Consider the following 72,089-nt stretch of genomic DNA (forward strand, 5'->3'; position numbering starts at 1 on the left):
AAATGGTGAAATCCCGTTTTTAAGACATTCTGCTCAGCACTGCTGACCCCTTCTTCGCGAACGCGGTCAGTACCTCGTGTTCGCGAAGGCAAAATTCACTGCCTTAAAATTTTACCCTTCGCGAACGCGAAGGCTTACTGTCCTTCCCTTCGCGAACGCGTGAGCTCCCTCGCGAACGCGTAGGGTAATTTCACCTCGGCCCTAGTCCTTCTTCGCGAACGCGAGTAGACCTTCGCGAATGCGTGGGACAAAAATCCTGGGCTTCACGAACGCGGCACTCTTCACGCGAACGCGAAGGAAAATTTCCCAATTCCCAATTTTCCTTCTTCGCGAACGCGAGGGTCCTTCCGCGTTCGCGAAGAAGGACAACTTAGCTTCGAGTGGTTCAAAACTCACCCGAGCCCCCGGGACCCCGTCTCAACACCGAGGGTCCTTCCAACTTAGCTTCGAGTGGTTCCAACTTAGCTTCCGGAGCATAGATACATGAAAAACCGGATAAACTCCTGATAGACTGGGAGGCAAAGCAAGCTCATAAGCAACCTTCCCAACTCGTCTCAACACCTCAAATGGTCCTATAAACCTTGGGCTCAACTTACCCTTAATCCCAAATCTCATGATTCCCTTCATCGGCGAAACCTTCAAGAGAACGTTTTCACCCACCATAAACGATAAATCAGGTGCTTGCTAATCCGCGTAGCTTTTCTGCCTGGACAGTGCTGTACGAAATCGCTCCTGAATTAATTTTACCTTTTCCAAGGCATCCTTTAACAAATCAGTACCATGTAACTTAGCCTCACCGGGCTCAAACCATCCGATGGGCGAATGACATCACCGACCATATAAAGCCTCAAATGGAGCCATCTCGATGTTGGATTGGTAAGTGTTGTTATAAGAAAACTCGGCCAAAGGAAACAAACGATCTCACTGACCTCCAAAGTCAATCACATATGCCCTGAGCATATCCTCCAAAATTTGAATTGTCCGCTCTGACTGCCCGTCGGTCTGCGGCTGAAAGATTGTGCTGAGCTCTACGCGGGTGCCCACTTCACTCTATACTGATATCCAGAAATATGAAGTAAACTGAGGGCCTCTATCTAATATGATGGAAATTGGCACATGGTGCAACCGAACTATCTCCTGAATATAAATCTGGGCCAACCTCTCCGAAGTATACATAGTCATAACCGGGATAAAGTGTGCCGACTTGGTCAACATGTCGACAATGACCCAAACTGCATCAAACTTCCGCAAGGTCCGCGGAAACCTAACTACAAAGTCCATAGTAATGCATTCCCGTTTCCACTCTGGTATAGTCATCTGTTGAAGCAAGCCATCTGACCTCTGGTGCTCATATTTAACTTGCTGGCAATTTAGACACCTAGCTACATACTCAACTATGTCCTTCTTCATCCTCCGCCACCAATAATGCTGCCTCAAGTCCCGATACATCTTCGTAGCACCTGGATGAATAGAATACATAAATGATCCTGGAGTCGCAAAACACCATGTGCGCCAATAGTAACTTTCTTGGCACCACCCCGTAGTACCGTTTTTTGAAGAACCATTAAGTGCGGATCATCATACTGGTGAGCCTTGATCTGCTCAAATAGTGAAGACTCACTACTAGAAATTCGGCAAAAATCGACCAAGCAAAAAACCGACCAAAGTTGGTCGGTTTTTCAAAATATTTTTTTTAATTTTTTTTACGAAACCGACCAACTTTGGTCGGTTTTCTTTGGCGCAAAAATGCGGGAAACTATTTTTGAGTCCCGCGAAATTTATGTTTCAAATAACCGACCAACTTTGGTCGGTTTTTCAATTAAAATAAATAAAAATTAATATTAAAAAAACTGACCAAAATTGGTCGGTTAATTCGGCGGGTCATTTAAAAAAACCGACCAACTTTGGTCGGTAATTTTACTTTTTAATAAAACCGACCAACTTTGGTCGGTTATTTTCGTGCGAAAATACAATTAAAGAGTATAAATAAAATAAAAGACAGTTTTAAAACAAAATGTACCAATGGTCTAGTGGTAGAATAGTATCCTGCCATAGTACAGACCCCGGTTCGATTCCCAGATGGTGAATCTTTTTATTACATAATTAAAATACCGACCAACTTTGGTCATTTTTTTTGCAATATTTTTTATTTAATTTAATTGACCGACCAATGTTGGTCGGTAATTTCCGACCAACTTTGGTCGGTATTCCTTTCCGACCACAAAAATACCGTCCACACGTAAATGATAGCGTTTTGGTCGGTTTTTGGCCATTACCGACCAACGTTGATCAGTTTTTTTGGTCGGTTTTTACCGGATGTTTAGTAGTGACTGGGCCACAACACACGCAAGAACTCGGCTGGGCTCTGAAATATCTTGCCTCACAAGTCTGTTAGCCAAGGACTGAATATCCAAAGCTAATGTTCTCTCCTCTGCTAAAATGAAAGCCAAACTACCCATACTCTCCGCTTTTCTACTCAAGGTGTCTGCAACTATATTTGCTTTGCCCGAATGATACAGGATAGTAATATCATAATCTTTTAGTAACTCAAGCTATCTACGCTGCCTCAAATTTAGGTCCATCTTCTTGAACAAATGCTGTAAACTGTGATGATCAGTGTAAACTTCACAAAGACACCCCATAAAGATAATGCCTCCAAATCTTAAGAGCGTGAATAATCGCAGCTAACTCCAAATCATGCACCGGGTAATTCTTCTCGTGGGGTTTCAGCTGACGTGAAGCATATGCAATAACTCGCCCCTCCTGCATTAATACACGACCCAAAACAATGCGTGAAGTGTCATAATACACTGTATACATCCCCGAATAGGAAGGCAACACTAACACCGGTGTTGTAGTCAATGTTGTCTTGAGCTTATGAAAGATCACCTCACAATCATCGGACTATCGGAACGGAGCACCCTTCTGGGTTAATTTGGTCAAAGGTGCTGCAATAGATGAAAATCCCTCCACTAACCGACGATAATAACCTGCGAAGACTAGGAAATTCCTGATCTCAGTCGCCGAAGTGGGACGATGCCAATTCTGAATTGCCTCGATCTTTTTGGGATCAACTTTAATGCCCTTGCCCGATACAAAATGCCCCAAGAAAGCTATAGAATTTAGCCAAAACTCACACTTGGAGAACTTAGCATATAGCTTTTGTTCCCGCAGTGTCTGAAGCACACTCTTATATGTTGCTCGTGCTCTTCCTTACTGCGCGAGTAAATCAAAATATCATCAATGAAGACAATGACAAACGAATCAATATATGGCTTGAATACCTTGTTCATCAAATCCATAAACGTCGTTGGGGCGTTAGTTAACCCGAAAGACATTACCAGAATTTCATAATGATCGTATCTAGTCTGGAAAGCAGTTTTTGTAACATCTGAATCCCGAATCTTCAACTGATGGTACCCCGACCTTAAGTCGATCTTAGAAAACACCCTAGCACCCTGCAACTGGTCAAATAGATCATCAATACGCGATAACGGGTACTTGTTTTTAATAGTGACTTTGTTTAATTGACGATAATCAATACACATTCGCATCGTTCCATCCTTCTTTTTCACGAATAATACCGGTGCTCCCTAAGGCGATACACTCGGTCTGACGAACCCTTTGGCTAGTAACTCCTCAAGCTGTTCTTTCAATTCTTTTGGAGTCATACGATATGGTGGGATAGATATAGGCTGGGTATCTGGAGCCAAGTCAATACAAAAATCAATATCACAATATGGTAGCATACCTGGAAGATCTGAAGGAAATACATCAGATAACTCCCGAACCACAAGCATTGAATCAATAGTCGTAGTTTCTGCAGTTGTATCCCGAACATAGGCTAGAAAAGCCAAACAACCCTTCTCGGCCATATGTTGAGCTTTTAGAAAGGAAATAACTTGATTAGATGCGCTGACAGACGAACCCTTCCACTCCAACCTAGGAAATTCCGGCATTGCCAAAGTAACAGTCTTAGCATGGCAATTTAGGACGACATGATATGGGGATAGCCAGTGCATGCCCAGGATAATCTCGAAGTCGGTTATATCAAGCAGTAGAAGATCTGCTCTAGTCCCATAACCACAGAATGTAACAACACAAGACCGCTAGATCTAATTCACAACAAAAGAATCGCCCACAAGAGTGGACACATAAACAAGAGTACTCAAGGACTCTCGAGAAACACCCAGGAAATGAGCAAATAGAGAGGACACATATGAATACGTAGATCCTGGATCAAATAATACGGAGGCATCTTTGCCGCAAACAGAAATAATACATGTAATCACTGCATCTGAGGCCTCTACATCTGATCTGGGTGGAAAATCATAGAACCGAGCTGGAGCGCCAACTAGCTGGCCTCCACCTCTAGGATGGCCCCTATCCACCTGCCCTCTACCTCTAGGTGTTCGGAAGGCTAGTGGAGCAACTGGTGCAGTAATCATAGGTTATTGACACTACTGTACTGGTCTACCCCGAAGCCCGGGGCATAATCTCTGCATGTGACTGGGATCCCCGCATTCATAATAACTTTTCGGTGTGATGGGCTGCTAACTAGAAGTATGACCCTTGGGACCTGAATACCCACTGGAAGAACCCTGAATAGCTGGTGGGCGATAAGAACTCTCTGGCATAGCACTAAAATAAGGTCACACTAGGGTACCCCGAGGAGGCGATGGTGCTGGATATGGGGGCCTGTTAGACTTCCCTCTCACGAACTGACCTCTACCCCCAGACGGAGCATCTCTGAACTCTCCAGAATATCTAAACCGCTTATCCCTCATAACCTGCTCTCGGCTACGCTGACGCACATCCTCAATCCTTCGGGTTATCTCCACAACCAACTCATAAGAAGTCCCCATATCCACCTCTTGGGCAATGGTGGTCTGAATGCCATTATATAAACCCACAACAAACCTCCTCACTCTCTCTGCCTAAGTAGGGAGTATTATAAGTGTATGGCGAGATAACTCAGAGAACCTCGCCTCATAACCGTAACTCTTCCCTCTGGGAGGGTGGAATATACATGTCCAGGAAAATACGGGTGAACCTGTCCCAAGTCATGGGAAGAAAATCTGCTGGTCTGCCAAAAAGATAAGACTTCTACCATCTACGGGCTCTGCCCTCCAACTGAAAAGTAGCAAAGTCTACCCCATGAGAGTCCAATATCCTCATGTTGTGCAGTCTGTACCTTCACTGATCAATGAAATCCTGGGGATCCTCATGTCGCTCACCCCTAAAGACAGGAGGATGTAGTCTAGTCCATATGTCCAGTAGCTTCCGTGGCTCGATGGCCGCAGCTGGTCTGGGCTCAGGTGTAGCTGCTGCCACTTGCTGGACTCCACCCACGGGTAGTGCACCCTAGGTATGATATATAGCAACTTACTGCCCATAAGCTTGTGCGGTAGGGGTCTGTGCTCCCCCGCCCGCTTGAGATATGGCTGGGTCTACTAGAAATAAACCGGCATGAGTCATAGTGTCCATGAACTGCAGCATACGGCCCATGACCTCCTGGAATCTCGGTGCATACGTGAAATCCACCGGAGTTGGCTCTACTACGGGCACCTCGCCATGTTCTTCAATAATAGGATACTCTGCTGGACCCACTGGTGGCATAACTGGAATAACCCTGGGACATCTTCGTCCCCTACCATGGGCTGGAGTCCTCTCTCGGCCTCTGCCTCGGCTTCTAACAACAAGGGGAGTAGCTCTTCCCTGGTCTGGAACCTCATTAGAGCGCGTTCTCGCCTTCTGTGAGAGAATAAGAGAAAGATATTTAGTACTATATTATTTGCACGATGGGAGATGAAGAAAGGTAGTTTTCCTAACTCCCTATAACCTCTCGAAGATAAGTACAGACGTCTACGTACCGATCCGTAAGACTCTATTAGGCCTGCTCATAACTTGTGAGACCTACGTGAACCTAGTGCTCTGATACCAAGTTTTCACGACCCAAATTCACCTATAGGTAGTGATGGCACCCAACATTCGAGCTAGGCAAGACAACTAATGATTTAAACATACATTCATTTCTTTAAATATTATCCGAGTAATAAATCTCGGAGTACTTGCAAAAACTAAGATAATATGAGAAATAAGATAAATTAAAACCCAAGTAAAATAATTAAATCCAAAAATTCTACTAGTGTGTGCCAAGACCTGGTATCACGAGTATATGAGCATCTAGTAGATTATACAAAATTCTAAATATTGTCTGAAATAAAATAGACAGAATACAAATACAAGAAGAGGCACTAGTTGCTGCAGAACGGCTCAGAAAGGCAGCTCACCACTAAGCCTCTCGATAACGTGGGTGCACTCTGATAGGTCCTCCGATAGTACCTGTCTCAGGTCCTCCACAAAAAGTGCAGCAAGCGTAGCATGAGTACGTAGACAACGTGTACCCAGTAAGTATCAAGCCTAATCTCGAAGAAGTAGTGACGAGAGGTCGACTTTGACACTCACTATGGGTTAATAATATTACAATAGAAATATTAAATTAAACATAATTTTTAAATGAACAATAATAAGTTTCTAAACAAGTAGAAATAATTAATTACTTACATTCCAATAACTTCCAATATATCAATTAACTTCACAAGTGGCAATCAAAGTATCAAGGTATGGTGTAATTATTATTATTAGGCATGAATTTTGTCGAGGTCGTACGGCCCGATCCAGAGTGTCGTGTACACTGCCGAGGGATGTGCGTCGCGATCCATGGATGCATCTATATTGCCGAGGTATTCAGCCCACTCCACAAGAAAGGAGGACATTTTCTTATGAATCTCCGGAAAGAGAAGTTATTATAATATTAACACATAGGATGTTCAATCTCTATTAACAATTCAATAATTTACACAAAAATTCGAGTATATGAAGTTTCGATCTTTTACTATTTCCTCAAACAATTTGCAATAGAATTCCAGTAATTAAATTAAATAAAAGGAGCAATTATCACAAGTAATTCATGATTTGAGTCCTAAACTACCCGGACATTAACATAATTAGTAGCTACGCACGGTCTCTCGTCACCTCGTGTGTACGTAGCCCCCACACTTAGCAACAATTATTAATATGAATCATCTATGGGGTAAGTTCCCTCTTACAAGGTTAGGCAAGAGACTTACCTTGTCTCTAAGCCCACTTCCGATTACGATGTCGTGTAAAAATTCCAATTTTGTGTGGAAAAATCGAAAACTATCCAAATGTTATATAAAATAATTAATACAAGCTCAATAATTCGAAATTAGGCTATTAAATTAATTACCCAACCCAAAATGATAAAATTCCTAAAATTCACCCTGGGCCCCCCGACCCGGATTCCAAAAATTTTCAAAGGAAATCGTTATCCATAATCTCATGAACTCAAATATATAATTTTCATCCAATTCCATAACCATTTTTGTGGTTAAAATCTCATTTTTGTAAAAACCTAGGTTTTTCATCTAAACCCTTGATTTCCAAGCTTTTCAGGTTATAATCTACCCATAATCTATGTATTTAACTCAATGTGTGTAGAATTAACTTACATTCAAGTTGCTAGTTGAAATCCTCTATCAAAAAGCTGTAAAATCGCCAAAGAATGGAAGAAATTGGGTTTAAAATGGTGAAATCCAGTTTTTAAGACATTCTGCCTAGCACTGCTGACCCCTTCTTCGCGAACGCGGTCAGTGCCTCGCGTTCGCGAAGGAAAAATTCATTGCCTTAAAATTTTACCCTTCGCGAACGCGATACGGGTCTCGCGAACGTGAAGGCTTGTTGTTCTCCCCTTCGCGAACACGTGAGCTCCCTCGCGAACGCGTAGGGTAATTTCACCCCGGCCCCAGTCCTCCTTCGCGAACGCGAGTAGACCTTCGCGAATATGTAGGCCAAATATCCTGGGCTTCGCGAACGTATCACTCTCCACGCGAACGTGATGGAAAATTTCCTAGTTCCCACTTTTCCTTCTTCGCGAGCGCGAGGGTCCTTTCTCGTTCGCAAAGAAGGAAACCAGAACTGGAAGTTCTGGATTTTCCAACTTAGCTTTGGGTGGCTCAAAACTCACCCGAGCCCCCGTCCTAATACGCTAACAAGTCTGAAAATATAACACGGACTTGCTCGAACTCTCAAAATACGTAAATCAACAACGAAACTAAGAACCACACCCCAAAACTAAATTGGATATAAATATGAACTTCAAGTTTCTAAATTCCTCCGAACACGCTGAATCATACTTATACTACCCGGAATGACACCAAATTTTTCTTGCTAGTCTTAAATCACATATAGGACTATTCCCAAGCTCAAACTTCCAAACGGACTTCAATTACTCCAAAACCTACTCCAAACCAAATTTAAAGAACCTTAAATCTTTAAATAGTTAATTTTTACTATTAAGCGCCGAAGCGATCCCGGGTTGTCCAAAACCTAATTCGAACATACGCCCAAGTCCAAAATCATCATACAAACCTATTGGAACCGTCAAATCTCGATTCCGGGATTATTTTTTCAAAATGTTGACCGAAGTAAAACTTAGGCCTTTAAAGCTAAACTAAGGAACCAAGTGTTTCGATTTCAACCCGAACACTTCCCAATCCCGAACCAACCATCCCCACAAGTCATAATTTAATAAAAGTACATACGCGGAGTTTTATTTAGGGGAACGGGGTTCTAAAAGTAAAAAAATGACCTCTTGGGTCATTACACATCCCTTGTGTTAAATTCATGTATTTTGGTTCTATGGTGTGTGATAGGTTCTTGGCATTGCGTTGTGGTGGCACTTTTTGAGCTTGCGGGACATTTCTCCCATCTGAGTCATTTTTCCATGATTGAGTACATTTGGAATGTTGCTTATTGGTGCACGGATTGCACGGGTTATGGATTTAGATTGTATGTGTGTGTCATGTCACTAGAGTGGTCATGTTGGATGAGATAAGGTCATTGGACCTAGAATGGATACTCTCAAAATTTATTACAACATGGTTGGAAGGAAAATATCGAAAGTCGGCTTAGAAATTTGCTATAATTCTTGTCGAATGAGAGGGAGTTTCATAACTGGTTGATCTGATGAATGGTTATGAGTTCTGCGTGTTTCTTTCATCATCGGCAATGTATGAAGATTCTAGAATGGAGTCTTGTTTGATATGAGGTTTATTACCGGTATTGGGTTATTTTGAGCAGCTACTGTGATTAGAAATCATTGCTACAAGTATCTGTGTTATGTGATATATCATGCGATTGAATATTGGGTTATGGTTGCAGCATGGTACAACTTGTTCAGTATTATACAGTGTGTAGGTTGCAAGATTCAGATCTTATAATAAAGTCCGGATGTTGGAAATTGGATTCTAAGGTTTGTGGGTTAGGTTGAATTGAGAAATTTCAGTTATGTTGTGTTATCGGACCTGTATGGGATAGGGTGACGTGGGATCACCCTCGGGTATGTGCATGATAAGGTTATACGTCGGTTTGATGGCTTTGAGAATAACTCTGGACACGCTCGAGGACAAACATATGCTTAAGTGAGGGAGGATGTAACGACTCGACCGGTCATTTTGAGCATTTGCACTTCGCTCGGTAGTTTACAGGCGTGAGTAGCTTCGTATGATGTATTTTGACTTGTGTGAATCGTCGGTTTTGGTTTTCAGGTTATTCGGGATTGATTTGGAAGAATGATTCTCAACTAGGGAGCTTTAAATTTGAAAGAGTTGACCAAGTTTGAATTTATAGCATTTGACCTCGGATTGGAATTTTGATGGTTCTGTTAGCTTTGTTGGGTGATTTTGGACTTAGGAGCGCGTCTGGATTATGATTTGGAGGTACGTGGTTGAATTTGGCTCGAAATGGCGAAAGTTAAAATTTTGGAAAGTTTGACAGAGAGTGGACTTTTTGATATCGGAGTCAGATTCCGATTCTGGAAGGTGGAGCAAGTCCGTTATGTCGAATGTGGCTTGTGTGCAAAATTTGAGGTCAATCAGACGTGATTTGATAGGTTTCGACATCAGTTGTGGAAGTTTGAAGTTTCAAAGTTCATTCATTTTGAGTTGAGGTGTGATTCGTCATTTTGATGTTGTTATGTGTGTTTTGATGCCTCGAGTAGGTCTGTATTATGTTATGGAACTTGTTGGCTTGTTTGAATGGGGTCCCGAGTGGCTCGGGTGAGTTTCGGACGAGGTTCAGATCATTTTATTGCATTTTTGGATTTTTTTCTAAGCTGCTGGTTCTGGTGTGATCACACCGGCGGCTGGTTTGCGCAGGTGCAATGGTCGCATAAGCGACAGAGGAGTCGCAGAAGCGTGAAGGGGAGCTGGGCGTGAGGATCGCAGGTGCGAGTGCTTGGACGCACCTGTGCAACCGCATATGCGGTTCAAGTGCGCAGAAGCGCGATCGCAAAAGCGACTTAAAGGACGCATGTGCGAGGGATTGCTGGGTCAGTCTGTTTTCACAGAAGTGAAGTTTTACCGCAAAAGTGGTGGTCGCAGATGCGACGAATTGTCCGCAAATGCAGAATCGCTGGGCATAAGCTATATTATCGAGGGTTTTGGTTCTTTCTTCATTTTGGGAGCTATGGAGCTCTATTTGAGGTGATTCTTGAAGCAATTTTCACCATATGAATTGGGGTAAGTGTTCTCTACTCAGTTTTGGTTATATTTCATTAATTTATCTTCATTTTTGGTAATTGGATTGTGAATTTTAAAGAAAAAATTGGGGTTTTGGATTAAAGTTTCGTAATGTGTGTTTTTGAGTTTTGAACATAGAATTGGAGTCGAATTTGAGTGAAACTAGTATGGTTGAACTCGTAATTAAATAGGTCGTTGGATTTTGTAAATTTTGTCGGGTTCCGAGGTGCGGGTTTCGGTTGGGATTTTGGCCGATTTTGGGCTTTTGATTTTGTCCGATTTTGGTCGTTGGGATTGATTCCTTTAGCATTGTTTGATGTACTTGAGTCGTTTTTGGTTAGTTGTGAGCCGTTTGGAGGTCGGAACGCGCGTGATGGAATCTTTGGAGCATCGCTTAGCTTGCTCGGCATTGGTATTGGATTGTTCGAGGTAATTAACTCTTCTAAACTTAGTGCTGAGGGTATGAAATCCCGAAATACGTGTTATATGATTGGTATTGAGGTGACGCACATGCTAGGTGACGGGTGTGTGGGTGTGCACCATGTGAATTGGGACTCTATTGTTTCCATGGCACTGTATAGTGGTCCTACTTTGTTGATGTTCGTGTTTTCACCATGTGATAAAGTAATAGAGCTGTTAATCATGCTAGATATCATGTTTAGGCTTTATGATGATACTGCTAGGACCCATATTGGTCGTTTCTTTATGTCATTTCACTGATTTCATTGGTATTTCGTACTCAATCATATTCATTCATTCATATCATATCTCAGTCTCAATTGTTATTTATTGATACATCATATCATTGTTGTCGGGCTAGTTTCATGATATTGTGAGCCCGTGAGTGAGATTGGAGAGATTGATGAGTGAGGTCGGGGCTCGTTTGTGAGGATATTGATACTATAACGTGTGAGTTGTCCGTGCGGATCCAGATATTGATACTATAGCACGTAAGTTATCCGTGCAACACGTGAGTTATCCGTGCGCATTCATATATTGATATTATGACACGTGAGTTATCCGTGCGGATTATAAAGCTTGGGATGTAGGAGCCCCTCCGGAGTCTGTATATCCCTAGTGAGCGCAGTCGACTATATATTTGGATCGGATTGCACGCCGCAACGGGCTTTATGGTCATATGTGGATCGGGTTGCACGCCGCAGCAAGTATTGTACAGTGCTGAGTGATTGAGTGTACTGAGCATTGGGCATAGTTAGAGGGAATGTGAAACAGTGAGATTGAGTACTCTAAGAGTGTGAGTACATGAGCACATCATTGAGATGCATTGCATTTGACATGCGTAGTTGAGATACATGCATAGAGATGCATTTTCTTCTGCTACCCGGTTTTGGTGACATTTATGATTTTACCTGTATCTTGACATGTAGGCATAAAGACGTACTTTCCTCATGCTATCTGAAAATGAAACATCTTACTTATTATTGAAAAGAGTTTTGGGAAAAATCAAAGTTTTCAAACTTACTCGTATTTTGGCACTTTCGGTAAAAGATTTGGATTTTCACTGAGATACTTGAAAAGAAATGCCTATTTTTCTGGGACTGTGAGCGAACTGGGCATTTTATTTCTGAGATACCTCTTTTATTACTTGTACTATGTTGTTATGAACTATTGTGTAATATTGGTGTTGGACCCAACCTTTGTGTTAGCTCGTCACTACTTTCAACCTAAGGTTAGGTTTGTTATTTATTGAGTACGAGTACATGGGGTCGGTTGTACTTATACTATACTTCTGCACCTTGCGTGAGATGTTGGCTGCTGATGTTGCTGTATTCGATGGGAGCTGGATTTGAAGATGTACATGCGTCCTGGTTGTAGCTGCCTCTTGTTCATGGTAGCCTTAGATCTATATAACACTGTTAATGTATTTTTCAAACAGATGATGTATTTACTTCATTTCACCTTTGTAAACTCTATTCTTAAAAGCTCATGATTTGTACTACCAGTCCTTGTAAAATGTATAAGATTTAGATAATTTATTTACTTAATTGTCTTATTAAATATCATTGGAATTAGATAGTTGTTAATTGGCTTACCTAGCGGGTTGGGTTAGGTGCCATCACAACTAGTTGGATTTCGGGTCGTGACACTACCACCAAGTCAAAAAGTCAATCCAAACCGATTAAAAAACCCGATTAGGTTTGGTGTTGAGTAAAACAAATCCGAATCAAACCGACATATAAATATATAATTTTTATATATACTTTTAAGACTTTATATAGAATTCTTTTTAAGAAAATATCTAGAAATATTTAGGATTCTCTTACAGGATGTAAGATTTAATAGATTGTGAAATGCTCCATTTTTATTTACTTTAAATAATGGGTTATAACATCACTTTCTTATCAAGTGTTATTGAAATTCGTCAATCTCTTAATTCTTTCATATTCATATGTCAAGATCTATTAAATTCTTATATCTTTTTCGAATTTAAAATGGTATTTCTATAATTTAAAACTAAATAAAATATATTATTATGTAGGTATCATATTGATTTTTATGTTCAATTATTAAGTTCGATTAACTTTCAAAGCGTACATCAACGAAAAATTATTGTTAGATGACTAAAAAATAACTATCATGTGTGACTAAGAAAATTCCTCATAAGAATATTTTAATAGATCATATGTTTGTCAATTTTTTTAAACTTTTTACTAAACATATATTTATTTATTAAAACTTTAACAAAGTAACATTGAAATAATATTCATGTAACAAAACATCCCGAAAATTTCGATAAAAATGAATCAATCCAGACCGATATAGTTAGTATGATTTTAATAAAAATTGAACCAACTCGTTCCTTATAAACCCCTAAACAGAGCTACTATGTTTGCTTAATGTTTCTCCTATAGTAGAAGCCACACTTGAGGAGCATGTGTCATCAACATACATGCTTGTATGGCCCATAAGGGTGTTATTCTAATTGTATGAAAATGGAGCAATTCCATTGGCCAAAAAGTAGCTCTCATATAGTAGTAATTATTTTCCCTATGTTGGGCAATGACATCATCACAAAGTCACCCCAATGTCTCTCAACAATGCACCACGTCATATCGCGCACACTGCCACTATCCTTGGTCTGGTCTTTGTGTATCTCACCATATATCTATAGAACTATTTGTAAACTCTAAAACAGAACCAAAGAAGCTAAATTAAATAAGTAGAAAGTTGGAAGAACTATTTTATGTCAATAGCGGCCAGCTTGTGACACCAAATCATCTCACTCCTCTCAAAAATAAAATCTCCATAGAATCATGGAAAGTTGAATAGGTTGGCTTAACAAACCAACTTTTATAGCAAACTCCAAACTTTGCATGGTTTTCAGTTTTCACCTCCACACCCTCGAGTCATGAGAATCAAATCAAAATAAAAACCTTATTCCAGAAAATGTCAAATTACTACTTTGCCATCTAAAGCCTATCGAAATGACTAGTTTGCCCTTCATCATTTTAGAGAAACAATGTCAAAACTTGTTGAATAAAAGTTGACAATAATACACTTGCCTTGCCTTCTGCCTATTCAAAGATTTCCCAAACTGAGTTACAGTTAGAAGCATTGCCGACAACTTCATATGTTACATAGGTGAGAGACACAATGACATGAGAACGTCTTCCCCTTAGGTTTTTCTTTGTTCGCACGTGCTCATGTATCCCACTAATTTCGCTCCCTAAATAATATTATATTTCATTTACTTTTTTTTATTCCAATTTTTCCTTAAATGATATTTCCATCTTTTCACGTTAGCAATGTACATGGTCACAGGGGCGGAGCTACAGTAGAGGGTGTGGGTTCGGGCGAACCCAGTGACTTTTTCCGAGACCCTGTATTTGTATTGAAAATTTTACTATATCTATATAAATATATCATGACGAACCCAGTAACAAAAGATGTTTGGGTTCAATGGTAAGAGTTCTGGGTTCGTGCAGAGAACACGTGGGTTCGAATCCCACTCGAAGCAGTGTGCGATTTTGTTGTTTTTTACAAAACAAAAAATATCAGAAACAAAAAGTACAATTGTTTTTTACAAAACAAATATCAGAAAATACATACATTGTACATTACAATGTAATTCTCGAACAACTACAAAAAGAATTTCAAAAGGCTCAAACTACCGACAATGTAATTCTCAAACAACTCCAAAGACACTTTTTGACTTACTTTAGACTAAAGTTTATTCTTTTTAATATATAAAACATAAAGCATTTTCTCTTTCTAATAAACATTTCATTTTAAACAAAAACAGCAATTGCAAACACACGTCTTTCTAATTCTCAAATCAAAAAGCTAGATTTCTTTGCCTATCAGTCTTTTGATGATTTGATCGCTGCTACAACCCTCTGCCGGATCCGGATGCCCTCAAACTCTCGTTGTGTATGCTCTTTCAGTCTTACTCTCTTAGAAATTAGACCCTTCTTTCTTCTTCAATTCCTCTTTCCTGATTTTTTTCTCTTCATGTTTTCCTCTTATATTTTATATTTGACAATTTATACAAAATCTGATTTTTAATCTTTGATTCTAGGGTTGTCCCACATTTTGAACTTCATTCTCTTTGTCAATTTGTGCTTTAGTACTTTCCAAAAGTTCAAACTTGGATTCTCCGACAAATCGACACACAAGGTATGTGGTCCTACTTTTTCTGTTTTTAATTTCTTAGTTAGACCAACTTTTCAGTGTAATTTTGTTTTGTAATTTTTAGGGTCTTGAAGTGTAATTTTGTTTTGTAATTTTTAGGGTCTTCTAGCAAAAGTTGATATGATCACGAGTTTTTACAAAGCTCAAGCTTCTGCATCTTCTTCTAGCTCTCCTTTGTCAAGTTTTTTATGTCCAGTTATTAGAAACAATATTAATCCTTCCCAAATATCGGATAAAGTATTGGATTATGAGCCCGATCCGGCTGAAAGAAAACCAATTTCAGCATATCCACCTAATTTACGTGACAGAGTAAGGAGAAATTATATACAAAATGGATCTTGTCAACCTCGAGGTTTTGTCTTTCCAAAAAGAGATTTTGGAGGAATAATGCGTCAGTTTAATCCTGAATGGTTTAAAACTTCATGTTCTCAATGGTTAGAATATAGCATTAAACAAGATGCAGCATTTTGTTTATGTTGTTACTTGTTTAAAAATGAGATTGGAGGATATGGGAAAAAGGTAGGTGATGCTTTCACAACAAATGGTTTTAGAGGTTGGAATAAAGGTTTAGAAAGGCTTAAATCACACGTGGGTGATGTGAATAGTGTTCATAATCGATGTTTCAAGATGATGCTAGATTTAATGAATCAAGCACAATCTATTCTAACATCTTTGGACAAGCAATCTGAGAAAATTAAAAGTGAACATCGAGTTCGCTTGAATGCTTCAATTGATGTGATAAGGTATCTTTTGAAAGAAGGAATGCCTTTTCGGGGCCATGATGAAAGTGTAACTTCTACAAGAAGAGGCCATTTTTTAGATCTTTTAAAATGGTATGCGGATAGGAAGGAAGATGTGAAAAATGTGGTATTAGAAAAAGCTCTAAAAAATAACACCATGACTTCTCCTGATATTCAAAAAGATATTGTGAATTCTTGTGCAGAAGAAACAACGAAAGCAATTATTGAAGACTTGAATGGGGATTTTTTTGGGATATTAGTTGATGAGTCTAAAGATGTCTCTCATAAGGAACAAATGGCTCTTGTGCTGCGCTATGTCAACAAAGATGGTGAACTTATTGAGCGATTCCTTGGTCTTGTTCATGTTAAAGATACAACTGCACATGCATTACAAAAAGCAATAAATTCTTTGCTTTTACAACATTCATTGAGTTCATCTTTAATACGTGGACAAGGGTATGATGGAGCTAGTAACATGCAGGGAGAAATTAATGGTCTTAAAGCTTTGATTCTGAAAGATAATCCTTCGGCATATTGCGTACATTGCTTTGCTCATCAATTGCAATTGACTCTTGTAGCTGTTGCAAAGAAACACCATGATATAAATAATTTTTTTGACATTCTTGCTAATGTTCTGAATGTTGTTGGAGGTTCTTATAAGCGTAGGGAGATGCTTAGAGATGATCAAGCTGAAAAATTAGATGAGTTATTAGTGCTTGGTGAAGTTCATACAGGAAGTGGATTAAATCAAGAACTTGGACTTCAAAGACCAGGTGATACCCGTTGGGGATCTCACTTTAAGACATTGCGCAACTTTATATCTTTATTCTTATCAATTGTTCATGTACTTGGAGTTCTTGCAAATGAGGGTTCAAATTATCAGGAGAAAGCACTGGCAAAAAGTCTAGTGGAAGATATAAGATCTTATGAGTTTGTGTATATATTACATTTGATGTTAAAAATAATGGCAATTACATATGATTTGAATATGGCTCTGCAAAGAAAAGATCAAGATATTGTTAATGCTATGAAACTTGTTCATTTCACAAAGAGGCAATTGCAAACAATGAGGGAATCTAAATGGAATTCTTTGTTAGAAGATGTCTCTTCGTTTTGTGATAAGAATGGTATTATGATCCCCAAAATGGATGAGAAGTATGGTCTTGGAAAGTCTAAGCGTAAAAGCTCAACTGTTACATATTCTCATCATTTGCATGTAGAAGTTTTTTGTGCCGCTATTGATTTGTAACTTTCGGAGCTTAACAATCGTTTTAGTGAAGTGAATACTGATCTGCTTCTTGGTATGGCTAGTTTGAGTCCCGATGATTCTTTTGCAAATTATGATAAAAACAAGATTATGAAACTTGCTACATATTATCAAAATGAGTTCACTGCATCTAAGCTTGAAGATCTTAGTTTTGAGCTTGACAACTATATTGACTATGTTCGAGAAATGAACAATGCATTCTCTAACTTGAAAGGGTTTGGCGATCTCTCGAAGACATTGGTTAAAACAAATATTCACAAGACATGGGGACTTATTTATTTGCTTGTGAAGCTAAGTTTGATATTACCCGTGGCTACTGCAACGGTCGAAAGGGCTTTTTCCTCAATGAAGTTTATTAAAAATGACTTGCGAAGCAGAATTGGTGATGACTTTTTGAATGATTGTTTAGTTTGTTATATAGAGGATGGAGTATTTGAAAGTGTACCTAATGATGCGATCATTGATCGTTTTCAAAACATGACAAGTCGTCGAGTTCAATTAAAATGATAATGTTTATATTCATATATTGTGTTTGTCTGGTTCATTACCTTTAATATATATTTGATATCGATACTCATTCTTTAGTCGGCTTGTTATTGTATATTAGTTTTAGATCATCGTCTTTTCTTATAATTTAGAACCCATACACTCTAAATCCTAGCTCCGCTTCTGCTGATGGTCAAGTTGTTTCATTATCGTATCTTAACCTTTTACATTTTTTTATAATGGGGGAGCTAGAATTAATTCCTTTTATTTACTTCTACTCATGTGGGAGAAGAGAAAAGATAACAATATTATCTATAAGTTTGAGCATTGAGAGTTTTCTCAACATTAATTAGGATTATTAATTGTGAAATGATTTTTTTTCCACTTATAAAATATAAAGGATTGTCATGGATTATCTATAAAATATCAAGGATTACAAAAGAAAAATAAGGATTATCTATAAAATATTAATTTTTTTTCTTTTAACTATCAAGGATTATCTATAAAATATTCTCATGGCCGGTAGATTGCTATTTTCGTTGTTCCTCACATAGAGAAAAAATATTCCATAAAACAGGTGGTCTACTATCAAATCACCACCATTTTGTCCTTGAGGTACCACATGTGAAAATTGTTTGCTCTTTAATTTCTAAGACTCACTTTTCTCTCCCTTGATTTTATCTAACAATTGAAAAGATCCACAGAAACTTGGAAGATTGGAAGAATGTTCTACCACATGCATGTAAGTTTGAATAGTACAAATTTGTATTTATTATTTTTGTTTGAGGAAGTTAAAAGTGCACTCTCTTTTTTTTTTTTTGGCTTATTGAGTTCTTTCTATGAAAGATCATGAAATGAAGGAGGAGTTTATGGCTGAAAATTTCTATTCCCTTGGACGCAACTGATCTATCATCTTTAAGGAGGTAACTGTACTGCTTTATACGCTAAAATTTTCAATTTAACTTACGTGGTTGCAATTGACTTGGTTCGCTGCGTTACAGTGGGATATATTTGTTCACATCCAAAATCCATCACCAGTTCCTCCATCAGTAGGTTTTGTGCTTCTGTCTCTGGAGCGTTCTCTTCTCTAAGTCACTTGATATAATATTCTTTATATTCCAAAACTGAGCCACAGTTTATCTATCGTTAATTAATTAATTAATTGATTAGTTGCTGTTCAATTCAGATAATCAAAGTAATCCAATCTCTGATTTGATTTTTTTTATTTAAGATAATGAATATCTCTTGTGACTTTTCAATTTCCTCACTACTAAGTAGCAGTAAAATGGACACCTTTTTTTTGCATTTTTCTCCGTTTTTTCCAACCATGCTTGTGTTTCAAAATAAAAGTTTTGGGTCTGATCTTCTCTGATTTTTGTCCAATTGTTCTCTTGCAGTGCATGTGCTAGCTATGGCGTGAGATAAAGACTGGAAGTTAAGATGTTTTCTCTAATTATTTGATGTATTCGGTACTGTTGCTTTGTCTTGTAATGAACTTCGTGGTGAGCATGCTGCATTTTTTTGTGAGTTTCATTGCAAATCCCGCATATTAATCTTTTTACAGTATCAAATTATGCTGATAAAATTTTAGGAGTTAGGTCATAGTAGTGTTTATTCAAACTATTAATTGATTAAGCTCTCGCAGGTAACCTTTTGTTTCATGGACGTTATTGCTGTTACTTACTGAATTCTGCCTCTCGGCACTGAATTTTTCCAGAGGAGTTTGAAAAATTTATGGAACTCTTACAGGGTAGCCTAATTTATCAGAAATTATGGTGAACGTTTCCCTCTGTTCATCTGATGTTGCTTGGATATGCAAATATGGATATACTTTTTGAGCATGTATTTTTATCCTTTTCTCTTTTCAAGTTTGGACGATCTAATACTTCTATGAGTGCTGTCGTGCAAGTCAAACTTCTTTAGAAAGTTTGGATCATCTAAATAATTTATGAATTGTTAGTAGCATGAGCTTATGACTTTTGTGATGTTTTGAAAATACACTGTCAAAGACAGAAAGGAGCTATCATTGTTTTAGAGTAATACACATAATCTATTCTACCTAAATTTAAGGTTTAAGATGAACTGGTACAAATTGCACTCTGATATGTCGATTTATCGCTTTATCAAATGTTGAATTTGCAAATTGTTGTGGTCGTTCCTATTACAAATGTCGGCTGGGTTTATTTATATTCCTAATGATCTTTTAGGAAGAAATACTTGACTCTGTTGGTATTCTTCTTTAAGGCAATAGCTGATGTACTAGATGTCTCAATTAGATTTGTTACCAAAATGTTGCTTTCAACTAATACTTATCTATTTGCCCTTTTATATGAGAATTACAACTATATGCTATTCCGCGAAGCACCAGGGAAGAAAAGGCCAGAGCTCATGTATCAGATAGTGCTACTATAACTTAAACCATTTTCGGAAAGACATGACTTAAAATAAAGGCGGAGGTTGGTTTGTATTCGACTAATCTTCAAAGAGTGCCATATTTTCAAGTCTGTTCTGCTTAAAACCGACTTTAAAAGCTGTAAACCAGCTTTAGAAATGATCTCTACTAAAATGAACTTTGATGTCGGGCATACGCAGCACGGGCACACACCACTAGTAAGAAATAAGATGATCAATTCTTGGTAAGGCTACTGAATTATCGTTAGCACTTATGCATGCATCCACTACGTAGAGGATTTGTTTTTATACTTTCTATAATTCTTTAAAGATTTTCAGGTACATGTCAGCAATAGATTCTTAAAAGATATGAGTGGTCAGGAGGTGTGCTGACTGCTGGAATATAAACACCAACAATAACAATTGCACTTCAATTTTTAAAAAAAGTTTGGATTGGCTATATTAATTGTTACTAGCTACTTCATTTAAGTTTAATTCATTTTATATCATACCAAAAAATAAAAAATTAAGTTAAAAATATATAAATAACTATAATAATAATAATAATAATAATAATAATAATAATAATAATAATAATGAGTTTACTAGAAATTCTCTCACAAGACTAAAATCTATTCTCAACTAGTAGATCCGTGATGAAAATATAATTTTCAATTAAATTCAACAAAACTTTGGAAAGAAAGTTCAAGTCTATCACAAACTAAGCCATTAATTTGTAAAAATATGTTAGTTAGGTCCTCGACGAGTGTCTTTGTTCGTTTTCTAAAATTTAACTCGATCCCTCGACTTTGAAGGCATCCATCAGTGCACCATACACCTGTCGCGAGCGTGGTTTCTGTCCGTCAAAACTCGCATGTGCGGCGGCCAAGCCCAGCACTTGACTTCAGCTTTCTCACAACACTCGGTCAAAATTATAGCAACTTTGGACTTAGAATATTTTTAGGTAGCTTCAACGTAGTATGTTTTTGGATTGATTTAGGCCACGAATTTAAGTAAAGGTAACAGAAAATTAACAAGAGCACAAGACACAATATATAGGAATCTCTTTTCCTAATTTTGTATTTAACTCGAGCATACAAAGAAACTCAAACTCAAAGTACAACCGTGTACAAAAGAAGATCACTCTTGACCCTTAGATTTTCTGACAAGACTTCTCTTAGCCTTAGATATTTTCACTATTGAAAATAGACTTAGGAGTTCTTTCCTAACTCAAACATGCACTCATACACGTTTTTTCTCTTCTTCCCCACAAGCATAAGGAGGCTGTCCATTTATAAAACACGAGACAACCCCTTTGCCTTAAACTTCTCACAATTAGGCTTAGACACTTGTCCCTCACAACTCACTATTTTAGCCTAGAGTAGTTGACATCCCCCAACTACTATGATCATGTAGATCATGCTAATATAATGAAAACATGGCCCCAAAAACGTACTAACATAATCTGCCAGCTTTTAGCCAAAGCCAACTGTTGCCCATGTGCACAACATGTGCCATGTAACTGCCTTTGACTTGATCAATATGAAGCTTGCTGCCCTTGTGCGTGGCTTGGCTTGAATCAGGCGCCAATGCCTTGTTCTCAAGTGCATTTCAGCCACATTTAGCACATATCATTGCCCACGCACATGGCCCTTTGTCGCACCCCAATGTCATGACAAGTCTGGCTCGTGCTCATGTCTTCGTTGCACTTAGCCTGCCTGTGCCCACTTCATTTTTCCCTTACCTTGGCATCATTGCCTTATGCCTTTGCCATGATCAATTGTTACCCTCAGCCCGCATCTCATTTTCAAGCCCTTGCCAAGCTACCTTGCCTCCCTCAAAGTCTTGTCCATCACTTGCCCGTTTTTTGCCTTAGTGCTAACTTGTGCACCTTAGCTTGGCAACACTCTTGCTGCTCCATGAAAATAGTCTTGTTGTCAAGTTAAGCTCAAAGAGGCGGAGTACTAACAAACCACCCGCACCCTTTGAAACTCGATGTCCTCATCGATTTAGCTCAATTAATGAGTCATAAGGGGTTGACAAGCAACACCCCTTGGCCTCCTCTCTTCTCAGCTACAATTGCATTGACACCAGCCATTTGTTTGTCACTGGTCATTGCCTCCAATGCAGCCCTCTTATCCGCGACAATCATAGCATTTAACACTGCCTTCTTTGGGCAGTCCCTTGCTCGATGTGGCCCATCACAAATGCAACAACCATTGGATTTGATGCCCTTCTCCTTTCTCTTTGAAGTTCAAGCCTCTTGCTTTCCCTTCCCCTTGTCTTCATTAGCATTACTATTTTCACTTTTCTTCTATTCATTTGCCTTGTCCTTCTTTCTATCGTTGGACTTTGAAGCAGAAGTCTCTTTACCCAAGTGAAAATCGCCCAATGCATCAGCCGTAGCCATATCACTTGCGAGGTGTTGAATATTCTACCTACATAACTTCAATTATGCCCACTGTTGCATCCCACTCATGAAGTTGTGCGATTTGTATTCTTCCGACATATTGCTTATGCTTAACATCAAAGAAGTTAATTGTTTGACATAGGCTCTCACTAATCCGGTGTGTTTTAACTTTTTCAGTTTGTCCCTAGCAATACGTCAGGAATTGATCCTTCAATTCCTTTTTAAGCCGCTCCCACGACTCAATCTTTGGTCTCTCCAGACTTTCATCTTTAGCTACACGAGTGCACCACCATAACTTAGAATCTTCACACAAATACATGCTAGTCAAGATTACTTTCTCCTTCTCATCTTGCACACGAATAACATGAAAGTACTGCTCCATATCCCAAACAAAATTCTCCAATTCACGTGCACTCCTTGCACCACCAAATGCCTTAAGTTCTGGATTTTTTACCTTGAGATGATAAGCACCATATTGAGGAACATCCTCACCCATATCACGTTGCAACATTATTGTCTCCCTTCTCAGATCTGCATTCTCTTGACATAGCCTTGCCAATTCTGCCTCGAGGTAGGCAAGCCTTGTCATGAGAGTCTGAAATTCGTCACCTTCAGGGACATTACCATTCAATGCCTCCAGTTTTGTTAGCTTTTCCCGCAGTTCTTTGTTACCACATGCCATGTTCTTAAACAAGACCACAAAATCTGCCAATGCCCATCATGTCTCCATCATGAATCTGTAACGCTCTAATACCAGTTGTCACGGGCGTGGTTTCTATCTATCAAAACCCACATGTGCGGCAACCAAGCCCAACACTTTACTTCAGCCTTCTCACAACACTAATAAGTGGGGGTTTTGATTGCTTATTAGCATCTTTTCGATTTTGCTTTAGTTGAAAGTTTTGAATTGTGTTCCCAAAATAAATGAAATTGTGTAAATTGCAGGAATACTGGAAGTTTGGTCTTCTGCGACTAAAAAAGAGTGTTCCGAATCACAAGGCAATAAAATACGGATAAGAAAAGATGTGCGGTCCGCAGAAGGAATTCTTCGGCCACAGAAGAAATTACGGACCACAAAATTCCATCTGCGGCCGCAAACCAAGCAGCAGAACCCAACATGATTTTCAGTAATGTGCAGACCGCATATGAGTTGTGCGGCCGCAGAACTGGGCTTTCACTGATAAAGATTCAAAGTTTAGAGAATATGCAAAAAAGACCAAGTCCTGATGCCTTTGTGAAGTGCGGACCACACTAGAATTGTGCGGCCACAGAAGTTGCTTCGCAGCCACAATCCAAAAATGTGTGGCTGCAAAACTCACCTTCCTGCCAGCTGAAGAAATTTGCGGACCGCACATGGAATTGTGCGGCAGCAGAACTTCCTGAGGGGCATTTTTGTCCGCGATTTTTGGCCCTGTACAAATAGACGAGTTTCACAAATTTAGGTCAAGTTTGAACAGTAAAAGCTGCTGTAGCCATTTCTTTTTACTACTTCAGGAAATTTGATATTATTTTAGTGTTTAAACATTAGATATCATCATTTTAATCTTTCATTATGAGTTTAATTAGCTTTTCTTCTTTATTTTCTTCAATTCCCATTATGAGTAGCTAGATTTTTACTAGGGTTGTGACCCAAACCTAGTGTGTAAACCTTATGGGTATTTAATTTAATGCTTATTTATGATTGAGTATTGATTATTTAGCTTAGTTTATGCTTTAAGTTTAGAATTAATGGTTGCAAACATTGATTAATGCCTATTTGACCTAGTTCTCTACTTGAGAAAGAAAGACCTAGTCCAGGATAACTTGGCTAACAAGGAATTGAGGTTAATTGAGAGATTAATTAGCCTAATTAAAGGGTTCAAACTAGAGATAGTAAGAACCCGAATTGAGCTCATATCTACTATTTTGTTTGACATCCATTTGGACTTGATAAAGCCAAATTGAGCAAAATCAGTCTTTGACCGAGAGGTAGTGAGTGGGTAACGTAGAGTTGAGAGCTATAATACACCCCAATCAACAAAACAAGTGTTAACACCTTTATCCTATTAGGCAAAAACCTAGGTTATGGTCACATCCCTAGGCCTTTAAACTATTTAGTAAAACATAATAAACATTCATCTCTAGTCTATTTACCTTAGCTTGCTATCATTAGAGTAATAGTAGAAGTATAAATCAAACCTATATTGTGGAAGTGCAATCTTAGGTAGTCCATTAGCTTGCTTCAAATATATAGTCCTGACACCCCTTAAAACTCCTAGTAGATTTGAGCCTGACTTATATTTGGGTAATTATTATTGTATACGACCGTATCATGTCTCTTATTGAGGTGTGTTGTGGACATCATCAATATTTGGAACCATTGCCAGGGAGTTAAAACGGTGTTAGCTATATATTCGGGTTTGTTTTTGGAATATCTTCTTTTCCTTCTGTGTTACTAACTTGTGTGAGAAATCATAGGTACAACCATGGCGAACAATGAGCTCAAAAATTTGCCTTTGGGGGATGTGGACGTCTAGGACGAGCAAGTTGAGGAGGTTCCTCTTGAACCTCAAGCTAATAGAAGAGGCTGAGTGCCTAATGATAATGTCCCTGCTCTACCCCTACCCCCACCTCCACCACGAGCGGCTCCACACCAGATATTACCCAATGAAGGATATACAAGTGCAATGGTTTCTCCCCGTATTAGGGCGGGCAACTTCCAAATCACCAATGTGATGCTCACTTTTCTTGAGCAATGGGGTTTCTTCACTGGTGCTCCAACTCAAAATGCGTACAAACATTTTAAGGGGTTTGTGGACACTTGTTGGGAGAGCAAACAAATAAATGTCTCCGAGGATTTATTGAGGCTAAGGATTTTCCCTTCTCTCCACGGGGGAAAGCTTTAGATTGGTTGGAACGATTACTGAACCATTCCATTCACACTTGGGATGAGTTGGAGGAAAAGTTCATTTCTAAGTTCTTCTCTCCGGGGCACATGGCTAAACTTCGAGATGAGATTTTGGCATTCAACCAAGAGCCGAATTAACCACTACACGAGATATGAGAACTCTATAGAATAATGGTTAAGGAATGTCCAAATAACGATATGACGGAGAACATGATTCAACAAACTTTCTATCGTGGGATTACCACAACCAACCAATGTGTAGTGAATCAACTTGCCGGTTGGAACTTCATGACTACCTTATGTAGAGGTGTGTGATATTTTGGAAGAGATGGTGGAAATGCCATCGGCTTGGAAATACCGGGCCAATGTTCCACGAGGTGATCCAAACATGACCCACCTTCACAAAGAATTGCAAGACCATGGGCAAGGCATTGCCAAATTAACAACCACTATGACGCAACTAGAAAAGACCCAACTAAATCAAGTACAAAATCCTAAGCAAGCCAATGCCATGGAGGGAGTGAACATAATGGTGAACAAAAGGAGGACCAAAGGTCCACAAGTCCAAAATCGAGTGGAGAATTATGTACAAGAAGATAGTGGTTTTGAGCAAGATAATTCTTATAATGAATAAGAAGAGGAGGTGCAATATGTGAACAATTTTCAAGGGAAAAGAAACAATTTCCAAGGCCCAAATCAACAACAATGGCGACCTCAAAACAATCAAGGCAATTGGAATTCTAACAATCAATGCAATTGGCATAACAACAAAAATCAAGGGAATTGGCTTAACAACAACAATCAAGGAAATTGGAATGGAAATAATCAAGGAAATGTGTGTGTGTGTGTGTGTGTGTGGTGGGGGGGTGGTGTAACAATCAACGTGGATAGAACAACAATCAAGGCAATCAGGGGTTGGGTTTTCAAAGGCCCCCGATGTATCAACAACCGAGAAACCTGTCTCCTTATCCTCCCCATGGTTCAAGTTTTTCAAACAACAAGATGGGGCATATTGAAAATATGTTCAAGCAAACGATGGAAAAGAATGATGATTCGGATACCCAACTTGCCTCATACAACACATTAATCCGCAACTTAGAATTTGAAATGGGGAAAAAATTTCAAGGTCTAAATTCTCATCCTAAGGGGGCACTACCAAGTGACACGGTAGTAAACCCAAAGGGTGGAAACAACGCGTGGCATGTCATGGCCATTACTACAAGAAGGGGAAGAGGTGGTAATGCACCCACCTCAAGTCAACGACAACTTGTGGATGATGAGTAAGTGGTGCAAGAATAAGAGATCCCAAACAATGTGGTGCAACCTAATGATGAAGTTCAGATTGATATTTATGATAGTGTGAAAGAGACTCAAGAGAAGATGAACCCTTCTAGGGATCACATTATTGACATACCAGAGCCAGTAGTGCAAAAGGCTAAGGCACCATTGCCTAAGCCTCCACCTACGTACCCTCAAAGACTTTCCAAGAAAAATGGTGAGAATCAATTATAGAAGTTTATTCAAATGATGAAGTGTCTCTCAATCAATGTGCCATTAGTTGATGCTTTTTAACAAATTCCCAGTTATGCCAAGTTTATAAAGGATCTCGTGACAAAGAAGCGGTCAATGAATTTTTAAACTATCAAACTCACTCATAAAAGTGAGTGCAAATGTGCATTCAATGGCTCATAAGTTGGAGGATCTCGGTGCTTTCACAATTCCTTGTACAATTGGAAGTGCCGAGTTTGCTAAAGCTCTTTGTGATCTTTGGGCATATATAAATTTGATGCCCTATTATGTTTTCAAGACTTTGGGTATTGGGCAACTAAGACCCGCCTCTATGAGATTGAAAATGGCCAATCGTACTATGAAGAGGCCTTTGGGAGTGATTGAAGATGTCTTGGTTCATGTTGATAAATTCATTCTTCCGGCGGATTTTGTCATTCTAGATTGTGAGGTTGATTATGAAGTGCTGATTATTCTTGGGAGACCTTTCCTTGCTACTAGGAAGGCTCATTGTGATGTTAAAGCCGGAGAACTTACATTCTGGATTGGTGATTGATCGATGACAAACCTACACCACTATATAGTAGCGAGGACTGGTCGATGCCGTTTTACACGATGAGGTCGGGATCGATTTCCACAGGGAGTTAATTTGGTTTGGAGTCGGGTATCTAACTAATATAGACGTGCGTGTTGTTTCTAATTTCACTTCCAAACATTGTTGTGATTGATTCTATTCTAATTTTATACTATTGTATGCTAAGTGTAAGCTAAGTACAATATTTTTTATGAAAGTTTTCAAGTGTTAAAAGGCTCTAGGGTAGTGACTCCCGCCTAGGTGAGTATCTAATGGGTATCAAGAATTTAGGACAAGCTTGTTACGATTGGGGTCGTGATATAACTATCACACATAAGTGCTAACTCTATACCTCTTGGTATTTTGAGTGACTTTGCCTGATTTGGCTTTCTCAAGCCCAAATGGGTGTTCATACAATCTAAAAGAAATTGGCTCAAGTCGGGCATTACTATCTCTAGGTTTAACCCTTTAATCGGGGCTATCAATCTCTTGAGTTCACCCCAATTCCTTGTTACCCTAATTTTCCCAGACTTAGTATCTCTTTCTCAAGAAGAGCCTAAGTTATTAAGGCATGAATTAGTGTTTGAAACCACTAATTCTATAATTTTAGCATGAATTAGGCTAAATATCACTAAGCCATAAATAATTACGCCATAAAATTCTAGACCCATTAAATACCCACACTAGGGTTGGGTCACAACCCTAGCTATGAGGTCTAGCTACTCATAATAATAGTAGAATTCAAAGATAAAGATGAAATATAAGCCACAATATTAAAGTACAAGATGAAAATCTAAAGTTTGAAGGTAAATCTATTATAAAATTGCCCAAAAAGGGAAAACCCAACCGTTCACGTGCTCTGCTCTACAAAACTTAACCTAAAAATGTCAAAAAATCGATTTATACACAGCTAAATTTCCGGACAAAAATGCCACTACGGATGATTCGCGGATGCATAATTTTGACCGCGTCCGCTCTTAAGCTTTTGTGGCCGCGTAATAATGAGCGCGGTCCGCATTTCTTCAATACTGGGCTTGGATTGGGCTTAGTTTCGTGGACCGCATAATTTCAACCGCGTCCACGTGTGCTTGCATCATGGCTACGTAATTTGGACGCGGACCACGCTCTGCTCTGCACCTCAAGATACGCCCTCAGCAAAAATCCCCTCGTGGCCGTGTCAAAGATTTCGCGGTCGCACTTTTCCAACGCGGTCATCGGTTATTTTAGTACTCAAAGAAGCTTCTCTGAATCTACTTTCGCGGACAGCGTAATCATGCTATGACTTCTTGAGTTCTATAGTTCTAATGTGACACAAAAGCATCAAGAATTGACTCAATTCATCAAGTAAGATCGCTCTCTCACGTAGGTCATTGTGGATCCCAAAATCCTTCTCCTCTACTCTCCATGAGCAAATCTCACTTTATAGAATGTGACATTCAAAACAAGGATTCTAAAGAAGTGCGCTCATCACTCTCAAAAGAATGTCACAAGTTTGGCCCTAAGTACCATAAGCTTGCCCCTTATGTAGATCACCCCTAATATAAGCTCATTCAACCTGAAATCATATAGGGCTTTAGCGGGATATAATAAAGGCTTTTTGGATCAAGGTAGGACATAATGAACTATGATGGTTTTATCTTTCCTTAAGCAATCCATTTTCTCATTTCGGTTCATACTTTCTTGACTCTTTGAGTCATTTTCTTCTTCCTTAGGGGAACTAGAGAGACACATTGTCACTCTTTCTTGTTCATGACAATCATTTTTCTCCTTTTCTCATCATTTCATGCCTTTCAACATTATTTTCTTTGAATCCTTTCAACCTTTTCTTTCTTTTTGACATATTTATTTTTAACTCTTTGTCTTTTTCTTTGCCTTTCCTTTTCATCAACTCTTTTTGTTCTTTGAACCTTTTATTATTTTGAAATTCCTTGTCTCTCCCCCAAACTATGTTTTCGCTCATTGCTCATCATGAATGCTAAGGAAAGATTGAGTGCCAAGAGATGGTCATTATAAAATGGATGAAGGCTTGTAATGTGGATATTGAATAAAAAAGGCTTAGTCTCAAAGAGGTTGACTAGGGATATCACATTGGTAGGCTACAGAAGCTTTCACAGTTCAAATGGGACCAAGGAGAGCCTACAATCACTTCTCAAGTCGAGCTACACTTAGAATTTCGCCTAGACAAACATTCAGGGAAAGTTCTAGACTTGTTGGAACGGGACTTGGACTTGTAATGCAATAACTCACCTCTCAAGCTACTGGATTGTTAAAGAGAATAGAGTCGAGGGCCCACAACAACCTTAGCTAAGATTAAAGATCACAGATGGCTCACAGAAACCACTTGATGATAGTTTTAGTCAACTCAAGAGTCTAAAGGTTGCAACTAAAGCTAATCTCTTCAACCAACTTGTCTCTAACCATGAGGTCGAAAGTAAATGTGTTGGTACCAAGTGAAGCCTGCTTGAGACACTTTTATTCATTACTACTATATATCAAAACAGAAAGAAAAACAAACTCAATCCCTTAAGAAGATTGTCACGCCATCCATCGTTGGGAAGAGCCACCCGGTTCACACAACATCCATCTTTGGAAAGAACCGAGGCATTAAGAAAACCAAAGGCTTATTGATCACGCAGAAATTTAAAAAGAGGCTACAAACTCAAAAAGAAGCTACTAAAGGACGTAAGAAGCTAAGCTATTAAGGAAAATTACAAAAAAAGTTATATAGTAAAATACGGAAAGTAAACTGAATATGTACAATAGGGGAGTGAAACGGATAGCGTCTGAGAGACCCGTAGTGCAGTCTGAGGGTAAGCTGAGGAGGAAGGCACATATAGTGGGGTAGAGACAGATGGCCCTAAGGAAGGAGGTGGCATACCAGCAGATGAACCTTCAGTTGTGGAAGGCTCGGACCTAGTGGACACTACCCTTGGCTCTTCAGACTGGCCAGCGGAGGTAGTGGCTTTGACTTTGGACTTGGGATTGTCTGCTCCCTGAAGGCTGTACCAAAAGAAGGGCCTTTTCAGCTTCACCTTCGTGTCAAAGTGTCTCCCCTCAACCCGCTGGTCCTCTAGGTACATAGTGATGAAATTGGGGTAAGGGTAGGACCATTCTTCCTTCCCGGTTTCCTTGGATATGTTCTGGACCATGAGGTTCCCCACATTTATCGGGTACCCCGCCATGATGGACGCTATGAGGATCACCCGGGAAAGTGGAATGTCACTCTCATGCTGGCACGGATCAAGGCGGTTGCATACTAAGGTGCACCACCCTTTTGCTTCAAAGCTAAGGGTGTTTCTAGCAATTGAGACTCCCGGTGTAAGCCAGTGCGGTGTTGTCCCTGGTATGGCTATCACCTCTGCTAACCATGGACGAGCTGCTTCATCTAATGCCAACTTCTGTATGTATAGAGAAGCGTCTACATCATCAAACCCCGAATATGTATTCAATGTTTTGCCATCGAACCGGATCTTCTTATTTCATACCTTAGTCACATAGGTACCCTTTTGATGTGGGCAACATTAGCGTAAAATTCCTTGACTAGGTACTCATTTGCTTCCAACACTTTGCTAGTGAAGAATTTCCACCCCTCTTTCATCAAATTGTCTCTTCACATTCGAGTTGTGAGGGAGAAGGTCTCTTTCTATGAAATGACGCTCAAGGGTGAGCGACCTTTGTGGCCACCATTCCCAAAATTTGTGGTAGGCCTTCTTACTCACAAACCGATCTTGCCACACTGTTGGATTCCTTGATCTACTCAACCCCCCCTCATGTGTATCACCTCCTCTACCATCATCCGGAACCTCTTCTTCTTCATCATCAATATCAATAGGAGCAGCTGTTGAGGCCGGAGTTACAGCAAGTGGGGGAGAAGGTGTTGAAGTCTTACTATCTCCGTCTGAGCTATCATCCGGCTTAGATGAGGAGGTGGGTTAATCGATGAGATGGAAAGATTGATATTGCACCTCGGGTTGTTGTGCATATTCTCCCTCAGAAATCTCCCGGGAAGGGAGGTATTCACTAGTGTCCGAGAAGTCAACCTGAGGTCTCATAGGTGGGGCCTTTTTGGCAATAATCTTCTGTGGTGCTAAGGATGCAATCTGCTTCCCTTTGCCTCGGCCTCGGGAGGATTCTCCCCTCCGTATGGATTTGTCGGGACCACCACGAGATCGCACCATTATCTACACACACAATTAGTGAAATATCATTAGTATTATGGTTCAATGAATTAGCAGAAGACATAAAATGAAATGATCAAAGTGTTTCTCAAAAATGGGTTCCGCTGACAGCGTAAGAGGGGTGAGATCGCGGAAGGGTCAGCGCGGCCCGCATAAAAATGAGCGCGGTCCGCGAAAGAGTTGGGATCAGACTACCAACTCTTTAAACATTGGTTTCCGCTGACAGCGTAAAAGGGGCATGGCCGCGGAAAGGTCAGCGCGATCCGCGTAAAAATGAGTGTGGCCGCGAAAGTTTGGGATCAGAATACCAACTCTCTGAACATTGGTTTCCGATGACAGTGAAATTTGGGATGCAGACGCGAAAGATCAAACGTGGATAGCGTAAAAATGGACGTGGATGCAGAAGCAATTACCAAACTCTCTGCAACGCATGAGCGCGGACCACGAATTTTTGGACGCGGCCGCGTAAGTTCTAACGCGGACTGCGGAAAAATTTCCGCGTCCACGAACATGCAACCATACTCAGCTTCTCACAAATTAGAGAACGCGGACCGCATAAAAATGGACCGCGGTCCTCAAAGTTTAAACAACACTGGCTCTGGCACATTTGAAACCTAGGTCTTTTACTAAGTGCAAAAATTAATTCAATTAACATGCATAGTTAATAACCCTATCCCCCCATTAGGAATGTAAAAAAATTACCCACATGAATTTAAGCATCAATTAAGCATGATTTTGAGATTGTGGCATGTATTAAACCCTAACTAAAAAGAAAAATTTAAAGTAGAAGAAAGAAAATCAAAAGATGAAATTAATGTAAAGATCTGAGCATACCATATGTGGATTTGTAGTAGGAAATTTCTTCTTGACTAATGAGATATGAAATTGAAATTTTTAGAAGTGGAAGATGAACAGTGGCCTATTTCGCTGAGAGCGTGGGTTCGAAAAAGTGTATAAGTCCTAAGGACTTCCTATTTATACCAACCCCAGAGGTCACCTGAGCGCGGTCCGCGTAATTCCACCGCGTACATGCTTTTTTACCTTTCAAAGAACTTTTTCAGAAACAGGTCCGTTGAGAGCGAAATAACGGGCGCGACCACGTAATATCAACGCGGACCGCGAAATTACAAACACGGATACGAATACAACTTCAGAGAGTTGATATTTTAGACTTTTCAAGTCTGCGTCCACTGGCAATATACGACCCCGCGAAAAGCTCTCGCTGACCACGAAATTTTGAGTGCGGTCCGCGTAATTCCCCACACTTAGTCAAATCTTTCCAGCAACAGTCCTGTACTGCATAAACAATTCCTACACAAATCTCACAACCAATTAGATCAAAATGAAGCCTGATCTAAGAAGAAAATCAAAAAAAGAAAGAAAAACACATGGGTTGCCTCCCAAGAAGCGCCTGATTTAATGTCGCGGCACGACGCATGTTACCAACATCATTGGAAATTAATCAAGGCCACCACATGGATGTCATCAAACTTTTCGAGGTAATGCTTCACTCGGTGCCCATTAACTCTGAAGATTTCACCATTTTTATTTTTCAAGTCAAGAGCACCAAACAGAGTCACATGCACCACCTCAAAAGGACCACTCCATTTTGACTTGAGCTTTCCCAGAAACAGTCGTAACCGGGAGTTGAATAAAAGAACCAAGTCACCCTCCTTGAATTCTTTGTTTCAGGCATATTTGTCATGTAAGTACTTCATCTTGTCCTTATGCAAGGACGAGCTGGAATAGGCATGAAATCGGAATTCATCAAGTTCATTGAGTTGCTCTACCCAGAGATTGGCTGCTACATCCCATTCAAGGTTTAACTTCTTGAGCGCCCACATGGCCTTGTGCTCTAACTCAACCGAAAGATGGAATGCTTTCCCAAATACCAACTGGTACGGATACATACCAATTGGAGTTTTGTATGCAGTTCTATAAGCCCACAAAGCATCGTCAAGTTTCCTTGACCAATCCGTTCGGTTTGCATTGTCAGTTTTTGATAATATGCTCTTTATCTCCCTGTTGGAAACCTCAACTTGTCCACTAGCCTGGGGATGATAAGCGGTTGACACCTTATGATTGACACCATATTTGGAAAGTAAAGTGTCGAAAGCCTTATTGCAGAAATGAGAACCCCCATCACTGATGATTGCTCGAGGAGTGCCAAACCTTGTGAAGATATTTTTCTTTAGGAATGCCACCACACTCTGTGCCTTATTGTTGGGCAAAGTTACAGCTTCAACCCACTTGGAAACATAATCCACAACAACAAGAATGTTAGTGTTACCACAGAAACTCATAAATGGCCCCATGAAGTCTATTCCCCACACGTCAAAAATATCGATCTCAAGAATAGTGGTGAGAGGCATTTCATCCTTCTTGGAAATTCCACCAGCTCTTTGGCATTCATCGCACCTCTTAATGAGCTCACTTGCATCTTTATACAAGGTAGACCAATAAAATCCACATCTAAGAACATTTGAAGTAGTTCTCACCCTACCATGATGACCATCGTAGGGCGAGGAATGGCAAGCATAAAAAATATTCATTTGCTCCTCTTCCGGGACACATCTCCGGATCACACCATCATTGCAAATCTTGAAAATATAGGGCTCGTACCAATAATAATCCAAGTTGTCCCGTTTGAGTTTCTTCCTTTGGTTAGAAGAGAGCTCACTCGGGACAATGCCGGTCACAAGAAAGTTAGCCACATCGGCGAACCAAGGTATATCGTTCAAAGACACAGAGATGAGTTGTTCATCCGGGAATGAATCATTAATTTTGAGGCCATTATGGGGCCTCCCCTCATCTTCTAAGCGGGACAAGTGGTCCGCCACTTGAATATAACTTCCTTTTCTATCAATGATTTCAAGGTTAAACTCTTGAATCAGAAGAACCCATCTCATCAACCTAGCCTTCGAGTCCTTCTTGGTCATCAAGTAACGAAGTGCCGCGTGATTGGTGTGCACAATCACTTTGGCACCCATGAGATATGGCTTGAACTTTTCCATGGCGAAGACAATGGTTAGTAACTCTTTCTCGGTCACCGTATAATTGACTTGGGCGTCATTCAGCATTTTGCTTACATAATAGACCTGGTGAAATATCTTGTTGACCCTTTGCCCCAAAACTGCGCCTACCGCAACGTCACTAGCATCGCATATGAGCTCAAATGATAAGCTCCAATTGGGTGCAGTGATGATGGGAGTGGTTGTCAATTTATTCTTGAGAAGCTCAAAAGTTTTCATGCAATCTTCATTGAACACAAACTTTGCATCTTTTTGTAGCAGCTTGCACAAGGGGTTCATCATTTTTGAGAAATCCTTAATGAACCTTCGGTAGAATCCCGCATGCCCAAGAAAGCTCCTAACTCCTTTGACAGAAGTAGGAGGAGGGAGTTTTGAAATAACTTCAATCTTCGCTAGGGGTGGGCGTTGGTCGGTTCGGTTCTGTTTTTCAAAAGTTCGGTTCGGTTTAATCGGTTTTCGATTTTCATTTGGTGCATCAATAACCGAACCAATATTAGTTCCGTTTTATCGGTTTTTCTTAGTTAAGTTAGGTCAATATTCGGTTTGGTTCGGTAGGTTTGAGGGATTTTTGTTTGAGCTTTTTCTACCAAAAAAAGCCTTTAAATTCAGTTTTTAAAAAAGTTAATTGGACATTTTCTCCAGTTAACTAGTTAAATACTAATACACCACAAACTCACAAAAATGAAAAAAGAATGAGGCCATACGTTCAACTTTCCTCTTAACTGTAACTAATCTTGAATGAGAAAATAGAAAACGGATTTGGTAAAATGAAATCATAGTCTAAACTATATGTATATATTAACAAAAGGGCTTGGTTTTGTAAAATTGGTTTTTGGACTTCAGCCTTTAGAGTGTGGGTAAGCAAATTGGGCTAGATAATATAGGTGAAGAAGAGCCCACCAAAACCTATACACTAATATTTTGGTTTTTCGGTTTAACCGAAAATTGGGGTACCAAAATCGAAAATCGAACCAATCATCGAACTTTTTAAAAATATAAACCGCAAACCGACCGAAAAAACTAAAATTATCGGTTCAGTCGGTTTTTCCGGTTCGGTTGGTATTATGCCCACCATAATCTTCGTTTTGTCCACTTTAATACCGTTCTTTGAGATCTTATGGCCGAGGATAATGCCTTCCTCAACCAGAAAGTGGCATTTTTTCCAATTAAGCACTAGGTTGGTTTCCTCACATCGGGCCAACACTTTGTCTAGATTATCCAAGCATTCTTCAAATGAGTCTCCCACAACACTAAAATATCCATGAACACTTCGAGGAAGTACTCCACCATATCCGTAAATATTGCCATCATACACCGCTGAAAGGTAGCCGGTGCATTACACAAACCAAACGGCATCCGTGAGAATGCAGATATGCCATACGGATATGTGAAGGTGGTTTTCTCTTGGTCTCCTCCGATGCAATGCAAATCTGGTTGTATCCTGAGTACCCATCCAAAAAGCAATAGTAGGAACGTCCGGCAAGTCTGTCTAACATATGATCAAGAAAGGTCAATGGAAAGTGGTCTTTGCGGGTCACTTTGTTCAACTTTCTGTAGTCCATACACACCCTCCATCCGGTGACAGTACGAGTGGGGATCAACTCATTTTTCTCATTTGTGACCACAGTCATACCCCCTTCTTCGACACACATTGTACCGGTAAAGTCCATGAGCTATCTGAAATAGGGTACATAACCCCTGCATCAAGCCACTTGACAATTTTCTTCTTGGCGACCTCTTGCATAGCCTCGTTCAACCTCCTTTGATGCTCCACTGAGGGTTTAGCATCATCCTCTAGTATAATTTTATGCATGCAAAAGGCGGGGCTTATACCCCGTATGTCAGCCAAAGTCCATCCAATTGTCTTTTTCATTCTTTGAAGCACCACAAGTATACAGTCTACCTACACGTTAGTTAGGCAAGCAGAAAGAATAACAGGTAATGTGGAAGAAGGGCCTAAGAATTCATACCTGAGGTGCGAAGGCAAAGGTTTCAGCTCCAATGTTGGTGGCTCCTCGATTGAGGGCTTTGTTGGTGGAGTCTTCTGGTTTTCCAAGTCCAAGGAAAGTTTACGGGGCCCATATGAGTAGGATCCCATTCCTTGTAACGGTTTCGCACATTCAACCAAGCCTTCCTTTTCATCATCCTCATAGTTTAACAACATAGCTTCCAAAGGGTCTTCCACATTGATCATGGCACTCATATCATTAACTATCACCTCCGTCACAAGATCCACAAAAGAGCAAACTTCATTGCTATTTGGTTGCCTCATTGATTTGCACACGTGGAATACAACTTTCTCATTGCCCACTCGGAAGGTGAGCTCCCCTGCTTCCACATCAACCAATGCCTTCCCTGTTGCTAGAAAAGGTCTCCCCAATATTATAGGCACCTCATAGTCGACTTCGCAGTCGAGAATCACAAAATCAGCAGGCAAAATAAACTTATCGACCCAGACTAGAACATCATCAATAATACCAAGCGGCTTTTTCATTATCCAATCTGCCATTTGTAATCTCATGGAAGTAGCTCTTGGTTTCCCAATACCTAGTGTCTTGAACACGGAATATGGCATCAAATTAATACTTGCTCCCAAATCACACAAGGCTTTTGCAAAATCGACACTACCAATGGTGCATGGAATTGTAAAGGCACCGGGATCTTCAAGCTTTGGAGCCATCGAGTGCACAATGGCACTCACTTGATGAGTCATTTTGGTGGTCTCACAATTCATGGATCTCTTCTTAGTGACCAAGTCCTTCATGAACTTGGCATATCCCGACATTTGTGCGAGAGCTTCCACCAAGGGCACATTCATTGAAAAACTTTTCATCATCTAAATAAACTTCTCAATTGGTTTTCAGTATTTTCCTTTGCAAGCCCTTGAGGATACGGTGGAGGAGGCCTTGGCAAATGGGGCTTGGCTTTAGGCACTACCGTCTTCGGTATGTCTATCATGTGTTCCCTAGACGGGTTCACATCATTTTGATTCTCCTCCATGTTGTCATTAATTTTGATCCTCACTTCATCATTCACATTCTCATCATAGGCTTGAATCTTATCATCTTATTGCAACACAACATCTTCACTCACAATCTTCTTTGGATTAGAGGTACTTGCATCTCCACCTCTATCGCTTCTTGTGGTCACCTCCATAGCATGACCTATATTGTTCCCACCCTTTGGGTATACTACCGTATCACTTGGTAGTGCCCCCTTAGGGCGAGTATTCAAGGCCTCAGAAATTTGACCCATTTGTACTTCTAAGTTGCGAATAAAGGTAGTATGGGAGGCTATTTGGGCATCTGAGTCAACATTCCTTTCCATAATTTGTTTGAACATATTCTCTATCCGCCCCATCTCATTGTTTGAAGATTTTTTCCCTTGAGACAAATATGGAGGCGGATTGTTTGGTTGTTGATACATCGGGGGCCTTTGACTCCCGACCCTCGGTTTCCTTGATTATTATTATTCCAACCCCTTGGTTTCCATTTCCGCCCAATTGTTATTATTGTTCCCCAAATACTGATTGTTGTTCCCCCAATTGTTCGCGTTGCTGTTGTTGCCATTGTTCCAATTCCCTTGGCCTTCGTTGCCCCAATTTTGATTGTTCCCTTGCAATCTCCATTGTTGATTTGGAGCATTGCTCTGTTGACCTTGGTAGTTATTGGCATATAACACTTTCTCACTTTGATCATCATAAGAATCGTCATGATTGTATCCACCACCACTTTGCTCATATTGATCTTGATCGTTTTGCACTTGTTGGCCACGCTGTCTCCTTCTATTGACCATGACATTTACCCCTTCCATGGCATTTACTTTTTTTGGCCCTTGAACTTGCTAAAATTGGGCTTTTGCTAACATTCATAGTAGTTGTGAACTCGGCTATGGCTTGTCTGTGATCATGAAGTTCCTTGTGAAGATGGATGACATTAGGGTCACCCTGAGGAACATTTGCCTGACTCTGCCAAGCTGAAGATGTGTCAGCCATCTCATCAAGTATGTCACAAGCATCGACATAAGGCGTCTTCATAAAACTTCCCCCAGCTAGCCGATTTACCATACACTGGTTGGTCGTGTTGATGCCCTTATAGAATGTCTGCTGAATCATTGCTTTAGTCATATCATTATTTGGACATTCCTTGACCATTGTCCGGTATCGCTCCCATATTTCATGTAGGGGTTCATTAGGTTCTTGTTTAAAGGCTAAGATCTCATCCCTTAATGTTTCCATATGACCCGATGAGAAAAACTTGACTGTAACATTTTCTGCTAACTCATCCCACGTGTGTATGGAGTGGTTGGGTAGCCTCTCGAGCCAATCTAAAGCTTTCCCTCTAAGTGAAAATAGAAAAAGTCTCAATCTCAGAGCGTCCTCTGACACATTCGTCTGCTTGCTCCCCAAGCGTGTGTCTACAAAACCCTTTAGATGCTTGTATGCGTTCTGATGAGGAGCTCCAGTGAAAAAGCCCCTTTTCTCCAATAGGGTCAGCATGACATTTGTAATTTGAAAATTGCCTGCCCGAATCTGGGGCGGGACAATTGCACTTGCGTAACCTTCATTTGGTAGCACCCGGTGTACTTCCCGTGGAGGATGGGCGGGAGGGTTTGAAATATTGTCATTAGACTGGCGGCCTCTTCTTTGGACTTGAGGTTCTAGATTAACCTCATCCTCACCATTGTCATCTACCTCCACCCCCGAAAGAATATGTCCGAGAGCATAATTATGATCCATTTGGTACCTAAAGCGATTGATACACAAGAGTTAGAAAAATAAAAGGAAATAAAAAACAATACACACAAACAGTTATATAGATAGTCAACACCGTCTAAATCCCCGACAACGGCGCCAAAAAGTGATCGATACCAAACCTATACCACTATATAGTAGCGAGGAGTGGTCGATGCAGTTTTACCTGATGAGGTCGGGATCGATTTCCACAGGGAGTTAATTTGGTTTGGAGTTGGGTATCTAACTAATCTAGACGTGCGTGTTGTTTCTAATTGCACTTCCAAACATTGTTGTGATTGATTCTATTCTAATTTTATACTATTGTATGCCAAGTGTAAGGTAAGTACAATAATTTTAGTGAAAGTTTTCAAGTGTTAAAAGGCACTAGGGTAGTGACTCCCGCCTAGGTGAGTATCTAATGGGTATCAAGAATCTAGGACAAGCTTGTTACGATTGGGGTCGTGATATAACCATCACACATAAGTGCTCACTCTATACCTCTCGGTAGTTTGAGTGACTTTACTAGATTTGACTTTCTCAAGACCAAATGGGTGTTCATACAATCTAAAAGAAATTGGCTCAAGTCGAGTATTACTATCTCTAGGTTTAACCCTTTAATCAAGGCTATCAATCTATTGAGTTCACCCCAATTCCTTGTTAGCCTAATTTTCCTAGACTTAGTCTCTCTTTTTCAAGAAGAGCCTAAGTCATAAAGGCATGAATCAGTATTTGCAACCACTAATTCTATAATTTTAGCATGAATTAGGCTAAATATCACTAACTCATAAACAATTACGCCCTAAAATTCAAGAGCCATTAAATACCCACACTAGGGTTGGGTCACAACCCTAGCTATGGGATCTAGCTACTCATAATAATAGCAGAATTCAAAGATAAAGATGAAATATAAGCCATAATATTAAAGTACAAGATGAAAATCTAAAGTTTGAAGGTAAACCTATTATAAAATTGTCCAAAAAGGGAAAACCGAGCCGTTCACGTGCTCTGCTCTACAAAACTTAACCTAAAAATGTCAAAAAGATCTATTTATACACAACTAAAATTTCTGGACAAAACAGCCCATGCGGAGGATTTGCGGACGCGTAATTCTGACCGCGTCCGTGCTTAAGCTTTCCTGGCCGCGTAATAATGAGCGCGGTCCGCGTTTCTTCAATACTGGGCTTGGATTGGGATTAGTTTTGTGGACCGCATAATTTCAACTGCGTCTGCGTGTGCTTCCATTGCGGCCGTATAATTTGGACGCGGACCGTGTTCTTCAGTTAAGCCTGACTTGCAGGGTCTCTACACCTCAAGATGCACTCTCAACAAAAATCTCCTCGCGACCGCATCAAAGATTTCGCGACCGCGCTTTTCCAACGTGGTCAGCAGTTATTTTAGTACTCAAAGCATCTTCTTTGAATCTACTCTCACGGACTGCGTAATAATGGCCGCCTTAGCGGTGGTCCTTACGTGGCCGTGCTTTTCTGCCGCTCTTAGCGCTCCAGTCTCAGCCTTGGATTAGTGCAAGTGTGACTCCTCCATGAGTTGATTATGGCTTATTTTACCGCAATTTGACCAAATCGTGTAAGCAAGCACATTAAGTTAGTTTTCGGGAATACCTTTACGATTTTTTAACCAAAACCTATGCAATAGAGAGAAAATAATAGGCTAAAACCCCTAGTTATCAGTGATGAAAAAGTGGTATTCCATGTGTGAAAGTCCATGTGGTAACCAAATAGCAATGAGGTGTACTCTTTTGTGGATTTGGTGACCGATGTTATTGTTGATGATATAAGTGATACAATAAATGTTGTTGATATGTTGGAGGCCGTCTTGCTCAACTTTGATGATGACAAGATGGATGGCTTCATGGAATGTGTGAATTCTTTGCAAGGAATGGGGTCGTACAACTATGCACCCCAAAAATCATCATTGGATCTTGAAAATAGGACAAGTCCTCCTACAAACCTTATATTAAAGAGTCTCCTACCTTGGAGTTAAAGGCATTGCCTCCACATATTCAGTATGAATTTCTTGGCCCTTGTATACTTTATCGGTTATTCTTTCCTCTTGTTTGACTAACGTGCAGGTAGATTCCACTTTGGCGGTGCTACAAAAGAGGAAGAAGGCTATTAGATGGACTTTGGCGGATATTCAGGAGATAAGCCTCGCCTTTTGCATGCATAAGATCAAATTGGAGGATGGTGTTAAACCATCTATTGAACAGCAAAGGAGACTCAATGAGGCTATTCAAGAAGTTGTTAAGAAGGATATTATCAAGTGGTTGAATACCGAGGTTGTCTACCCCATCTCCGATAGTTCGTGGACTTCTCCGGTTCAATATGTCCCAAAGAAGCGGGGCATGACAGTGGTCACCAATGACAAGAATGAGTTGATTCCTATACGAACGGTGACCAGATGAAGGGTGTGTATTAACTATCACAAACTCAACAAAGTCACAAGGAAGAATCACTTTCCACTTCTTTTCTTAGATCAAATGCTCGATAGATTGGCCCGCCGTGCTTTCTATTATTTTCATGATAGGTATTCAGGCTACAACTAAATTCTTATTTCTCTAGAAGACCAAGAGAAAACAACCTTTACATGCCCCTATAGTACTTTTGCTTTCAAGCAGATGCCCTTTGATTTGGGCAATGCACCGACGACTTTTCAAAGGTGTATGATGGCTATCTTCACGGACATGGTGGAGGACTACCTTGAAGTTTTCATGGATGAATTCTCGTTGGTTGGAGATTCCTTTCATGATTATCTTGAAAATTTGGATAAAGTATTTGCTAGATGTGAAGAAACAAATTTGGTGCTTAATTTGGGAGAAATGTCATTTCATGGTCGAGGAAGGCATTGTCCTTGGCCACAGAATCTCAAAGAACGGAATTGAAGTTGACAAGGCAATGATTGAGGTGATTTTTAAACTTCCACCTCTAACTTCGTTGAAGGGCGTACGGAGTTTCTTAGGCCGCGCGGGTTTTTACTGGCGTTTCATCAAATATTTCTCTAAGGTGGTGAATCCGTTGTGCAAGCTTCTTGAGAAGGATTCTAAGTTCAACTTCAACTATTATTACATGAGATATTTTGAATTGTTAAAGTTCAAGTTGACACATCATCACCGTTCCAAATAGGAGTGCCCCTTTTGAACTCATGTGTGATGCAAATGACATAGTGGTTGGGGTTGTTTTGGGGCAATGCATCACCAAGATTTTTAATCTGGTCTACTATGCAAGCAAGACCATGAATAGTGCCCAAGTCAACTACACCGTTACGGAGAAAGAGCTCATTGTCATTGTGTTTGCAATTGAGAAGTTCTGCCCGTACTTGATGGGTGCAAAGGTCGTTGTCAACACGGATCATGCGGCTCTTCGTTATCTTATAAGAAAGGAGGACTCCGAAGCTCGGTGATGAGATGGGTGATTTTGTTGCAATAGATTGATATTGACATCCAAGATAGAAAATGGAGTGAAAACCAAGCGGCGGACCACTTGTCTCGTTTGGAGGAGGAGGGGAGGTCACATGATGGTCTTGAAATCAATGACTCCTTCCCCGATGAGCAACTCATGGCTATTTCAATGAAATAGTTGGTATGGTTCGTGGATCTAGCAAATTTTATTGAGTGTGAAATCATTCCGGATGAGTTCTCTTCAAACCAAAGGAAGAAGCTCAAACGGGATTGTCAAGATTATTATTGGGATGAACCATTCCTTTCTGGATTTGTATTGATAGGATGATTAGAAGATGTGTACCAGAAGAAGTGCAAGGTGAAATTCTAGGGGCTTGTCAGTATTCGCCATATGGTGTTCATCATGGTGGACCAAGAACGATGGTCAAAGTGCTTAGTTACGGCTTCTATTGGCCTACTATTTGCATTGATGCTAGTGAAAAGATGTGATGAATGTCAACGGGCCGGTGGAATCTCAAAGAAGAATGAAATACCTCTCACAACCATTTTTGAGATTGATATTTTTGATCTATGGGGTATTGACTTCATGGGCCATTTTGTGAGTTCTTGTGCAAACACTTACATCTTGGTCGCAATTGATTATGTGTCCAAAAGGGTTGAGGCCATTGCTTTACCCAACAATGAGGTGAGAAGTGTGGTGGCTTTCTGGAAGAAGAATATTTTCATAAGGTTTGGTACTCCACGTGCTATTATAAGCAATGTGGGGTCACATTTTTGCAACAATGCTTTCGACACTTTGCTTAGCAAGTATGGTGTTACTCATAAAGTCATGACTCCTTATCATCCACAAGCTAGTGGTCAAGTGGAAGTCTCCAATCGGTAGATAAAGAGTATCTTGCCCAAAACGGTGAATGCTAATCAAACGGATTGGTCCAAGAAGCTTGATGATGCATTATGTGCTTATCGGACGACTTACAAAACACCTATCGAAATGTCACCATACCGGTTGGTGTTCGAAAAAGCTTGTCATCTTTCGGTGGAACTAGAGCACAAGGCCATGTGGGCTTTAAAGAAGTTGAATCTTGATTGGAATGTAGCCTCTAACTTGAGGGTTTCACATTTGAATGAATTGGATGAGTCCCGGTACCATGCTTATGCAATTTAGTCCTTGTACAATGAAAAGATGAAATATCTTCATGAAATATACATTTGGAACAAAGAGTTCAAGGTGGGCGATCTTGTATTGTTGTTTAACTCAAGGTTGAGGAAGTTTCCCGGGAAGCTAAAGTCTAAATGGAGTGGTCCTTTTGAAATTGTCGGTGCAACACCTTTTGTTGCATTAGACTTGAAGAACAAAAAAAATGAAGTATTCGAAGTCAATGGTCACCGGGTGAAGCACTATTTGGGAAGGGTTGGAGATATCCACGTCGTGGCGGTCATTCATTTCAATTGATGGTATTCTGCATCGTTGCGCGACGTTAAATCAAGCGCTTCTTGGGATGCAAACCATGTTTATTTTCCTTTTTTCTTTTGTAGTTAGGCGTTATTTTTGTTCTAACTTTATTTGAAGTATTCTATAGGGATGAGTGTGACTTACAGGAATTGTGGACCATAAATTTGGCTAAGTGCTATAGGGCTGAGTGTGACTTACAAGAATTGTGGACCAAAAATTTGGCTAAGTGCTCTAAGAATTGCGGAACACACAATTATGGGTGTTGTAGCAAAAGAGCAACCGCACAATTAGCTTGCGGACCGCACAAATGGGAGGTTGAAAATACCAACTCTTTGAAGTTTTAGCATGTCAGAGAAATGGTTCATGTGCGACTGCGCACAAAATTGAGCGGACCGCAGATGGAAAGCTGAGATGAGGCCTCCAGGTAACAGAGTGCGTACCGCACGTGAAAATGTGCGGCCGCATTCCACCTTCTTCCCCTTAGCGAACGACTAGTATAAATAGAGGAATGAAGCCATTTTTGCATTTTTCATTCTCTGAACAAAACAATAGTGCTCTCTTGAAATTTCTTGATGATTCTATCTATCCACACACATAGCCAACTTGATCATTCACTAATTACACTTATTCATCTAGTAAGCTTCCTTTTCATGGTAATATTTTCATTTTAATTTAATTTATAGGTTTTAGTTCTTTTAGGTCAATTGTTAGTAAAATTCAATTATGTATCCATGTGAGGTAAATTCTGAACTGGGTTAACTAATACATGCTCTATGGGGACTGGGTTAGCATATTTTCATTTTTCTATGATGTTTCTATGTCAAATTATGCTCGCAATTGAAAAACATAGATAGAAAAAATTGATATGTACGTAACTTTTGAAGTCTGTGGCCGCACTTGAGATTGTGCGGTCCGCAAAAATTAATTTTAGGGCAGCATTAGTGAAGAAGGGATCTTCGGCACAAGATAAAAAATGCGTACCACAGAATTCCCATCGTGGTTATATAATAGAACTTTTACTATCATCAAAGAGCCCCTACATTGAGACTCCAATGTGCGGTTGCAAGTCTAATTGTGCCGACCACATAAATCATATTGCGCCCGCATATTAGCCATTTCTTTGTCATAAGAGAGTTTGCATTTTTTGGTTTTTAGAGGTGCGACCCCAAGTGAAATTATGCGGATTGCACTTCACTTTTGCGGATGCACAAAATAATTGTGCGATCTGCGATTCCCCATCTGCGGCCGCAAATGAAATTATACGGACCACATATCACTTCCCTACAAGCATGATTTAACTGTGTACCCTCAGTGTGTCCTCTAGTTTATATTTTACTTCTATATATACTATGTATGGTTGAACATTGAATTTTAACTAACAATCGCCTTTGTTTGATACAGACAATGGTTCGATCTAGAGGGCGCGCCAATTGCACTTGAGGCGAATCTTGCCCATAGCCTTATGAGCTTAAAAAGGGAGAGGTGAACCTTCTCAGGGATGAGGCAAGAGTGCCTTAGCCCTTGGCCAACCAAAGACAATAAGCAAGAAAGCAACAACCAGCAAAGGGAGAGATGCAGATCTCTCCGAGACAAGCTCATAAGTTCCGTCTAGGGAAGTATCAGAGGGCAACTCAGCCTCTGTTCAAGAGATGTCGGCTAGAGTCAAGGCCTCCAGGGAGATACCAGCTCAAGGATGAACAATCCTCATCTCATAGCACTTCTGAGGGATCAGATAGTGCTAGTCAAACTTTTGCGTCATCAGCTACACCAGTCCCTGAGGCACAGGATGCTCCAGTTCATGATATCCCCGATGATGGTAGAGGGGGAGATGCTACAACTGTTGGTCTTGAAAGATTGAAGAAGAAAGAGGTTTTGAAAGACTGTTTTGTTAGCCTGGCCTCCTTCACCAACTTCCATGTATGGTGGCCAGTGAAATCACTAACTCTTGAGCGATAGTTTCTGTTGAAAGATTTGGAGAGGTACAACCCAACAATCTTGAGACAGTTCAGGGCACGCAAGGGGTGGATGTGACCTAAAAGTAAGGTTTGATCAGCATACGCTCAACGCGTACTTGGGATTTGAGGATGTTGAGCCGAAGGAGTATTTGGAAAAGTGTGCACTGGAGGACGAGTTCTGACCTTGGTTAGTGGAGATTCTGGCACCACCAGGGCCACCACCACCATGGATTGCTAATGGGGTTCCCATCTACCATAGCACGTTGAGCTTTGAGGCTAAGGGGTGGCAGACATTTGTATGTAGCAGGTTGGATCCATGCAAGAAAGAGGCTCACCTTCCGATTCCTCGGGCAGTTTTGGTTGCTTCTATTATGGTCGGGTACCCAATCAATGTGGTTTCCGTGATGTTGGCCATTATCTCAGTGATCGCTCAGCAAGATGACTCATCCTACACGTATCCCAACACCATTACATAATATCTCACCGATGCAAAGGTAGAACCGATGGATCATGATACAAAGGTGAATCCAAAAAATACTTTTACTTGGTACTCACTGATGGATGTGAGCAACCCGAAGATGAAAGTTTAGCCTCTCACCACCACAGGCCAGTCTGATGAGACAATAATGGTAGCTCATGATACAGTTGATGTTCCATCTACTTCGGCTGAGCCTTCCTCCAGTGTCGCAGCTATGCCTCCACCATCATCCACATCCCCTACTGTAGCTCCTGCCATAACTCCCACCTCGGCTTTGAAGCTAGTGTCTGTGCCTACTCACCCACTATCTACACTGCGAGTCTTCCAGACATTGGCGAGTCTCAATAACTAGATGCAGACAACCATTGTAAAGTTGTCTAACTTGTCCAGTACTGTTGCAGCGCAATCCACCTCACAAGCATCACAAGTTCCTTCTGACATTGTGGAGACATTGAAGAAAACTTTGGAGAGTTAAAAGACTATCATGGACACCTTGGTACAATATGGGTCGGTGATTTAAGAGTTGGGAAAAGAAGTAAAGAAGAAGAGGAAGTCCCAGGCCAGCAAGAAGTCAGTGGACAAGCTCCGGAGAGTGGTAGCCAAGATTGCTAAAGCCGGAGATCTTCCCTTTGATATGGTACTTGACCCACACCATTCCGCCCTAGATCCTTCAGCACCATCTGTATCGGTGGCACCGATTGGTCATTCTAAAGAGACATACCTTGCTACCAACACTGCTGAGGCAATGTGTCAGATGTTCGCCAACCCAGCCACACCTAGAGTTGAGGATCATGAGATTCAGTTGGCTGATCCTGAGGGCGATGACATTGATGGGGACACAGAGATGTACAAGAAGCCATAGTGAGTTTTCTTCACTCTTCCCTCCTTTACTCTTATTTCGCTAAGCATTGGGGTCAATGCTTACTTTTATTCGGGGGGGGGTTATTTGACATATTTGGTACTTTAATACATTTGGTCTGTAATAAATTGATGGTATTCTCTCTTTTCTTATTTGTATGTATATATCTTCTCTCTCTCTCTCGTACTATGTATATTCATTTTATCCTTAGTAGTTTTTGCTCATTAGCTTCTTTATCTCTATTTTTACTTATTAGCTTCCTTTTATGTTTTAGTAGCGTATTGGCTCTTGTTTTGTTTAATAGCTTCATTTGTTTTAGTAGATAATAAGCCTTTGGTTTTCTTAATTCCATGGTTCTTTCCAAAGATAGTTGTTGTGTGAACCGGGTGACTCGTCCCAACGATGGATGGCGTGACAACTTTCTTAAGGGAATGAGTTCGTTTTTGTGTTTGGGTAATAATAGTAGCAGTAATAAATAAAAGACCTAATTAAGTCATGCTCGAAGAGTCAATCATACTTCAATTGGAACCAACACACTTAACTACATGCTTATGGTTAGAGACAAGGCTTTGGAAAGAAATAGCTCTTGTAGTGACTTTATGACTCTTGCGTTGACTTTGGAAATCATCAAGTGCTTTAGTTGGACCATAGTGATCTTTAAACTGGAATGTGGTTATTGTGGGCCCTCGACTCTATCCTCTTTTACAATATTGTTGCGTGAGGGGTGAGATGAATTGTTTCTAGTCCAAGTATCCGTGCGAAGGTCTAGAACTTGCCCGAAATGTGTTTCAAGGAAAAATCCCGAGTTTTGCTTGGTTTGAGAATTGATTGTAGGCTCTCCTTGGCCAGTTGGAGTTTTCTGTTACCAACCAATGTTATATCCCTAGTCAACCCCTTTGAGCCTTTAGCCTTCCTCATTTGATATCCATGTTACAAGCCTTTACCCATTTTGTCGTGACCCTCTTTTGGCACCCCGAGCTTTCCTTAACACTCTTGTGAAATAAATGACTTAAAACGTAGGTTTGGGAGAGAGATGAGGAACTTGAAAAAGGTATCAAGGCACAAGAAGAGAAAATGAATGATGTCTATGAGAAGAGAAGGAAAGAAAATAAATGAACAAAAAGAAAAATGCAAAGAGGTAATGATCCCAAACATGGAGAAATTAACAAGGGAGAAAAAGAATGAAATGATCAAGAAAGGGTGATGCTAAGTCTCTCTAGTCCCCAATGAAAATAAAGTGCCTCTAAGAATTGACGAAGTGTGAATCGAAAAATGAAAGATGGAGTGCTTAAGGAAAGGCGTAACTACTTACCCATACGGTATCCTACCCTAAGCCAAAAGCCTTCATTACATCCCGAAAGAAGTCCTACTTGATTTCAAATCGAGTGAGCTTACATTAGTGGAAATCTACATGAGGGGCAAGCCTACCGTACTTGACGTCATACTTATGACATTCTCTTGAGAGAGATGAGTGAACATTTCATAAATCTTTGGATTGAGTGATAAATTTCTTAAGTGAACTTGGCAAATGGAAAGTGGAGGAGGAAGAGTTTGGAGTTCACCATGGCCTACATGATAGAGCAAGAGTCCTTGATGAGTAAAGTCAATTCTTGAAGCTCAAATGTCACAGTAGAACTATATGTGCATGAATGATTAACTTGTCGCCTTATTGATAATGCATGAGTAATGTGGGTAATTGTTAGTCCCAACTGATGTGTGAATGGCTCACCTTTGACTCGCTGAAATGATTCTTAACTTCTGGAGGTGGGAACTAATTTATTTCTTGAGGACAAGCAAAGAATTAAGTTCAGGGGAGTTGATAAGTAGGGATTTTGACTGCTTATTAGCACCTTTAGCTTTTATTTTAGTTCGAAAGTATTTAATTGTGTTCCCGAAAGTAATGAAATTGTGAAAATTATAGGAATGCTGGAAGTTTGGTCTCCCATGATGAAATGCGACTAAAAAAGGAGTATTCCGAAGCACAAGGCAATAAAGGACACAAAAGCAAATATAAGAAATTGTGGACCGTAGAATTCCATTTGCGGCCGCAAACAAAATAGCAGAACCCAACAGGATTTGGAGCAATGTGCAGACCACACATGAATTGTGTAGCCGTAGAACTGAGCTTTCACTGACAAAGATTCAAAATTCAGAGAATATGCAAAAAAATACAAAGTATTAACACCTTTGTGAAGTGCGGACCGCACAAGATTGTTCGGTCGCAGAAGTTGCTTCGTAACCGCAATCGAAAAATGTACGGTTGCAAAACTCACCTTCCTACCAGCTGAAGAAATCTGCGGACTGCACGTGGAATTATGCCATCCCAGAACCCCCCGAGGGGAATTTTTGTCTGTGATTTTTGGCCCTGTATAAATAGACGAGTTTCACAAATTTAGGTCAAGTTTAAACATTAAAAGTTGTTGTAGTCGTTTCTTTTTACTACTTTAGGAAGTTTGACATTATTTTAGTGTTTAAACATTAGATTTCATCATTTTAATCTTTCATTATGAGTTTAATTAGCTTTTCTTCAATTTCCATTATGAGTAGCTAGATGTTTACTAGGGTTGTGACCCAATCCTTGTGTGTAAACCTTGTGGGTATTTAATTTAATGCTTGTTTATGATTGAGTGTTGATTATTTAGCTTAGTTCATGCTTCAATTTTAGAATTAATGGTTGCAAACATTGATTCATGCCTATTTGACTTAATCTCTACTTGAGAAAGAGGGACCTAGTCTAGGATAACATGGCTAACAAGGAATTGGGTTAATTGAGAGATTGATTAGCCTAATTAAAAAGTTCAAACTATAGATAGTAAGAATCCGACTTGAGCTCATATCAACTATTTTGCTTGATACCCATTTGGACTTAAGAAAGCCAAATTGGACAAAATCACTCTTTGACCGAGAGGTATTGAGTGAGAAACGTAGAGTTGAGAGCTATAATACACCCCAATCAACAAAACAAGTGTTAACGTCTTTATCCTATTAGGCAAACACCTAGGTTATGGTCACATCCCTAGGCCTTTAAACTATTTGATAAAACATCAAAAACATTCATCTCTAGTCGATTTACCTTAGCTTGCTATCATTAGAGTAATAGTAAAAGTAGAAATCAAAACTTTGTTGTGGAAGTGCAATTTTAGTGGAAGTCCAATTTTAGGTAGTCCATTCGCTTGCTTCAAATATATACTCCTGACACCCCTTATAACTCCCAATGGATTCGACCCCAACTCATAGTTGGATAATTATTTTCACGACCCAAAACTTTGCCTATCGTGATGGCGCCTAACGTGGTACTAGACAAGCCGACACCTCAAAATATTTCCAACACTTTTAAGTAAACAATGAAATAACACAAGTTTGAATAATTAAAGTTCTCATAAACTGCATAGGAAGTCAAAACTCAATACGAAAGTTCCCAAAACCAGGGTGTTACTAAGTACATGAGCGTCTATACAACACAAGTCTGAATATACTGTCTATGAAAAACTTAAACTAAATACATAAAGCTGAAAGATAGGGAGGGAGAGTCAAGGTCTGCGAACGCCGGGCAGCTACCTTGAAATGTCCAAAAGGATCAAGATTCTCAGATAATCAACACCCACCATGTACGGAAACACCTGGATCTGCACACGAAGTGCATGGTGTAGCGTGAGTACAACCAACTCAGTAAGTTACAAGACTAACTATTGGACTGAAAGTAGTGACGAGCTTCACGGATATAGTTCAATTACAGAAAATACAATACAGAAAAATAGGCATTCTTTCAATTTCGACAGTTAAAGCTAAAACCATTAATTCATGCCAAGTTCAATTGAAACAAAATATAGTATCTCTCAGAAATTTCATGATCGTGATATATGCCAGCTGAAGTACAATAGTAATGAAATCAAGTGCATATTTTCAGAGTGTCAGTCACTCAGTCCTCCAATTATCTCCAACCTTAAAGTCACCCATTCCTCATAATCTTTCATTTCTCTCAGACACTCGACACTCGCGCTTGGCACTCACACTCAGTAGGTACCTGCACTCACTGTGGGTGTGCAGACTCCGGAAGGGCTCCTTCAGCCCAAGCGCTATAAGCCAATCATAGCATTCATCAATAAAACATGCTGCGACGTGCAACCCGATCCCAATAAATATCCACACAATCAGGCCCTCGGCCTCACTCAGTCATCAATCTCACAAGTCTCTCAGGCTTTCAATAATCATGATAATCAGCCCAACATCGATGAGATAATGTATCAATAAAGGACAACAAAGACTGAGATATAATATGCAAGTAAACACTATGATTGAGTACAAGTTGGCAATTTAGCAGATAATTCAGCATGTAATACCACCTTTGTGGGTCCCTACAGTATAACACATAGCATAAGCATGATTTATAACATGATTTGCAGTTCAATTTCTATAACACATAGAGAATATACGGATAACAACATATTATTAAACTATAAAGTTCCATGGAAATTGACCAAGTCACAATTACTATGGTGCACGCCCACATACCCATCACCTAGAATGTGCGTCACCTCAACACCAATCACATGACATGTAATTCGAGGTTTCATACCCTCAGAACCATGTTTATAACTGTTACTTACCTCAAACCGTGAAAATACCTACTCCAACACGCCCTTGTCTCGCAAATCGACCTCCAAATGCCTCGAGTCTAGCTACAAACAGTTTGATACAATCAACACGGGCCAAAGGAATCAATTTCATAAGAAAGTACTAAGTTATTAATTAAAAGTCAAAAGTCGGCCCCCGGGCCCACATCTTGGAATCCAGTAAAAGTCACAAAATCCAGAAGCCCATTCAATCACGAGTCTACCCATACCAAATTTACCAACATCCAATACCAAATCGACACCCAAACCCTCAATCTAAACTCTCTAAATCCCTGGCCTCAACTCCTAAAATTACACCTCAAAACCACACAATCTAGATGGGGAATTCAATGGGAAAACATGATTATTGAACAAATTTAACCACAAGTGAGTTACCTCAAGAAACCCCTCAAAACACCTCTGAAAAACCGCCCAATACCGAGCTTCAAAATGAAGAAAAATCGTGAACCCTTGAATTAATATGCACTGTTAGTGGCTCTACTTTTGCGGTTCATTTAGCCGCTTTTGCGGCACCACTTTTGCGATCAGGGATACACACCTCTGGACTAACACTCCACCCCCGACCTGCCACTTCTGCGGCTAAGGTCTTGCACATGAGAGACCATACATGCGGCCCCGTGTCCGCTTCTATGCGTCTAGAGCCAAGTTCCAAATTCCGCACCTACGACCACAATTTCGCTTCTATGGACTCGCAGGTGTGCTTCTCTTTCACCACTTGCGATACACCCAAGGCCAGAACAATCTCTCTTCTGCGCCACTCCAGCTGCCCCCGCGGCATCGCACATGCGGCCAATCTCCTCGCAGGTGCGATCACACCAGAAGACTCCCAACTTCAATAATTCTCTAAGTTTTATTTTCGATCCGTTAACATCCGAAATCAACCCGAGCCCAGGGAACTCAACCAAACATATCAACAAGTCCTAAAATACGATATGAACTTAGTCGAGCCCTCAAACCACATCCAACAATATCAAAAACACGAATCGTACACCAATTCAAGCCTAATGAAAACTAAGGAATTCCAACTTCTACAAATGTTACTGAAACCTATCACATCACGTCTGATTCGCCTCATATTTTTCACACAAGTCACAAATGACACTACATACCTATTCCAACTCCCTGAACCCCAATCTGAGCCCGGTATCCATAAATTCCACTCTCGGTCAAACTTCCAAACTTCCAATTTTTGCCATTGCAAGCTTAATTCATCTGCGGACCTCCAAATCACAATCTGGACAGACTCCTAAGTCCAAAATAACCAAACGGAGCTAACAAAATCATCGAAACACTATTCTAGAGTCATTTACACACAAGTCAACATCCGATCAACTATTTCAACATAAGTTTTCGACCATAAGACTAAGTGTCTCAATTTATTCTGAAACCTTTCCGGAACTGAACTAACTACCCCGAAAAGTCACATAGCAGCTGTAAATCATAAATGAGCAGTAAATGGAGGAACGAGGCTACAACTCTCAAAATGACCGACCGGGTCATTACATCCCCCCTTAAACAAACGTTCATCATCGAACGGGTCTAGAAACGTACCTAGAGTCTCAAATAGGCATGGATATCTTCTCTCCATCTCCCACTCGGTCTCCCAAGTAGCCTCCTCAACTGGCTGATATCTCCACCGCACCTTCGATGAAGCTATGTCCTTTGACCTCAACTTTCGAACTTGCATATCCAAAATGGCCACCGGCTCTACATCATAAGTCAAATCACCATCCAACTGAACCATGCTGAAATCCAAAACATGAGACAAACTGCCGACATACTTCTGGAGCACAGACACATGAAATACTGGATGCATACTCGACAAACTAGGTGGAAAGGCAAGCTTGTAAGCCACCTCTCCAATCCTCTCAAGTACCTCAAACGACCCAATATACAGAGGGCTCAACTTGCCCTTCTTCCCGAACCACATGACACCCTTCATGGGTGACACCTTAAGTAGTACGTTCTCCCCAACCATAAAAGCAACATCATGAACCTTCCTATCGGCATAACTTTTCTATCTAGATTGCGTCGTGAGAAGATCATCCTGAATCAATTTAACCTTGTACAAAGCATCCTGAACCAAGTCAGTACCCAATAGCTTAGACTCACCCGGATTAAACCAACTCACCGGAGATCGACATCGTCTCCCGTATAGAGCATCATATGGATCCATCTGAATGCTTGACAGGTAGATGTTGTTGTAGGCAAACTCCTTGAGCGGCAAAAACCGATCCTAAGAACCCCAGGGGTCAAAATTCGATTTTAGAAATTGGAATAGGCCCGTAATGTGAAATATGACTTGTGTGAAAATTTGAGGTCAATCGAACGTGATTTGATAGGTTTCGGCATCATCTATGGAAATTTGAAGTTTCGAAGTTCATTGATTATGAATTGAGGTGTGATTCGTCGTTTCGATGTTGTTAGGTAAGGTTTAAGGCCTCAAGTAGGCCCGTGTTATGTTATGGGACTTGTTGGTATGTTCGAACCGGGCCCCAAGGGTCTCGGGCGTATTTCGGATCACTTTTCTTCATGTTGTTATTGTTGGTTGCTGCTGGTTCTGGAGTGATCACACTTGCGGTTGAATTTGCGCAGGTGCGATGGTCGCAAAAGCAGATCCTCAGGCGCAGAAGCGTGCTCGAGGATGCAACCATGGCCATCGCATAATCGACCTCCTTTTTCCCGCAGAAGCGAAGGTTATAGATGCGACCCCTTGTCCGCAGAAGCGGAACGACTAGACATAAGCTTAAATTCAGGGTTTCTCTATTTTTAGTCATTTTCAGATTTTGGACCTCGGTTTTGACGATTTTGGAGAGGATATTTTTCACACAACTCGGGATAAGTGTTCTTGACTCCCTTGTGATTATATTCTATGAAGTAATCTTCGTTTTTGGCTTTAGATTATTGATTTTTTGAGGGAAATCAAAGGAATTGTCCACAATTACATATAATGAATTTCCAAGATTTGAACATCGATTCGGAGTTGGATTTAAATAGAATTAGTATGGTTGGACTTGTAATTGGATGGGTTGTCAGATTTTGTGAGTTTCGTCGGATTCCGAGACATGGGCCCCACAGGAGATTTTTGAGTTAAATTTCAATTTTTGTAGGAAAAACTAGTATTTTCATATGGAATTATTTCCAATGATTTGTATTGACTAAATCGAACTAATTGTGACTAGTTTCGAATTATTTTGCGTGGAATTGAGGAGATATGAAGGCGTTTAGAAGTTGATACGTGCAGAATGGAATTTCTGGAGCATTGTTTAGCTTGCTCGACATTGAATTCGTCTTGTTCGAGGTAAGTAACATTTTTAAACTTGGTTATGAGGGTATGAATCCCCGAAATTTGGTATGATATAAATTATTTGGAGGTGACACACATGATAGGTGATGAACATGTAGATGTGCACCACAGAAATTGTGTCTTGAATAAATCTTGTGCAGTTGTAAAATTAATAAATCATGTTATTATCTGAACATGTTCCACGTGTTAGAGAAATTGAGTCGAGGCTCTTATTAAATATTGTGTTTAGACTTTGTGCCAATATTTAGGGACCCATGGGGTCGTGTTGTTGTGGAATTAATTGTTTCAAAAATATACATTTCACACTCAGTCATATTTGTCCATTGTGAGGATATTTATGGGATCGAGATGTGCGCTGCAGCAGGCCATATTGACTATATATATATGTTATCATTAAATAGATCGGGGCTGCCCGCCTGCAGCAGGCCAGAATGGCTTAATACATTATTATTATATGGATCGGGGCTGCCCGTCTGCAGCAGGCCTTATAGGATTTACTATTTATGGATCGGGGATGCCCGCCTGCAGCAGGCCTTATAGGCTTTGTTATTATACGGATCGGGACTGCCCACCTGTAGTAGGCCATATAGGCTTTATATCACGCTTGTGCTGAAGGAGCCCCTCCGGAGTCTATACACACCCACAATTAGCGTAGATGATTATATATATTTGGGATGGATTTCCCAGGGCTTGGACTTGCCTTACTTATTTATATTGTAATGAATTTACCTAGACATGAATCTTGTCCGTATAAATAAGTAAGTCAAGTCAAACCTTCATAGTGTGACTCAACAGCTTGATACCCCTATAGTTGTTGCAGTTTTGGGATATCACCTTTGTTTTTGTACAATGGAATCGTCAAACTCCACCTCCAATCTTCGGGCATATTCTTCGTCTTGAAAATGACATTAAACAGCCTAGTAAGCCACTCCAAGCCTACCCTACCAGCTACTTTCCAAAAACATATTTAAGCCAACCAAACATGGAAAAATTGAAAAACATTTTCTTTTCCTGTGTGCCAAACACACCCTTTATGGTTATGAATTTGCTCGCTTAGTTCGCCCGAGTCTTAGCACCTTCGTACATATCCTTAATCACCTTAATGTACGCTACCGGGACTCCGCTAACCTCCAAATATCTCCATAGCACCTCCCTCGGGACTTTGTCATAAGCCTTCTCAAGGTCAATGAACACCATGTGCAAGTCCTTTTTCCTCTCCACATACTGCTCCACCAATCGTCTCACAAGGTGAATGGCTTCTGTAGTTGACTGTCCCGGAATATATCCGAACTGGTTCTCAGAGATAGATACACCTGTCCTCACTCTCTGCTCCACCACCCTCTCCTAAACCTTCATAGTGTGACTCAGCAACTTGATACCCCTATAGTTGTTGTAGTTATGGATATCACCTTTGTTTTTGTACAATGAAATCATCAAACTCCACCTCCAATCTCGAGGCATCTTCTTCGTCTTGAAAATGATGTTAAACAGGATAGTAAGCCACTCCAAGCCTACCCTACCCGCTACTTTCCAAAAAAACTATTTAAGCCAACAAAACTTGAAAAACTTGGAAAATATTTTCTTTTTCTTTGTACCAAATACACCGTTTATGATTATGAATTTGCTCGCTCAGTTCGCCTGAGTCTTAACACCTTCATACATGTCCTTAATCACCCTAATGTATGCTACCAGGACTCCGCTAACCTCCAAACATGCATCTCCATAGCACTTCCCTCGGGATTTTGTCAAAAGCCTTCTCAAGGTCAATGAACACCATGTGCAAGTCCTTTTTTCTCTCCCCATAGTGCTCCACCAATCGTCTCACAAGGTGAATGGCTTATGTAGTTGACCGTCCCAACATAAATTCGAACTGGTTCTCAGAGATAGATACACTTGTCCTCACTCTCTGCTCCACCACCCTCTCCCAAACCTTCATAGTGTGACTCAGCAGCTTGATACCCTATAGTTGTTGCAGTTTTGGATATTACCTTTATTTTTGTACAACGGAATCATCAAACTCCACATCCAATCTTCGGGCATCTTCTTTGTCTTGAAAATAACGTTAAACAGGCTAGTAAGCCACTCCAAGTCTACCCTAACCGCTACATTCCAAAAAAAATATTTAAGCCAACCAAACATGAAAAAATTGAAAAACATTTTCTTTTCCTTTGTACCAAACACATCCTTTATGGTTATAAATTTGCTCGCTGAGTTCGCCTTTGTAATGAACCTCTTTAAATTCTGTGTTTAATTTAAAGTTCTACAACCCCCCCCCCCCCCCCACCCCCTTCCCCCAAAAAAAAGTCAACCAATTTTTTATAAGGAAAAAGACTTTTTATAATAATTTATTTAGTCTTTTTAAGATAATTATTAGATTTATTATTATATATTGCACCGAAAGTTTAAAGAAAGTTCTTTTATCTTTTGAATTTAAGATACAATTTATAAATGGATGGAAATTATTTACGCCCCCAATTTCAATATCTTTTCTTTTCTTTTTCTTCTATCTTACTTTATATTTTCTTCTTCTCCAACTCGCCCTTTACGCTACCAACTTTGATACAATTCTTAAGAAAACTTCTACATTTTATGACATTATCGAATTGTTCATGCACTGGTTAGTTCTTCCCTTTTTTGTCACTATGGCCCGTAAAAATGGTATTCGTTGCTTTTTATTCTTCCCTCACTCATTATTTTATGTAAGTTGATGCATGAAGAGTATCCGTTGGTTTTCCTTTAAAAAAATATACAGGTAGTGTGTGTAGAAAATATAAGTTAAAAAGAAGTTAACAAATTATGTTTTATTCATGAAAAAGAAAGAAAAATGGGGCATTTGCATCTATACCCAGTTTTAGGGTCAAAATTGAAGTTATACCCACTTTGCACAGAAATTTGCAAGCCTACCCACTTTAGGACCTACTTCAAACTTATCGGGTGTGAAGTTAAATAACAGTAGTCAGAAGTGCAATACACTTAAGGCCAATTAAGTCTAAGGCCAAATAGACCTGAAGTGCAATAAATATTTTCATGCACTTTAGGCCAAATAGGTCTAAAGTGCAACCAATATTTTGATGCACTTAAGGCAAAATACGTCTGAAGTGCAAATTGTCTAGAAATAAAAATTTTGTTCTTCGAATTTCAATACACGATTTAACACCTAAATCTACTCTAAACGCGCTCAAATTTGAAACATAACCTCCAAATATCATCAAGAATAAACCTCAATCATCAATTTGTCAAAACAACAATAAATTTAACAAACCCATTTTGCAATGAAGAAGAAGAAGAAACCCTAAATAGTAGTAAAAAAATAAAGTGTCACAATAGCTCACCACCGTAAAACACCATAAATCACCTTAAAATATGCTTACAAATACCATATAAATTGACTATCACTTTTATTTTCACATAATAGAAGAAGAAGAAGAAAAAGAAGAAGAAGAAGAAAAAGATATGAAGTTGTTTAAACTTTGGATGCTAGTTAATTTTTTTTATTTAAAAAAAGTGAATATGTGATGATTAAAAGTGTCATCTTTATAGAAACTTCTTGACTCGGGAATAGTAACCTCACATCGGCGAAAGGGCCACCACGCCTCCGTCCGGCGGCGAAAAATCACAAAATTGGTCTCAAAAGAAGCTCCTAGTCTTTGCGCAGAATCCCCGGTTAGTTTCATCACCAAATACATACCCAAATGTTACAGATCTCCAAATTAATGCGACAGTCGCTGTAGCGCAATAGTGCCAGCGTTCTTCAGTCATTTCCCAGCTCAATTCTGTTTCAGTTTGCTTCCTTTTGAGCATAACGTCGTCTCATTTTTGCCGACAAGAATGTTGAACTAGGTCAGCCATGACTACGCTTCTATCTCCCCGGCCTTTGGCTGTGGGAGACCCACCTCCAGTCGTTATAGAGAACATACAAAATACGTATGCTGCTCAATTGTCTCAAGCGAAAGCTGCTGCTACTTTGAATCAAAAAATGTTGAAACCTATTGAAGTAATTCATGGAATTCCAACAATTCAGTTTTCAATGGATGAACAGATGGAATTCGCAAAAGAGGAGGGATTACATCAAGCTGTTGTGGTGTAGCTTTCTTCAAACGCACCAGATGTATCCACATTGAGAAACTTATTGCCGAAATTTTCGGTATCAAATGACAGACTTTGATCGGCCAACTTGCACCTAGATAATTGTTTATTAGGATTGATCAACATGAAGATTTCATTAACTCACTTGCGAGGTCAATTAACTACTTTAAATACAATGGTAAGGACCACCAAATCAGGGTATTTCCATAGTCTGTTGGTTTTAATGTAAAGGAGGAAACGACAAAGGCAGTGGTTTGGATTTCCTTGCCTAATCTGCCAAAGGAGTTGTTTGCAATAAAGGCGTTGTTGTCTATAGCTTCAGCTGTTGTCAAGCCTATAGCCATTGACAAAGCTACTCAGACTAAGTCATGTCCTAGTACTGCAAGGGTGGAGGTTATCCTTGATTTAATGGATAAATTACCAGATAAATTGAAGCTACAATTTCTGGACAAACGAACAGGCAGAATGGTTGAAGTTTTTCAATATTTTGTATATGATAACTTGCCATTATATTGCAACCACTGTAAACACCAAGGTCATGATGAAAATACATATCGACGTTTGAATGAAAAGGCTGTGGGGAGCAGGACAGGTGAAGAAGATGATGTCGTGCAAAGTGAAGAAGAGATACTGGATAATGAAGGTAAGTTAGTTGAGAAGTTTCAAGGGGATTTGAGGCAACTGCTTAATGAAAAAAGGAGACTGCCAGGTTTGATTGAGGCAACAGGTATTGATAGTGTACAAGTTCATAATAAATCTGGGAATCATTCAACTATTGGAGAGGAGAGGAGGTTGAAGGATGTCACTGCTACATCTGGTGCACTAACATATGCTATTGCTGGGGCATTATGTGCTAATGGTGATGTGAGTTCAACTGACTTGCATGGGAAATCAGCTGATGTTATGCAAATGCAGGAGGATCGAGCTACAGCTAATCGATATGTTGATGACAGAGATGTTAATAATCGAGTGCAACTTTTGGTTTCTCAGAATGCCACAACTGAACGAGTTGCTGCTACAAATACTAATGGAGTTGGTCAAAGATAAGATGCTATTAAGGCCCAACATGTACCAACTGTTTCTGGTGTTGCAACAGTTCCAGTGACTGCCACACTTGCTAGAGTTTCTAAGGAGTTGAAGGCTGATTCAAATACTGTGTTTTCTAGTGATTTACCCGGGGTTAGAAAGGGACCAGGTACAACACAAAAACATGATGAATATGGGCAGCAAACAGGTAATGAACAGGGGAAAACTAATGTCATGCTGATAACTGATGGGAAGGAGAATAGAGTTGGGCAGGTACCTCATTCTTCAGGCAAAGTTGGTACAGATCCAGCAAAAAAACTAAAATTTCTTAGGGGAAGAAGGAGACTGCTAATGAGCGAGGATTTTCATGTAATACTGAGATTGCAGTAGCTATGAATAAGGTTTCGTAGGTGTTATAGGGGGGAAAATAGACTGCTATAGCTGCTAAAGATAATACTGCATTGTTTGATCTAGTTGAAAAGCAAGCAACACTGGTATCTACTTCTGTGCAAGCTGGACAGTTTATCTCACCAGACACAACTGGACATTGTTTTGATACCAAGTCAGTTACACTGGACACAGGAGATACTCAAAAGCCTAATTTCCAAACAATGCAAAAATCAACTGCTCTTCTGAGAGATGAAAGAACTGTTGTTCATATAGATGTTATGGAATGGGAGTATGCAGTTTCTACAGGTCCTAAGGAAGTAATTACTGAGGCTTTGCTTTCAAAGCTGGAGACTACTTTCTCTTAGAAAACAACAGGTGCGCATGCAACCACTGGGATTGTGAATCCTACTGTAAATTTGAGTGTTGAGGCATCGGGGTATGCATCTTCAACAGGCACTAAGTTGGGGAATGCAGAGACTAAACAACTTCAAGGTTCAGCTGGAATTGTGCAGGCAGCAAATGGGGAAATTAAACATACTGTTTCTGAGAAACAAAGTGTGAATCAACATACTCCTACGCAAGCTCATTCATTGGGTACAAGTGCAGGGAAGGTTCTTGATAATACATTGCATTCAACTAATGCTCCAAGCAAATCAGATACAAAGGGTAACAACTGCACATGGGTGACTAGATCACCTAGCAAGAAGCAATCTCCAGTCATTCAAAATAAGATTGTACCGTCAACAGCAATTGGGATTTCGAAATTTTTCGACACTTTAACAAATGACGACGAGCATGCTATAAATGGGTCAGACAATGAGGAGCAACAGATTGATGATGAGATAAAACAAATCATGGATACAGAAGGCACTACAGCGAGTGAAAATAAGCAGAAAATTGCAAAAGGCATAGGTTCACGACTTGAGATCGTATCTGTTAACGATCGCACTTGTGAGGCAAGTCAAGAACATGCTGCAGTTACTCCTACCATGCAAATTTCCAAACAGGAGCTAGCTAAAATGGTAATGGATTCACATGCAGCTACGATAATGAACACAACTACAAAGATTAATGCACCTCTGGTCACGCTGAATACTTCAGTCTTTGAGATACCATCCCAATTGATGGAGTCTTTTGGTGAACATGCTAATGATTCAGGACTGCAACTAATCTCAACGGGCAACAACCAACAGTCAAATGAAGGTATGATCTCACTCTCTCAAGCATCAACAAATGATATAACAGGCTATAAGGAGCAACAAGGAGAGATGAGTGTACTGACAACTAATAAAAAGATTTGGGCTGGCCAAGTTGAGGAGGAGGAACACGATTCTGCAGAAATGTATTTAGGTACTAACGAATATGCAACAACATTGTTACCTGCCACCCCACGATCAAAGGAAGCATCAGAAAAGGTACAAAAAGAGCAGGTTTCTAACTCAACATCAACTGCTCCAAAGAGGAGAGGTTTGAGTCCAAACGCTGTTGTATTTGTACCTTCAGGACAACAACAAAAGATAAATAATTCAGCAGATTCAAATAAGATCCAAATTTCATCCTCGAACATGGCAGCAACTACTGGAATTAGCACTTCAATAACTGTAACATATAATTTAACACCAACAAATATCATCCACGCTCTTGTTTCACATGACATGAAAACATTGAGAGGTCTTGATAATCAGAGGAAAGATCAAATAGCACTGTCGAATGAGTACAGACATATTGACGATTTTGGGATGCATAATGGTCAAGATTTTTATGAAGAAGGAGAAGAGGATGCACTACTGGATGCCACTTTCAACATTATAGCTAGGGAGGGAGATCTTTCACCAAGACATGTGCGAAGCGGATCCAACAAATTCAAGAAGAAGGCACCAGACATGCAACATAGTTGGGACGGCAAAGCAACACAAGAGGTTGTCATTAGGAAATCTCCAATGAGAAATGCAAAGCAAAAGGCAGCTATACCTACGACCTCTACAAGGTAAAATAGGTCAAAGAGAAAATGATAAAGTTTGAAAATTTTTTGAAGACGGTGGAAGAGGAAGCCAATGAGCTACAAGTCAGTATTTTGACAGTTCCAGTAGGTCCGTATCGTGATTTGGGACTTGGGCGTATGCCCGGAATCAAATTCCGAGGTCCCTAGCCCGAAATATGGAATTTTGATGAAAAATTAAAAGTTTGAAAGCGTATTGATTTTTAAGAATTTACTGATGTTGGATTTATTGACACCGGGTCTGTACTTTAGTTTTGAAGCTCGGTATATATCCACTATAATATTTTTAACTTGTCTGCCGAATTTGGTGAGAAACGGAGTTGATTTGACATAATTCGGATGTCTGGTTGTAAAAATATAAGTTTTAAAGTTTTCTTGAAAATTTCCTTTGATTTGGTATCCGATTCGTAGTTCTAGGTGTTATTTTGGCGATTAGATCGTGCGAGCAAGTTTGTATGATGTTTTAGGACTTGGGTACATGTTTGGTATAGAGCCCTGAGGGCTCAGGTGAGTTTCGGATAGGCTACGGGATGATTTCGGACTTAGAAAATCTGGTTTTCTACAGACTTCACGCTTCTGGTGTGTTCTTCTTCGCGTTCGCGAAGGTACTCTCGCGAACGCGAAGAGTAAATTGGACTGGCACATTTTGTTCTTCGCGTTCGCGATAGAGAGAATGCGTTCACGAAGGGTTGAGATGCAAAGCTTCGCGTTCGCGATCGAAGCCTCGCGTTCGCGATGGGAAAGAGGCTGACCATGTAATTTGCCTTTGCGTTCGCGAAGGGCATCTCGCATTTGCGAAGGCCAAGCCAGGCAAGCTTCACGTTCGCAAGATAGCCCTCGCGTTCGCAAAGGGTAAAATTGGACAGCCCAAATTTGTGCTTCGCAAACGCGAGGCACTGACCGCGTTCGCGAAGGGTAAAAATTTCAGAAACAGAACTTAAGTTCTAGAAAATGGAATTCGTCCTATTTTCAACCCTTTTCCATTTTTGATCTCGGGTAAGGTGATTCTTGGGCGATTTTCACGGAAAAATATTGGGGTAAGTATTCCTTATCCTATATTGGTTATATTTCATGATTCCATACTCATTTATATCATGAATCCGTGAAACTTTGGGAGAAAATCATATTTATATAAAATCTTTCAAAAACGAAAATTTAAGATTTGAAGGTCGATTTGACATCGGAATTTGATAAATTTTATTTGGTTGGACTCGTCTCGGAATGAGTTTTCGGATTTCTTAAGTTTTTCCAAGACTTGAGATGTGGGCCCCACTATCAATTTTCAAAGTTATAAAATTAATTCCTACGATTTGTATTGAGTATATCGAATTGTTTGTGAATGAATTTGAAGCTTTTAGAGTCAAATTTATAAGGAAAAGTTGTGGTCGAGTAATTGATTGAAATTACAAAGCGAGGTAAGTGTCATGGTTAACCTTGACTTGAGGGAATAGAATCCTTAAATTATTTATTATGTGAAATGCATGTGAACGACATATAGGTGAGGTGACGACTGTCTATACATCGTCAAATTAATTGTTTGCATAATTATTTGAAAATCCTAAATTATTTTAATACATGAATTAATTGTTATAAAAATTGTTTCTCCCCTATTCTTTGTCAAATATTAGTTCTTGAATTCCTACAATAATTGCTACATGCTTATTTGATTTATGTGCATTAATTGCTTCTTGACATTTAGCATATTAAATATTAAACTGCCTGTTTTCTCTACGATTTTCACAATTAATTGCTATTTGCCATTGTTTGTTCATAAATAAATTATAATTATTGTGTGCCTTGATGTTTAATAGTTTCTCATTGGACGTGGTATTTATTGGAGTAATATTTATTACATTTATGAGTTGTTTAAAGTTATATTGGGGGAACGAGTTACACGCCGCAACGGAAATAAAAGTAAATATATGTATATTGGGGGATCGGAATGCACGCCGCAACAGGCTTATTTAAAAAGTCTAGTCTATATATATATATATATATATATATATATATATATATATATATATATATATATATATATATATATACTTGATTAAAATAGATATATGGGAAGGTTGAAATGAAAATATTGTGGAAATGGGTTGCACGATGCAATGAAAATTGGTTGAAGTAATAATTGATTATAACTGTTGAGTTGGCCTCAACTATTAAAAATGAGTTACCTGATTTATTTTTATTATTGTCGTTTTTACTAATATTGCGTACAAGTTAATGTAAGTTACCTGCCTTAGCCTCGTCACTACTTCGTCGAGGTTAGGCTCAACACTTACCAGTACATGGGGTCGGTTGTATTGATACTACACTCTGCATTTCTTGTGCAGATTTCGGAGTTGGTCCCAGCGACGTACCATAGACTTGCTCGGGTTTCAGTTACCAGAGGAGACTTGAGGTATAATTGCACGGCGTCCGCTGTTATGAAGTTCCCATTTAGTTTACTTTAGCTGTATGTTTGTTTTTAGACAACTTTATTTTATTCAGACCCTTTATTTGTATTATTCTAGAAGCTCGTGCAATTGTGACACCAATTCTGGGATGGTATTTAGATACCGTTATTTTTATAGATTATTCACTACATTTCATACCTTACTTCCGCTTTTGTTCCTTTGTTATTAATAAATTTAAATATTATTTTAAAATGGCTAATATTATTCTAACGTTGGCTTGCCTAGCAAGTGAAATATTAGGTGCTATCACGGTCCAAATGTAGGAATTTCGGATCGTGACAAAGTAGTACAAGTTAAATGAGAGCGACCAAATAGGACACTCCGTGCCATTACAAGAAAAATGACATGAAAAAATATGGGCAGTTTCGTTTTGTGGTTTTAAATTTGATGTTGATCTCTCGGGGTGCTAATGATTCCATTTGATCAAATTTAGGGGATCATAGGACCCCATAAATTAAAGATGTGTAATTAAAAAATAATTAAAGTTCGAGGGGGTCTTGTATGTATTATCTCTAGTTAATTTTATGGTATTGAATTATCTAACTTTCAAAATGGATTGATAATGAATAAGATTGATTATATCTTTTAAATCTTTTGATTTTTTTAGCCCAAGACACCATCAAAGTAACTTAGGGTGTGTTTGGTATAACGGAAAATATTTTCCGTGGAAACTATTTTCCAAGAAAATATTTTCTTGAAAAACAAGTAGTAATCTTACTCATTTTTTGGTGTTTGGTACGCAAATTAAGGAAAATAACTTTTCAAGAGTATTCATAAAAAATTTAGATACAATAAACATGAAGCCATACACTTTCGAAACAACAACCTTCTGAACCCACAAATTTCATAAACTTCTACACCGCTAAACTTTCGAACCCGCAAACTTTCAACCCGACAACTCTATAATTTCTAAACCCGCAAACTTCCAAATACATAAACCTCTGAATTCATAAGTTTGGAACTGAAAAAAGAAATATATTATAACAGAAAATTGAATATACAAAAAAAGAAGTAACAAAATAATTTGATTTTTGCGTTAACGATCAGACTGGTCGTTTTGAGCAATTGTGTCTGGTTCGGCAGTTTGAGGTCATGAGTAGCTTCAGCTAGTGTATTACAACTTGTGTGTATCGTCGGTTTCGGTTTTTGGGTGATTCGGAATTAGTTTTGAAGATTGAATTTCATTGTTGAAGGTTAAGTTAAAAGAGTTGATCAAGTTTGATTTTTGTGTGTTTGACCCCGGATTATAATTTTTATGGTTCTGTTAGGTCCGGATGATGATTTTGGACATGGGCGTATGCCCGAATTTATATTTGTATATTTCTAGAAGGTATCAAAAAAATTTGGCGAAAATTAGAAAGGTGAAGGTTTTTAAAGTTGAGAGGTTTGACCGGGAGTTGACTTTATTGGTATCGTGTCCAGAATTCGATTTCGGGAGTTGGTATAGCCCCGTCGTATCATTTGGAACTTGCATGCAAAATTTGACGTTGTTCTGGTTGATTTAATATATTTGAGCGCGAGTTTTAGAAGTTGAAAGTTCATTAAGTTCGATTTGAGGTGCGATTCATAGTTTTCATGTTGTTTGATATGATTTGAGGCCTCGAGCAGGTCCGCGTTATGTTATGGAACTTGTTGGTATATTTCGACGGGGTCCCGGGAGGTCTCGGGTGTGTTTTGGATGGGCTACGGGCTATTTCTCTATGTTTTTGACTGCTAGTTTGCTAGTGTGCCTGTTGTTCTTCGCGACCACGAAGATGATGTTGCGATCACGAAATATTTCTGGGGAGCTTAAGAAATTTGTTCATCGCGGATACGATTTTGGGCATGCGTTTGCTATGCTTTAGCTATCCATTGTCCGCGTTCGCACGTGTCTGCTCGCGTTCACATTGTGGAGCTGGGAGCTGGTAGGATTTTACTCACCGCGTTCGCGTTTGTCTACACGAGTTTGCGAAGACTCTAGTAATTGTTCATCGCCTTCGTGAGGTTTGTGCCGCGAATGCGAAGCTTTATTTTCACTGGGAAACAATTTGTTCTTCGCGATCTCAAGGATTGTTCCGCGATCGCGTAAGAGGAATCGTTGGGCAGAACATAAAGTACTCAATTTCAAGGGTTTTTGATATTTTATCACTTCTTGAGTTAGAGAACTCGGTTTTGGGCGATTTTGGATGGAATGTTTACGTGTTGGTTTGGGGTAAGTGTTCCATATCCAGATTTGATTATACTTCATGATTTCATCTTTATTGTTATCATTAAATTGGTGTTTTGAGTTGAGAAAAATGGAAATATTTGAAGAAATCTTTCAAAATGTAAAATGAAGATTTGAAGGATGAATTGATATCTGAATTTTGTAATTCTTGTATGGTTGGAATCGTTATCGAATGGTGTTCAGATTTTATAATTCTGGTTAGTTTCCGAGATGCGAGCCCGGGGGGTTGACTTTTAGTTCTTGTTAAATATTGAAACTTTATTATCCGGAATTATTTTCTATGAGTTTTATTTATGATTTGAAGTTATTTTGGCTAGATTTGAGCCGTCCGGAGGTTGTTTCTCTCGAGAAGGTCATTTTAGAGTATCGGTCTAGCTTATTTGAGGTAAGTATCTTGCATAACTTTGTGTGGGGGAACTTCCTCTTAGGATGTCATTTGTGCTAATTGTGTCGTGTGAAGGACATGTACGCGAGGTGACGAGTACGTGCTCGGGCTTATTTGTGGAAATCTTACCATTTAGGACTCTTAGGTTCTTATGTTCATTAGATATGAAGTTGTTTGTCATGTTAAATCCCCCATTTACTAAATTAACCCTTATGTGTCCTCTTTTATCGTCTTGATATCTTTCCGTAATTTCTTAACCTTAATTGAAATCATTATTATCTCTTACGTAATTGCTTAGCTTAATGGAAGTTTGTTACCCCTTTCATTGTTGACGTATTCTTTATTTGGGGTCATTGATTCATGCTATCTCTCTTGTTGTCGAATTGCACTTTCGTGGAATCATTGTTACACATTACCTCTCCCTTGTTGAATGATTCTTGTTGAGACTATTATTTCCATGTTGTGTCTTTCTTTGTGATTTTGTTCTTCTGTTTCTTTGTGTTCTGAAGTTCTTGTGTTGATTTACTTGTCGTATTCTCGTGTTATTGTTGTTGTTGCTGTCACGACCCAAAATCTACTATAGGTCGTGATGGAGCCCAACGCCGCCGTCAGGCAAGCCAGCATTAATTCATCAATTTATTTACTCGTTTATTATTCTCTAGATCATAATCTCCATTACTTACACAGTTTAAAATAGAATTTGCAGCGGAAAATAATTATAACTACGTGATCTACAATAACGATCAACCAACAGAAACCTCCAAAACCCTGTGTCACAAGCGCATGAGTAATTTCTAAGGAGTACAATATTAATACAACGTGTGTCCTGAATATAGTAAGACATAATAAAATAAATAGTACAAGGGAGACTCAGTGGACTGCGATGCGTGCCCTGGAATGCATTTCACATAAAGTCTCCTCAACGGGTGCGCGCACATTTAGTGCAGAAGTGCAGCATGAGTACGCAAATCAACGCTTACCCAGTAAGTATCTAGCCTAACCCCAGAGAAGTAGTGACGATGGGTCGACATATACTCATACTAGAGGTCCAATAAAGAAATATAAAAAAACTGAAACAAATATACATTGCACGACAATAACAAGATAAATCTGTAAGGTCCATAACCTCCAAATTATTTCTTTTATAGTATAAGTTTCTCAATCTTGTATCTTGCCTTAATAGCTAAGAAATTATCAAGTGACATTATCAAATAAATAAGGAACACCGTATATTATATTGGGCATCAACAGAAAGAAAATCTCGTGACTGTTTGGACTACCAGCGATATAACGTACGGTTATGCCAAGGTTGTTCGGTCCGATCCAGAATAATGTATACACTACCGAGGGTCGAACGGCACAAACCATAGATGCACGTATATACTGATAAGGCATTCAGCCCGCTCCACAAGAAAAAGAAAGAAGTTCAGTGAATTACGAGACACATGTTTACAATACAACACATGAGCATAAAATGAATATAATCGTTACAATTTCTCAATTAACTTGACCAAAATTCAAAGTGTCAAGGCTTGGCCTATTATACATACGTTTATTTCTAATTTAAATTCAATTATAATTTTAATTAGTTAAACCAGCAGGATGAGTTGAAATAATTTAAATATCACAGGATAAGATCCTAAGTCTACCCGGACATAACATGCTTAGCTACGTACAGACTCTCGTCACCTCGTACGTTCATAGCACCCATAACTAGTGGCGCATAACAATAATTATCACCTAGGTTTAGTTTCCCCCTCACAGAGTTACACAGGAGACTTACCTCGCTCCGAAGTTCCATAACCGACTCCAACGCCACTCTAACACCCAAAATCCATGCCCGTCGCTCCAAAACTAGTCAATCAATTTGCAAATCCATAAATATATACTCTAATAGTCATTATAAATCAATTTATAACAATTTCCATCTTCGTTCAAAAGGTCGACAAAGTCACCCTCGGGCCCACATGCCTAGATTTTGAAGATTTTCGAAGATAATTTTTACCCATAACACTACGAACTAAAATGTATGATTTTATTCCCAATTCCATGTCCAATTTTGTGGTCAAAATCCAAAAATACCAATTTCTAGGTTTTCTACGAAAAATCTCAAATTCCAACTAATTTTCATGTTTAAATCCTTATAGAATCCATGTATTTAACTTGTAATAGATGGGAATCACTTACCTCGTGTTGCTTGACGAAAATCCCTCCTTGAAGCTCTCCAAAATCGCCCCAACCAAGTGAAAAATGAGAGAAGAAGAGCCAAATCCCGCTCTTAAAATGATTCTGCCCAGCGATATTTTTGCACATGCGGGACAGTAGTCGCACATGCGGCGTCGCTTCTGCGACCACGCCACTGCTTCTGCGGAAAATTGCCCAAACACGATGCCTCGCACCTGCAGAAACATTACCCGCTTCTGAGACATCGCATGTGCGAGGCCCCTTCTTCTCTTGCGCCTTGTTCTGCTTATGTGCCCAATGCTTCGCTTATGCACTTGCGATATGCGGCCAAACTCCGCACCCGCGGTCCTTCCCCTAGCTGACCTGCTCACTTCTGCGAACCCTGGGCCTCTTCTGTGGCCCCATACCTTCGGCCAAAACCTCACAGGTGTGGTTACACCAGATGACAACAGCTTCTGCAATTTCATAAGGCCAAATTCAATCCCTTAACCATCCAGAATCCACCCTACGCTCTCGAGACCTGAACCAAATATACCAACATGTACAAAAATATAATACGAACTTAGTCGAAGCCTTAAACCACGCCAAAAAATACCAAAATCATGAATCGTGCCTCGAATCAATCTAATAATTACTAAATTTCCAAATTCTATAACTTGTACTGGAACGCATCAAACCAAGTCCGATTGAACTCAAATTTTGCACAGAAGTCATATTTGACATTACGGACCTACTCCCACTCCCGGAATCAATATCCGATTCTGATATCAAAAAGTCCACTCCCGGTCGAACTTTCCAAAAATTATCCAATTTCCAGCTTTCGCCAATTGAAGCCGAAATGGTCACAAACCTCAAAATCAACGTCCGAACACGCTCCTAAGAGCACAATCACCATACCAAATTATTTTCAGGCTCTGAATCCCAAATGGACACCGATAACATCAAAATCCACTTCAAGCCAAACTTATGAAATGCTAAAAAAATTTAAAATGTTAACTTTCCATAATAAATGTCGAAATGATCCTGATGATCTAATACTCAACCCGAACATACGGCCAAGTCCAAAATCATTATACGAACCTATTGGAACCTTCAATTCTCGATTTCGAGGCCGTTTACTCAAAAGTCAAACCTTAGTCAATTCTCTCCACTTAAAGCTTCTGAAATTAGAATTTTCTTTCCAAATCAACTCTGAACTTTCCGTAATTCAATTAAGACCACATGTACAAGTCGTAACACCTAAAGTGAAGTTGCTCAAGTCTTCAAACCGCCGAACGACGCTCTAGAGCTCAAAACGACCGGTCGGATCGTTACATTCTCCCCCACTTAAATATACGTTCGTCCTCGAACGTTCCAAGAACTGCCCCAGAGTTGCCCAAAATCATTGTTTAACACCTCGTGCACCTGACCGTGCTGACACAACCCAGTTTAACACATTAGCTCGAGCCAGACTGAAGATTTTCTCTTTTTATTTTGTCAATAAGCCTTAGAACCAAATTCCAACCTCCGAATTTCTCTACAGCGCCTTATTCTAACACACTAACGTCATGCCAATCACCACACACTGTACCAAAATATTATCATGCATCTACGCGGAAATCACACCACGCACCATATAAGTCGGTTTCCCATAATAGCATCCCTTAACCATAATAGCTGAAATTTTACGAATCAGATGCCCGCAATATACCTCATAATACAAATAAGCCTGGTTTATATCCTCACAATACTTCCAGGACATAGAAGATGTGTAGAAATCCATAATCACCTGCCGAATCAATCAAATC

The 72,089-nt window shown here is 39.7% G+C and overlaps 3 protein-coding genes and 1 long non-coding RNA gene across 5 annotated transcripts; all 4 read left to right on the top strand.

The window, feature by feature from the left end:
• Positions 1 to 15,490: 15,490 nt before the first annotated feature.
• Positions 15,491 to 17,281, top strand: LOC138900944 (uncharacterized). The gene has a single exon (XM_070188610.1). It carries the CDS (start codon positions 15,645 to 15,647, stop codon positions 17,244 to 17,246), a length of 1,602 nt encoding a protein of 533 aa, XP_070044711.1. The 5' UTR covers positions 15,491 to 15,644; the 3' UTR covers positions 17,247 to 17,281.
• Positions 17,282 to 17,300: 19 nt separating this feature from the next.
• LOC104104007 (uncharacterized) lies at positions 17,301 to 17,771 on the top strand. Its single transcript, XM_009611989.2, has one exon. It carries the CDS (start codon positions 17,301 to 17,303, stop codon positions 17,769 to 17,771), a length of 471 nt encoding a protein of 156 aa, XP_009610284.2.
• A 681-nt stretch (positions 17,772 to 18,452) lies between these two features.
• Positions 18,453 to 20,181, top strand: LOC117278670 (uncharacterized). Of its 2 annotated transcripts, XR_004509021.2 has the most exons (4): positions 18,453 to 18,492; positions 18,597 to 18,673; positions 18,752 to 18,799; positions 19,148 to 20,181. It is a non-coding gene; the product is annotated as an uncharacterized lncRNA (long non-coding RNA). The 2 variants fall into 2 exon arrangements; XR_011412228.1 differs by lacking the exon at positions 18,453 to 18,492 and having other exon boundaries at positions 18,672 to 18,799.
• A 6,938-nt stretch (positions 20,182 to 27,119) lies between these two features.
• On the top strand, positions 27,120 to 27,500 carry LOC138901746 (uncharacterized). Its single transcript, XM_070189534.1, has one exon. It carries the CDS (start codon positions 27,120 to 27,122, stop codon positions 27,498 to 27,500), a length of 381 nt encoding a protein of 126 aa, XP_070045635.1.
• The last annotated feature ends 44,589 nt before the right edge of the window (positions 27,501 to 72,089 follow it).

Source organism: Nicotiana tomentosiformis, chromosome 11, assembly GCF_000390325.3.
Source record: "Nicotiana tomentosiformis chromosome 11, ASM39032v3, whole genome shotgun sequence".
Taxonomy (NCBI): Eukaryota; Viridiplantae; Streptophyta; class Magnoliopsida; order Solanales; family Solanaceae; genus Nicotiana; species Nicotiana tomentosiformis.

What these genes read in the sequence shown, in the direction of transcription:
- LOC104104007 (XM_009611989.2), top strand. Translation starts at nt 17,301, where the DNA reads ATGGCTAGTTTGAGTCCCGATGATTCTTTTGCAAATTATGATAAAAAC.
- LOC138901746 (XM_070189534.1), top strand. Translation starts at nt 27,120, where the DNA reads ATGGCTCATAAGTTGGAGGATCTCGGTGCTTTCACAATTCCTTGTACA.
- LOC138900944 (XM_070188610.1), top strand. Translation starts at nt 15,645, where the DNA reads ATGCGTCAGTTTAATCCTGAATGGTTTAAAACTTCATGTTCTCAATGG.